The following is a 72089-nucleotide window of genomic DNA, read 5'->3' on the forward strand; positions in this document are numbered from 1 at the left end:
TATATATATATATATATATATCAAGATCTCAAATGCAATCAACATACTCATCATGCATATGACCGCAATGCATATAACAAAAATTTATTACCATTCAACACCATCTGACACGTGTGTACAACCACATTGATTAACTAGCATCTATCACGCATCTAACCATAACAACCATAGAATAGCATGCATGTACATAACCATAATTATTATAACAACTATTAACCAACATACCTGCATACCAAATATACAAACTTGTATGGTGATCTTCTCTTACCCCGATATACAGTGTTGCAAACTTGCCTTTTGATATGCATTTCCTACCCGATCTGAACCAACATATCAGTACCATATCTTATCAACAACATCATGATGACATAACTACAGATGATGACCTCATGATGCATATCTAGCCTACTATGTATGCATAACCATAACCATTACAATGCATGCATAACAACATATAGACACTCATATGCATAACAAATTCATATACAACTGACATGCATTCATGATAAACACATCCCAAAATCAACATGATCAAATTCTACATGACAACACAATTGTAACAATGACCATCACCATGCATACATAACAAGAACATATATAACCTACATGTATATAATACAAACACATTCTTCCCATCCACTCTGAGAGTTAAACCATGCTCTTTTGCAACTCTGTGGTATTAGATATCACCCAAAGTGAACGGAAACTAGACATCACCCAAAGAGAAAAAAACGTGCTCTAATACCACTATGTACAACCCTCCTCCAACATTTACCCAAGCTAACCAGTTCACTGGGGTAAACATATGATGAATAGTTACTATGATATGATTCAACTCCCCAAGTATAGTTAAGGAAGTGGAGCTAACATGATAAGACCAATCTAACCTTTTATGGATGCTACAGAACCTTCAGGAGCCAACAAAGTGTTATAGGTCACAATAATCATCTAAGAAGACGGATATCTCCTCACAATAGCTACATTGTTATCTATTAGGTCATTCATTCACTAAAATTTCATATACTAACCAAAAGATGATGAGAGACATATATTATAACTATCATAAAACATACTTATAAGCAACAAATAACCATATATACATCAATGAGGAAACAACCATTAAATCCACATAATATCATGCACATTTACTCATGAAAATACCAAGGAAAATGATCTCTTATTCACATATGAAAATCCAACCAAGTCAGGAACTTCCACGTATCCTCGACCGTAGATTGGGCTAAACTAAATCTCTCTTTCATCCAATCACCCCCGTGCCATATTCCAAGCATGAATGTGGGATCTCATGAAATAAATAAAACAAAACCAAACCAGATCTTCCAGAGGTGAAACAACCTTAACCCTCAACCAATGGTTCCACCTCATAGTCGAACATCATTAGCCATCACCGGATCGGTCTCTACCAAAGCTATCTAGGGTTCCAAAGTGTTTTTTCCAACAAAGGCTTCGAGGAATAGCAACTCAACACACAATTGTTGTCGGGCTCCAGAGCGCTTGTCCAACCAATGCTTCCAGGACTAGTATCTGAACCCACCAAGGGCTTTAGAGCGTTTTTCAAACCAAGGTTTCTAGTACTACTAACTCAACCCAAGGTGTGACATGGCTTCTAGAGCATTTTTCCACCCAAGGCTCTAGGAACTAATAACTCAACCCATAGCCATAATGAAGACAAGAACTAACCAGAAAACAAAAGGAAATAAACCCACAACACCATGGCTATCCAGGCAATGATAAGGCTAGGAAAAACCACCATCAACATAGGAAATCCTCCATGCCAATGATAGATCATAACCAAGAAACCACATGCATGTGCCATTCATGCCAAAACTAGAAAGGAAATCATACATGAAACTTGGTACCTACAAGAAAAACCCACTGTAGCTAATGATCCCGATGTCCTCTTGCACTTTCCCACTGTCCTTTTTCCTTCTTGCTCCAAATCCCAAGTACACCACACTCCTCCAATAGTGTGCCAAGAAAACTCTAAGTGTGAAAGAGTATGAAAGAGAGAGAGAGAGAGAGTAGAAAATAGAGCTCCAAAATCGAAGTGAAAAAAGGTTACAAACTGATTCACTTTTCCATTATTTTTCCTTAATTTTGCTTGTGACATGCCACCTGTGACCTTTCACCTTCCTTTTCTCCTAATTTCCATTATTTTCATAAATAAATGCCAATAAATGCCACTTTGCCTTTCCAAAGCCTTTGCCAATTTCCATAGCTATTCTTTAATCACAAGTGATCCCCCACACTATGTTTTTTCCCGACATTCAACTTGGAATGCATGTCCCATGACCTTGGTCTTACATTTTTTACATGAATTTTTAACCGAGACCATTACATTGAGCTTGGGCATATATATATATATATTGTAAACATTTTTTTCTCATAGAATTTTCTTTTGTATCCTCTATTATGGATGAACTAGTTGAATAGTTTTTTTTTTTCCAAAATGGTATTTGTTATTCATCTTTTTGTTTCCTATATTCTTCATGATATTTAGTTGTCATTCCCTTTACCTTTATTGTTGATTTCCTCTTCGTTGTGCATTTTCTTGTATTCTTTACCCTTGGCACTATTTAATTTTCATTTGTTGTGCCCTTCTTTGTTGATATGCTCTTTGTTGTTCGCTTTGATCTACTTTTTTGTTATTCAAAATTTTCCTTCTTTTCTTCTTGCCATTGTTCAATTGTCATTTATTGTGACTATCTTTGTTGGTATGCTCTTTGATTCTCCCTCTATTGTTGACACTTCTCAATAATTGCCATTTTTTATGCTTTTATCTATCAACTTGCTCTTTTTTGTTAATTTCTATTTAACATGGATCTAGGATGTTGCTTAAGATGGATCTAGGCTCTTTTTTCTTAATTTCTATTTAAGATAGATATAGGATGATAATTACTATAACGCATAAATCAGTTTTTTTCATCGATAATTACATTGTGCATGCACTAAAATCAATGCAAAAAATTAATTTAATTACTTTGAAAATAATGTGCATCATCCATCAATTTATATCACATAAAAAAATTAAAATCTACACTGAAATCAATGCATTCTCAATTGTCATTTCTTGTGCTTTTCTTTTTTAACTTGCTCTTTGTTGTTCATTTCTATTTAAGATGGATCTATATTGATGATTCTAATGTATACAGGCTCTTTTTTGTTCATTTATATTTAATATGGATCTATACCGACCATTACTATAACATGCATGTTATCAATAATTATTTTGTGCATACATTGAAATCAATGCAGACAATTAATGTAATTACTTTGAAAGAAATGTGCATTGTTCACCTAGTTACATGAGATTAAAAATCAACATCTATACTAAAATCAATGCATCTAATGCAAACAATCAAATAGGATTAGAAATCAATATTTAGGTTGACGTCAACTTATTAAGTCTATTCAACAAATAAGATTAAAAATTAACATATACACTTAATTCAGTGCATCAAGTGCAATCGATCAAATAAGATTAGAAATCAACATCTATACTGAAACAAATGCATATATTTTAGTATAAAGAACAAAATATTAATGTGAAAATAATTTAAACTTGATTTAGGACCTTATATATGCCTTCACCCCTTTAATTTAGTCAAATAACAACAATTTTTGATATCTTATTTTTTATCTAATTTTGAGACTTAGATGGATTTCTAAATTGAACTTCTTTTTTCGTTTATAAAAGCCACTTCCTCTTTCTCTATGATTAATAATGTTAAATATTATATTATACTATATAATATTAAGCATAATATTACATAGTATGTTTAATATTATATAATTAAAAAAATGTTTTAGACTTTATAATATTATGTTTAACATTATATAATATGTCTAATATGATATAATACTATACTATTAATATTTAGTACTATAATATAATATTAAATCTATCATTAAAATATATTATAATATGTTGAATCTAACAATATTAATATAACAACATATTAATATTAAACTTATAATATTAATATTCAGTTTAATATCAATATTAAACCCAATATCACATTAAGACTCTTTACATTATTCATATACCTAAACTTGCAGCCATCTCTCAAGTTACAGTAAGGGCAAGTTGGATAGAATTCTCTAAACTAGTCCTTCATGACAGCATTCACCTCTTTTTCTATCATTTTGATGTTTGTTCTTGACAAACTCTTCATGGATTCCATGATAGAAGCATCACCTTCCTCTCCGAGACGTATAACAAACTTACCTCACTTAATTAGCTCAATAGTGTGTATGGAATCTACCTTAATATGATGTAAGATATCTATCTTATATTAAATATATTATCATAATATCATAAATAATTATAATATTATAATAGTTATGAAATAATCATTATATCATGTAATCATTAATGTATATTGATAAGTGTGAATTATCTTTTCACTGTACTTTAATTATATAAATTAGTAATTAATAAATAATTATTATTTGATCATATATGTATTTATTATATGACATTTTTATTGTTTAAGTAGATTTTAAGTGAAACAACTTTCAAATTTTACTTCTATCTATTTTCATGCGAAGAAATGCCAAAATAATGGTGAGTGATGGGCCTCCCAAATAGGTACAATTCAAGACCCATCTCACCATCCTTCAACACATTTTAACCTTTATTTTTGCATTTGATGACATTATTTTGAGCTATAATGTGTTCACTAGCAAGGAAAATTAATATTTGTCATATCTTGTAGCCTAATGCATTGAATGTGTAGGAAAAAGAGAATATATTGTGCAGAACATGTTGGAGACTAGTAAGAGGATATTTAGGAGGCTCGTTCCTTGCATTAACCCATAAATAACTTGGCTGACTTATGGGAAATTACTACCCCTCAGCGACTGTGAGAATCTGAGGAGACTAGATCCATTTTTGTAGGATTTTTGGAGGGAAGCAACCCTCCGTTCAAAGAGGCTTCCCCTCACTCAATTTTATATAAATAAAGGAGCTTAGTAGCTCAGTAGGATTCAACTCTCAGAGGAATATAGTGACTATTAGATCTAGAGCTTGCTACTTATTTTTATTGTCTTGTTATGTATTTGAATAATTTCTGAGATTAATAGAAAGAATCATTTTTCCTCTAGTGTGAGTTTGTTTTAAGGGAGATGATTTTCCTTGGAAGAGAGCCCAACACAATCACTCAGGCCCCTCTCTTGTCTATTTCCATTATGAAATTATTTTTCTGAATTTAGTTCAGTTATGTTCCTTTCTGCAAATTTGTTTATATGAAAAATCTTTGTCTCTATAGGTTGTTGACCCATCTCTCTTGAGAATCTTGGATGCGTACCCTATGTGGACAATCTCAAAAAAATCTAGTCTTTTTTTATACAATAGTTACATTCTAGTTCAAAACCAATTGGTACATTCCCACGCATTTTGGTTTTATGCAATTAGTATTTTAGCATTCCTTTAATCACATTGTATTTGATAGTTAAATGATCATTTTGTGTGTAGGTAGGATATGTTGGTTCATAAGAAAGGGTAGCATCATTTTCCATCAGTAACTCCATTTTGATCACTTTTGAGTATTTGATGGTTTCTGCAAATAGAATGGAATTTATCTTGATTTCGTTGGTATATATTTTATTTCTTGCAAGATATATTAAAATCATTACTTTCATGCAACTACCTTAGGTTTACTTTCCTATTATTTATCTTTTACAAAACAAATTAGGATTTATTTCCTAGCTTGTATTTCCATTAAAATATATTAATGTTTCCTTAATGTAGTAGGACAAGTAATGCTTCAATTGTCTCATTTCTTGAAAATTTAAGCTCAATAGATTTCCTTCTTTGGAATTCTACAAAATGGGCTCTGCACATTTCAGTTCAATCTATTGCTTTAGAACAACTTAGGTAGAATCTTGCTTACTATGCACATACCACTGTCACCTCTTAAGTTTGTATGACTATGGATTGATAAATTAAAGATGGTAGTGCTGGGAGTTGCAACATTCTTGTTGTAACACTAGGACTTATTACTTTTTGGCATCATTTTTAGGGAGGTGGCAAAGTAGGTACTGCTATTTTATTTCAAGTTACTTTCTTTTCCTTCCATTTCCTAAAAAACAACAAAACGTTTTTGTTCAATATTTGTGTTGATAAAAAAAATCCAAGAAAAACAAAGAAAATAATTTATTTGATGCCTCGTAGAGCTAGGGATAACTCATTTATTTTTTTCCTAAAACCCCCATTTCTACCAGCAATCAACCTTCACCTTTTTATGACTATGGACATCCTCCTTAGGCCACAGAGGATTTGGAGGACCTTTTGGGTGAGAAATCAAGGATGTTTTAGGAGCCTATAGGTGAAGAATAGCCTCCATCACCCACTAAAGGAATGGGTGGAAATAGGCGACCTAAATTATTTCCTATCAGGGAGACAATTGGGGAAGCTAGAATGAATAACATTAGCCCTACTACCCTACCACATTTTCAAAGGCCTAGCTTCTAAAGACCCTAATACCTTCATGTCTCAATTTGTTTTTGTATTTAAGACATATTATTACACCTTTGATGAGGAAATACTTAAACTATTTCCTTCCACCCTCAAGGATGCAAACCTATGCTTGTTCATGAGTTTGGAAGGAGGAAGTTTCACTAATTGGGCTCAAATGCATCAAGAATTCAACATGAAATAAAAATATTACTATCGATCAAGGGAAACAAAAGAAGAGATATTCAAGATGACTCAATGGCCATATGAGTCCCATAAATGAGTTTGAAGAAATATTTCAGCTAAGCTATAAGAGGGATAATTGCACCCTTAATACTGAATCAATGAAGTTTGTATTACTCTGAGGGGTCGGGGAAGAGTTGATGGAGTGGAAAAATATACCATCTTAATTATGAGAAAATCAAAAAAATGTTTAAAAACCACTCTAGGGCTATTAGGAAAAGAGGTAGATCCAACCAAGGTTGTGTAAGCTCTTTACCTTCTAGCTCAGCCATCAAGAATGAAATAGGAAGTATGTTAGAAGACTTTAAAAAGAAAATGTTGCATAATTTTTCCTTATAGATGGACATGATGTAGATCAAGAATAAACAAGAAGAGGTTGAAAGGGAATTAACCATAATTTTTCCTAGATGCAGTAAGAGACACCCTAGAAATCAGTGTCTATTGAATGTAATAGAAATATTCTCTATGTGTGAGGAAAATCATGTAACAATTTCAAACTCTTCTAGTCTAAAAGTGGTGTATCAAGGAGAAGAGGGATGCATGGATGAACTTTTATTCGTAAACCAAAGGAGGCCATATTATCAAGGTATGCAACATACACATTATCCTCCTCCTTTCAATTCAAGTCATAAAGCGCCCCTTTTATCTTGGTATCCTCCAAAAAACTCATCATCATTCATGCCTTCACCTTGGTCCTACCCTCCTCAACCTGTTAGTCCACCTTTCCAATCATATCAGCCCAAACCTCCTAAATTGGGTAATCCCTCACAAGGATGGAGGCCCCAGGAAACCCAACCACTTACCTTAATTCCTCCTCCTCAATCACGTGTACTCCAAAACAATCCACGAAAGAAACCCAAAATTCCTGCTCTACCTAATTCATACCCAAATAACAAGTAGGCCCAACAAGTCTATAGTGGAGAAACTTCCTATCCTACCTGTGTTGTAGAAATCCAAGAAATCAACCTCAGGTCTAGGAATATATTTCCAAATTATCACCCACTTTCTCCTATAGAATATCCAAAAGAAGATAAGGACTAAATTACTCATCAAGCCAATCCACCTCCCTATACTAAAAGGTTAGTCCATTCAAAATCACACACCCTGGAAGAGGTTGAAATTCTAGGAGAAGTGAAAAATATGTGTGTTAAAATCCCTCTCCTACAGAAAATCAAAGATTTTCATACATATAAAAATATTAATGGGGAAGAATATTTCAAGAGGCCAGGATGGAATAGAAGATACGCCCTCATTGTCAACGTTGTTGGGGAATTGGATGATCTAATGATTTGGTAGGTCATCTCCCCAAAATGTGTGGATCCTAGTAGTTGGACAATGGATTTACATATTAAAAACATTCTAGTACTCAACACAGTCATTAATATAGGAGATGCAATAAATGTAATGACTAGGGAAACTATGCTTAAGCTCAACCTCTAAGGAGCCTTAAGGAATACCACAACCATGTTGCAACTTGTAGATAGATCCATAGTAGCACCTGAGGGCATCATTAAGGATATTATGGTTTCCAATGATTCTTGGGAGAACCTCATCGATTTCCTTGTGTCAATTGGTATCCTCTCATCCTAGGGAGACCTCCGTTAGCTATTGTTGATGATCATATTAGTTGTAGAGATGGGAACATGAAAATCAAGAATGGTCATCTCATAAACAACTTGTATTATATCCACTTTCTCAACACCTTATTGAGCATGATTTTCCTATGTGGGTATAGGAGGAAGAAGAGGAAGAATTATATCAATCATCCTCCTACCCCATTTGTACACTAGAAACCACCGTGGGAAGCAAGAAGCTAGATGAATATAATCTTATTGATAATTTTCTACAAAACAAACACCCTACTGTCATGCAAATTGATGACACAGAAGAGGATCCTTTAGGGCAGCCTGAAAATACTCCATGGACAAAATTACTCACTACTGGTTCTAATCAGGACTGTGTCAAAATTATGGAAATCAACCCATCTATAACTCTAAAAAATTAGCCCATCCCTTTTAGTATAATAAGAAGAACAATTTATCACTTTCTTAATGCAACACCTTAATGCCTTCGCTTGAGATTACAAAGAAATGAAAGGGGTCCACTACTCAGTTTGTACATATCACATATGCATCAAAGAAAGCCACAAACTTGTTTTCCATCCCTAGAGATGGATGAACCCTACACCTAAAGGCATAGTAAAAGAAGAATTGCAAAAATTGTTAGATGCATGATTCATTTACCCTATTTTAGACAGTGAATGGATATCACCTATTATTAATTTTCCAAAAAATAATTGGAAATGGATATTTTTTGTTGACTATAGGAATGTACTAAGGATAAAAAGAAATAACATTTTCTTTTACATTTTGTTGATCAATTTTTAGATGGCCTTGTAGGGAAAAAGTTCTTTTTGTAACACACTCCTCCCACATCTACCCAACTAACCAGCCAACCATGGTAAACATGTGATGAGAGGATACTATTATATGATCCAAACTCCTAGGTGACCTTAAGGAAGTGCAATCGATGGAAACACCTTAAACATACCTTCCACATCAACAATAACACTTCGAGAAGCCATCCCAACCCCTCAGGTATCATGCCCCTTGGCCCCACTAAGTTTTTAAGCTATTAAACCTCTGGACGCTCATATGAAACGACCATGCCATCATCCAAAGATCTCTGGATCTCCCACAAGCCTGCATGCTTACATCCATGGACTATTTTCACCATTCTTGTGTTAGAGTCTACGAGATTTAAGGCACCTTTCAAGCCTAGAATTATGGCCATTGTCTAGAACTTGTTCTAACTTCTGGAATATATTCAACACAAGATGAAAAGACTAATAAACCAAAAATTAACTCTAGGACTAGGCTTGAACATCCCCAACTGGGATTAGAATTCTGTCAAACACCTGGCATCAATGAAATCTATAGGTGTAAACAATAGATTTAAGCATAGGGGCCTCATAATTATTCGAGAATCGCTAAGAAGCATTGATCCCTAATATCATTAGTTGCATTATCATCTGTTAGGTCATATATACATTTTTCATTCATTTACTAATCAAAACATGGGGAAATGTTATGAAACCAGCTCAAGAAAAGATAGAAAAGATAGATCAACGCCTTAGAATTCAGCCTCTTCGAGGGGGAAACCTCCTTTACATTACATAAATGAGCAATTCTTGGATGCTACAAATGAAAAGACCTCCTTTCTATATATAGGAGTCTAAGGGGTCATAACATAACCAAAGCCGACATAACAATAATAATGTAAGGGCACAATAATAACAATAGTGGGCTTCTATGGGGCACATTAGTAACAATATGGGCACTACATGGATACATCAATATAATAAGTGGGTTGTACTAATAACAATAAGGGGTTACACTAGTAGTATAGGGGCCTAACATGCCCCTCTCCTTCAAAAAGCGTTGTCCTCAACGCTTGAGTAGTTCTTGATTCTTCTGTATAAAATTCTTGTCCTCCCATGTGGAATCTTCAGCGGGTAAGTTCTTCCACTTGATGAGATACTCTGAAATTGATCGATTTCGTAGCTGTTGGGTTCTTGTTTCTGTGACTGCTCCAGGTTCCAATATGATTTTTCCTTCCTTTTCAATATCTGGAAATATTGTTTGAATTGTGATCTTTTGCAAGTTTTGAATAAGTGGCCATACTTCTTTGTCCTTCTTCCATTCATCCCTTACTTCGTTTATCCAATCTGGTTGGATAATAGAAATAGCACAAAACAATGCTTCCACATCCTCATCCTTGACTAGTCTTCCCATTCGGTAAGGTCGCCATTTTTTAAGTGCATGTAGTATTGCCAACATTTCCTTCTCATAAATAGCTTTCTTTAGATGTAGCAGTAAAAATACCCAATCGCCTACGTCAAAGCATTTTTCACTATGATGTTGATCTACCTGTTGTTTCATTTGATTTTGCACTGAAGTGGCTCTATCCTTTAAAAGTTGGAGAACTTGTTGTTGATGCTCGATGTGATCTTTCAGTGCTTGAACCTTTTTCTTCTTGATATGTCTTTCTATCTTTAGAGTTTGAAGAGTGGTAATTTCTTCCAATCCTTTACAAGATATGGTCGGATTCATTTCTTGACGCTCGATGTGATCTTTCACTTCTTGAACATTTTTCTTCTTGATATGTCCTTCTGTCTTGCTAGTTTGAGGAGTGGTAATTCCGACGAGTGAATTACAATATATGGTTGGATTCATTTCTTCTTTCTTGATGTGATCTTTCACTTCTTGCACCTTTTTCATCTTGATATTTCCTTCTATCTTGAGAGTTTGAGGAGTGGTCATTCTTGCCAATAGTTTACAAGATATGTTCTGATTCATTTCTTTTTTCTCTGGGGTCGGGTCCTGGCATATATCCTCTTCTTTTGATGTTTCTTGATCGTTTTCTTCCTCCACTTCATACTCTATGTAAAATATTTTCTTCTTAGCACACTTATGACCTTTAGTGCATTTGCTATCACAATTGTAACAAAGCCCCTTTTCTCTTTTTTCTTCCAATTGTTGTGGTGTAACCCTTGTAGGTTGTGGAAGGCTAGGAGGAACAACACGTCCATATTTATAGTTGTGAGGGGTAGACTTCCTTGTTTCCATAATTTTACTTTCAAATATGTCACAAAGCCCTTTTACTCTTTCCAATTGTTGTGGTGTTGCTCTAAAGAAGGTGTTGCTCTTTGTATCCTCATAATATGCTATCATTTCCTCCGTGAAAATTGACCACGTAACAAGTTTTTTACGAGAACAAAGCCCTTTATACCATAAAAATTGATCCGGTTCTAAATATGAAGATGCAATACATACCTTTTGTAACATTGGTACACCATGTAGATCAAAATATTCCTCCATCTGAAGTATCCAATTTACCGGATCCTTGCTATCAAACTTCCTCATCTTTCTCTTTCTTGATTTTAGGACCTCGAACTTGAAACGGTTGTAACTCTGTACTTGCAGATATTTAAGTTCTGAAATTGCTACCTATAGTAGCCCTCTGTGTCCTATTTCCAATGCCACCAGTCTGATCCAAATTGGATTCTCCAAGAAAGAGCTATGCACAATCTCCCGCAGTGACCTGATTATAGACTAGTTCAGTAGAGCGAACTTGTATGAAGTGCCACGTGTCACTGTTTCAACCTTTGACTCTAAAAAATATATAAAAGAAAACTACAGTCCGTCCTATTTTTGTACCTTCTTACGAAATTTTAATCCGATGCTCAGAAAGAAAGTTATGACGATTTTCCCCAAGTCACCTGTTTTGAGTGTAATTCAGGAGTTTGCAAAAAGACCAACTTCCTCAAATCATATCTCCGAAAATATTGTGCAAAAAGCTCTGAAATTCGGACCCAAGGTTCAGCACGATTTCTTCTCAAATGGGTTTTTTTTGTGACTTCTGAAACGTCACAGAAAAAACGTTATAGTGAAAATGCCACGATGACCTGTTTGGGGCAGCGAAACCCTAGAATCCAAAGCTCTGATACCAAATGTTATGAAACCAGCTCAAGAAAAGATAGAAAAGATAGATCAACGCCTTAGAATTCAGCCTCTTCGAGGGGGAAACCTCCTTTACATTACATAAATGAGCAATTCTTGGATGCTACAAATGAAAAGACCTCCTTTCTATATATAGGAGTTTAAGGGGTCATAACATAACCAAAGCCAACATAACAATAATAATGTAAGGGCACAATAATAACAATAGTGGGCTTCTATGGGGCACATTAGTAACAATATGGACACTACATGGGTACATCAATATAATAAGTGGGTTGTAATAATAACAATAAGGGGTTACACTAGTAGTATAGGGGCCTAATAGGAAATCCATACATCATCACAGTCATAATACATGCTTATAACCAGCGTAATAGCAACATAAATATCAAGGATACATCGGCTATAAAATACACATATAAACCAATACATTTACACATAAGATATGAAGGAGAGATCCTCTTATTAATTAATGAAAAATCCAAACCACTATGGGACTACAACATTCCACCCGACAGTAGAATGGTTAAGCAAATATCTCTTCAAACATTCACCCCCATGCCATATTCGAAGCATGAATGCAGGACTCAAACCAAAAGAACCAACCAGAGCATCCCGAGGCTAAACCAACTCACACTCATCAATAGAAACTAGTCATTACTGTAATCCATCCTAGATCACTATGCCAGCACAATAAACATGTAATAACAGGCTTTACCTTGATCTCCATCAGGTCACTAGGCCAAACAAGCACGGATGCCACCAAATTTCTCCACCTACACCATGAGGAATTTTACTGTCTCCTAGTCTCTCAAGCTTTACCGTAATCCACACCAGATCACTAGGAACTAAAAAGAGACACTAGTATCTCAGGCTTTACCAAAACCCATGCCAGATCACTAGGCCCTAAATTGAGACCTATTCTCCACGCTTTATTGCATATTCCATCCCGAGATTACTAGGCTTGATGGTGAGCACACACCTCTATTCTTTACCGTATATCCTGCCATTCACTGGTCAAGGATTCCTAGGTCTACCAAGTCACACAATACCTAGATTTACTGCAACCCACATTCCATTTCAAGGGTCACTAGGCAAGTGGATTTAGCACAATTCACAGTCTAGTTCAGGGATCACTAGGCCACCTTCTCTTTCTTTCAGAGATACACCTCACTCAGCTTCGAATCCATCCGACAATCCAGCTCAACCAAAACATCAGAACCCCATCACACCATGGCTATCCGGAAATGGCAAGGCTAGGCTCAAAAAACTATCACACCTAGAAAACTCCATGCCATGATATCAAAGAACCACATGAATTCCAAATATAACAAGGAAAACATGCATGAAAATCGATACTTGCAAAGAATCATGTTGTAGTTGCTTGATCATGCCCTTCATTGCCTCATCTTTTCTTCCTCTTTTCCCTGTTACTCCAAATTCTAAGTATGCCACACTCCTCCAAGAGTTCTCCAAGCAAACTCTAAGTGTCAAAGAGTGTGAGAGAGAGAGAGAATAGTGAGAGAGCTCCAAAACTAAACTAACCAAACTTCCCAAATGATCCTCAAAAGCCTTTTTATCAATGAGGCCTCTATTTTCTTCATTTTCCATTATTTTCCTTCATTTTCCTCCTCACATGCAACATGTGACCTTTCACCTTCATTTTCTCCCACTTTCCTTTATTTTAATAAATTAATGCCACTTTTCCTTTCCAAAGCCTTTTCCATTTCATTTTCCAATTTCCTTTAGCCATAATAAATGAAATGAACACCCATTAGGATGCTTTCCCCACCATTCAACTTGGAATACATGTCCCATGATTGTAGATGGATTCAAAGCTGAGTGGGGTGGATCTCCAAATGATAGAGAACATGGCCTAGTGGTCCCTGAATCAAACTGTGGATCATGGTAAAGCCACTAGGTTAGTTACCCCTAAGTTAGACTGTGGGTTGCGTTAAAGCCAGGATTGTGTTTCCTCGATGGGACTAAGAATCCTTGTTGGTGAATGGAAGGATATACGGTAAAGCCAAGAGGTGGTTTTCTCTCCGTTGGGCCTAGTAATCCTGGGTTTGGGATATGTGGTCAGGCCTGGAGAATGGATCTCAGTTTAGGGCCTAGTGATTCGGGTTTGGATTGTGCTAAAGCCTGAGAGACTAGGATATAGCAAAATTACTCACAGTGTAGGTGGAGAAATCTAATGGCATCCATGCTTGTTTGGCCTAGTGATTGGGTGGAGATCACGGTAAAGCTTGTTATGATGTGTTCATTGTGTTGGCCTAGTGCTCTAGGATGGATTACAATAAAACCTCATTTATGTTGGTGAAAGTGAGGTGGTTTAGTCTCGGTATGCCTTGGTTGGTTCTTTTGGTTTGAGTATGACATTCATGCTTGGAATATGGTATGAGGGTGAATGGATGAAGAGAGATTTGTCTTAGCCATTCTATGGTCGAGTTGAATGTGGTAGTCCCATCTCCGATTGGTTAATTGCATTCATTAATGAGAAATTCATTCCCTTGATTTCCATGCGCAAATGTATTGATGTATATGTGGATTTTGATGGATGATATGTTTATGGTATTTATGTTCCTATTATCTTGGTTATATGTATATGACCATAGCTATGTATGGATCTCAACATGTTTTTACTTGTAAATGAATGGATAGTGTATCTATGGCCTAATAGATGATAATGCAACTAATCTAATATTGAGATCTTAGACAATTATTTAGGTATTACAGACTCATGTGCATGGATTTGACTATGTTACATTATGCAATGGACCGATAAGATTGTGAAATACATAGACAATGAAGGAGTTAAAGAACACAATAGACAACACACATAAACACAACAAGTTTAATAAGGAGTTCACCCAACACTCCTGGGCTACGTCTCCTGTTCCAACCTTCAGTGGTGACCTCTCTATTATGTCTTCAAAAACAAAGTTTTTACAAAAGTATGAGCTTAATTTGAGTCTCAACACAACAGATACAACAACAAGAGTTTTGCTTGAACCCCTTAAGCCTCTCTGAGTACACAGACTCTCTCTATCACTTTATGTCTCTATCTTTGCTCTGTCTCAGCACTACCTGTCTCTGTTTTCTCTCTATCTATGGCTTTAAAGCCAATCGGCATTGTCTGTTCGTTTCTCCTCCTCGGTCTCTCTAGCTTCCCGACCTCCATCCGTTCAGACCCTTTTCTGAGCGTTAGCAATCATTGTTAAATGATTTCGAGGATGGTGGCCACCTGTTCTGTAACGGAATGGGTCATCGGGTCTTTGAAATTCCCAAAAACTGTGTTCTCTGTGTTCACAGAGAATTACATTAAAAACTGTGAAAAATCACCCAACTTCCATTTAGAAAATTTGAAATGTTATCAATTCCACCTTATAACTCCTATCGAGTCTGCCTGTATAATTGCATCGCATCTCCACTGTCGATCTGGGAGATCCAGATCCAATGGTTGTGATTCATTTTAGGCAGCCCTTTCGTACGGGGGATTAACCGCCCGATGAGGGTGGTTTTCTCTCTCCTCGGCCTAGACACGTGGTAGCCATTGTATGGGATCGGGCAGAGCTCGGCCCAAACCACTTACCACCCACGGCCTACCCGAAATCCTGCATGTTTCCTTTGTATTAAAAAAAATACATTAAACACTAGAATCCCGCTCATATCAGACTTGAAATAGCATTCAATGACATCAATAAACCCTTTCGAGTCTGTAATATCGCATCGGCCCTTTATCTCTTGTATTTGGTTTGTTTAATAAAAATGTGATTTACACTGAAAAAGCGTTGTTTCCGGACTTGAAATATTATCAAATATCATCCATAGTTTTATCGAGTCTAGTTATCGCAGTCATCATTATTATTAGCCCCGCTCCATTGAAATTTTCTAATGCGATATTGCGATGCGATTGATCACAATCGCATATCACACATACCCCGAGCCATTGTAAGTGCTCCTTTGCATTTTTCAATAGTGATACTATGATGCAACTTGGGTCGTCGATCTATGTGCTTGATCGACAGTCCTCATTGACCCCACTGATCACTGTCGCGCATTCCTTGTGGTCTTCACTGATAGCCTCCTTTTTCCATTGCTGATTGCAATTTGTCAATCGGATCTAGACCGTTAATCGGCCAAATCTGATGGCTCCTTTCAAAGTTGTTTTAAATTACCAATGCTCTATTTTTCAAGGATTTCTCTATGTTTTTTCCTCCCAATGGTGTTATCCGACTCTTTAACAAGTTCTTCTTATGCGGCAATTTCGAGTGTTTGAAGACTTAGAGGGTTTCTAGGATCCATTTGGATCATGCCTTCCCACTGAAAAAGGCTTTTAGACCACCAAAACTTGGTTTTTAAGCATCAATCAAGTGAGGATATAGCTTCCTCACTTGTTCAATCTCTATCCATCTTGCACTGCTTGGTTTTGAACCTTTGAATCTGATTCTGAGGTACCCAACATCCCCTCTATGCGTGGTTCTCACCTTCCTATCCAGAACTATATCTTCCTACAATTCATTGAGATATTCAGGCAACATATCATCAATAGAAGGCAACTAAATTTGCTCTTCAGGATCTTCAATCAATAAAGGTTCAAACAGTCTCAAGTTCTCTACATTAACTACTGAATACATGTGCATGTAAGCTGGCAAATCAAGGCGAAAAGCATTCTCACCAATTTTCTCAAGTATCTTGAAAGGCCCATACCTTATTGGCTTCAGCTTCTTACCTTCACCTTGCATTCTATCTTTGTTGATGTACAGCCAGACTTGATCACCAACTTGGAAGCTATGTTCAATTTATTGCTTATCATGCCTTGCCTTATACTTGGCTTGGCTCTTTTCCAGCTATTCCTGCACTGCCTGGTGAATTTCTTGGATCTGTTCAATGAACTTGGTTGCTTTGTCCAAATCATTGTGTTCTTCAACTGCTATGTCTTTACTAAAGACAAAATCCAAGGGAGACCTTGGTATAAAACGAAAACAAGTCTCAAAATGAGATCTTTGTGTAGAAGAGTGCTTAGCACGGTTATAAGTATGTTGCACCATAACATAAATGTTCATCCCAAGGCTTGGGATGCTTGCTACAATAGCCCCTAAGCAACTGGATCACTATCCTGTTGACCATCTCTATTTTGCCATTTGTTTGTGGATGAAATGTTGTGCTCTTCTTCAATCCGGTGTCCATTAACTCCCATAGACTTGACCAAAACTTCCCAACAAATCAGGAATCTCGATCAGAGACAATAGAAGTGGGTAACCCAAAATGAACCCATACATGTTGAAAGAACAACTTTGCTATTTGTTCAGCTGTAATCTGCTTGTTACAAGGTATTAAGATACACATTTTGCTGAACCTGTCCACAATAACATATAAATAGTCATGACCTTTTGTAGATTTTAGCAATCCCCCAACAAAGTCCATAGAAACACTTTCCCAAGGATTAGAAGGAACTGGAAGTGGAGTGTACAAGCCTAGTTTTCTATTGTTGGGCTTGCTTTTAGCACACATGGTACACCCCTTAATATATCTAGAAACGGTTTCATGCATTCTTGGCCAATAAGAGAACCTTTGTAGTTGTGCAACATTTTTACTTACACCAAAATGACCCAATATTAGAGAAGTATGTGCTTCTCGGATTATGTTAACTCTTTCAGTTTGAGGAATGCATAACTTTCCCAAATGATACAAGAGTTGGTCCTTAACATGATAATCCAATTCTTCTACTTGTTTTCCATGACTTAAAGTTGCATATACATCCTTAAAATCTACATCTTGAGCATATTGTTCACTGTAGCTTTCATGAAATACTAAGTTATGCTTAAGTATAGTAGATGCATTTATAATTGGTCTGGATAACATATTTGCAACCTTATTGTGTATGCCTTTCTTATATCTAATGACAAGATGAAACTGTTGTAGAAAACCCATCCACCTATATTGTCTTGATTGCTACAATTTAGTTTGTGAGTGTGAATATTGAAGTGGTTAATGATCAGTATGTATAACTGTTTCTTTTCCCAATAGGTAATGTTTCCACTTTTTCACACTCTACACTAATGCATACAATTCTTTATCATATGTGGGATAATTAACTACTGTATAATTAAATGTCTCAGATGATAACATATGGGTTTACCATGTTGCATCAACACTCCTCCCATGGCATATTCACTGGCATCTATTTCAATCTCAAATGGTCTTTGAAGATTTGGCAATGCTAGTACCGGTGATGTACTAATCTTTTCTTTCAAGGTTTTGAAGGCTTTCTATTGTTTGCCTCCCACTGAAACACCTTGTTCAATCCTATCAAAGCATGTAAGGGAGCTGCAATCAAAGAAAAGTTAGCAATAAACTTTCTCCAATATTGTGTTGCTCCTAGGAAGCTCCTAACTTCTGTAGCAGATTTGGGTTTAGGCCAGTTCACAATGACTTCAACCTTAGAGGGATCTATCTTCAATTCACCACCCCCTACAATATGACCCAAATAATTCAAAGATGTTTTGCCAAATTCACATTTTGATAACTTAACATAGAGATTTTCTCTTTTCAAAACATCTAGAGTCTACTTTACATGCTTTAAATGTTCTTCCCATGTTTTACTGAAAACAAGAATGTCATCTAAATATACAATTACAAAATCATCAATAAAAGGCCTGAGTACATCATTCATAACTCTCATGAAAGTGGCAGGAGCATTAGTTAAGCCAAAAGGCATAACTAGCCATTCATACAACCCTTGCTTTGTTTTGAAAGCAGTCTTCCATGCATCTTGTTTTGCTACTCTGACCTAAGGGTAGCCACTACGCAAGTCTAACTTGGAAAAGTAAACAACCTATTTCAGCTAATCTAATAGATCATCTATGCGAGGAAGAGGATAAGGATTCTTGATTGTTATTTTATTCAATGCTCTGTAATCAATGCACATCCTCCATGAGCCATATTTCTTTCTCACCAAGACAATTGGAGATCCAAATGGTGATGTGCTTAGCCTTATGAACCCTTTTTTGAGCAGCTCATGTACCTACTTCTTGATCGCTGCATTCTCTAAAGCAGATAACCTGTACATTCTGATGTTAGGCAATGGAGCATCTTGCTACAACTGAATATCATGTACAATTTCCCTTTTGGGTGGTAGACATTTAGGTTATTGAAATAGGATATCATATTTTGAAACAACGTTTTCCAAATCAGCTTTCTATTTAGCATCACATCCTTCAAATGCATTGGTTTTATCAGGGGTCTTTTCCTTTACAACCATTAGTAAAAATTGCTTGCATGAATTTACAATTCTTTTCATTTGCCCTGAGTTAATGAGAGTGAAGTTATTTTTGAGCTAATGAGCTCTTACAATATATTCTATTCCATCTTTTGTGAGTTGATACTTATTTTTAGTTCTATAGAAAATGGCTTTTCTATCATACAAGTAAGGAATTCCTAAAACAATACCACATATATCCAAGGGAACTATATCTATCTCAACCTCATCTACAAAAGTTGACCCAAAAGCAAACCTAAGTTTACATTGTCTAGTCACTTGTAGCTTTGCTTTATCACATAACCAACCTAATGGATATGGCTTCTTGTGAGGTGTGGTTAGTAGTCCCAACTTCTTTACAGTTGCTTCGGAAATCAAGTTTACATGTGAACCACTATAAAATAAAGTATCAATCTTTTGATGCTTGGAAATAACTCTAATATGAAAAAGCTCATGTATTTTCCTCTCATTTTCTTCATTATCAATAGATTGTGTAGAATTACTAGTAGATGCTTCATAATTTTTACCTTTTATACCTATGGTTGTGACTGTTGTTTCATCACCTGAGTCTGACCCCAAATCTTTCTGAATAGCAGCAGCAGTCTTCTTCTTCTTGCCATCAAACTTCTTGGGTTTCAACTCCAGATGCAAAGACTAGCAATGTTCATCATCATGTCCATCCTTCTTGCAGTGAGTGCATGAAGGTTTTTCTTTCTATACAACATTTGCCTTCCTCTCTTTCCATTTATACTTCCTCTTTTCCTTTTTCTTGCTTGCAGTGGGTTTTGATGATCCCGCAATCTCTGGGTTCACATTCTTACCTCTAGCCTCTAGATGTGTTTCTTGAACTGATACCTCATCTATGCTAGTAGGGTTAAACATAAGAATGGTGTGCCTCAAATAGTTGTGTAGACCCCCTATATACTTCAACAAAGTTTCAGGTGAGTCTAGAGAAATGCCTAGAATTAAAGCTCTTTTTCTAAATTCCAGTGTATAACTTTGTACACTTTGCCCTTTTAATTGGCGAAGAGTTTGCCAACTCATCATTGCTTGCTACATGTAAGCTAGTGGATAGAATTGTTTTTTAATGGCAGAAACAAATTCGCTCCAAGTAGAAAGAATTTTACCATCCTTCTTCAAATTAGCTTGTGTCCTGCCTTCCCACCACACTAGGACAGTTCCTCCAAGGCGAAGACTGGCTAGCTAAAGCTTTCTCCTTTCTGAATCGATGTTTTGCACCCTGCAATATACATCAATCTGTCTAATCCAATTATCTAGCTTTTCTGCATTTAATTCTCCATCGTATATTGGAAAATCAAATTTTACATCTAATTTAATCAAAGGGCTAGAAGGAGTTGTTGATATAGGAGGCTCTTTCCCTCTCCCTTTGCCTTCTGAATGGCCATCTAGAAGAGGTTCCTATGTTCCTTTGTCTTGTTTGGAGGTTGAAGTTTCTTCACCTCGACCATTTTTAAATTCTCGATACATCTCTTCTACCATGGCTCTCATGGTCATGAAATTGTCCATGAACTAAGAGTCAAATTCCAAGGGAATTTCTTCTGCCATTTTCCTCCTAGGATAGACTCTTCCTATTTCTAGGTTAGTCTCAACCAGTTCTCCTTCTCTTGATTTGAGCTTTGACCTAGTTAACATTCAACAATCTAGCTCAAGCTTGTCTAACCTTAGAAACCAACCTAAAGCTCTGATACCACTTGATTTGATATTGAGATCTTAGACAATTATTAAGGTATTACAGACTCATGTGCATGTATTTTCCTATGTTACTTTATGCAATGGATTGATAAAATTGCGAAATACATAGACAATGAAGCAGTTAAAGAACATAACAGACAACACACATAAACACAACACGTTTAATAAGGAGTTCACCCAACACTCTTGGGTTACATCTCCTGGTCCAGCCTTCAGTGATGACCTCTCTATTATGTCTTCAAAAACATAGTTTTTACAAAAGTATGAGCTCAATTTGAGTCTCAACACAATAGATACAACAACAAGAGTTTTGCCTGAACCCCTCAAGCCTCCCTGAGTACACAGACTCTCTCTATCACTCTTTGTCTCTGTCTTTGCTCTGTCTCAGCACTGCCTATCTCTGTTTGCTCTCTGTCTATGGCTTTAAAGCCAATCTGTGATGTCTATTCGTTTCTCCTTCTCGGGCTCTCTCGCTTCCCAACCTCTGTCCGTTCAGACCCCTTTCTAAGTGTTAGCAATCATTGCTAAATGCTTTCAGGGATGGTGGCCACCTGTTCTATAACGGAATGGGTCATTGAGCCTTTGAAATTCCCAGAAACTGCATTCTTTGTGTTCACAAAGAAATACATTAAAAACTGTGAAAATCGCCAAACTTTCATTTATCATATTTGAAATGTTATCAATTCCACCTTATAACTCCTATTGAATACACTTATATAATCGCATCGCATCTCCATCGTCGATTTAGGAGATCTAGATCCAACAGTTTTGGTTTATTTCGGGCGACCCTTTCGTATGGGTGGTTAGCCGCCTAATGAGGGTGGTTTTCTCTCTCCTCAGCCTGGACATGTGGCAGCCATTGTATGGGATCGGGCGGAGCCTAGCCCAAACCACTTACCACCCACGTCCTACCTGAAATCTTACCTGTTTCCTTTGTATTAAAAATTACATTAAACACTAGAATCCCACTCATATCGGACTTGAAATAGTATTCAACATCATTAATAAACACTTTCGGGTCCATAATATCGCATCGACCCTTTATCTCTTGTTTTTCGTCTGTTTAACGAAAATGTGATTTACACTGAAAAAACATTGTTTTTGGACTTGAAATATTATCAAATATCACCCATAGTTTATCGAGTCTGGCTATTGCGGTCATTGTTATTATCAGCCCCACTCCATTGAAATGTTCCAATGCGATTGATCGCAATCGCATATCGCACATACCTCAGGCCATTGTAAGCACTCCTTTGCATTCGCCGATAGCGATACTGCAATGCAACTTGGGCCATCGATTTGCACACTTGATCGATGGTCCTCGTTGACCCTGTTGATCGTTGTCATGCATTCTTTGTGGTCTTTGCCAATAGCCTCTCTCTACCACTACCAATTGCGATTTGCCAATTGGATCTGGATCGTTGATCGGCCAGATCCGACGGCTCCGATTCAAAGTTGTTTTAAACGGCCGATACTCTATTTTTCAAGGATTTCTCTATGTTTTTGCCTCCCGATAATGTTATCTGACTCTTTAAAAAGTTCTTCTTATGTGGTAATTTCGAGTGTTTGAAGACTTAGAGGGTTTCTAGGATCCATTTGGATCAGTAGCAAATGACATGAGGAAACAATGGCTCATAGAGATTCTCAGATAAGTATGAGATCCCTACACTTAATTCTGTTGTTTACACATGTAGTTTACCTATTAATGATGTTTTGATGAAATGCCTATCATGGCTAGTAGGGGTCTGGTTATGGTCATTGTTCAGTTTATTCCTTTTACAAAAAAATTTCCCTATATTTTTAATTATTTCAAGCTATTACCCCATTTTGGTTAGTGTCATGGGCTCTAGGCCTGAAAAATTGGCTTAAATCCCAGGGTTGCTGGCACAACACTAGAAATTTTGATCTATGGTTGCTAGCATGCAAGCCCGTGAGAGAGAATTTAGGTTGTTGGTCACAACATTGCCCATAGCATGAGAGTGATTATGGCCTAAGAGATCGGTAATAATAGTAGGACCCAGGGTCATGATGTCTAGTGGCTGACTTGTCTCCGGAGGGTTTTGTTGATGATGTTGGATGATTGTGTGTGATGTTCCCTCAATTACACTTCCTTAAGGTCACATAGGAGGTTGAATCTGATCATAGTAGCCTCTCGTCTCATGTTTACCCTCGTTGACATGGCTACATGGGTTGATGTGAGAGGAGGTGTTACACCATAATAGTTTAGTTAGGCTCATTCAATATTCATAAATTACCATATGAATAGCTCTTCACTTTTTAAACATATAAGCGAACACATAGGCCTCCAAGCCCTTCATAATGACAATAACATACATACAAAGCATCTCATCATAGACAAATAAGAATATCACATTCCTCCAATGCTAAGACATTCAGTGTTATAACATATATCAAATAATATTCAACATTCATAGTGCAACAAATTTGTAAGAAAATACACTTATCTACATAACTTAAATGATTTGAAAATGAGGGAGAGACTTAAATTCTCCACCCAACCATAGACTATCTACAATGAAATATTTCTTATAGTTGGCCACCCTTGAGCCAGATTTGGAGTCTAAGGAGTTAAGTGCCTAATGTAATTCACATTAATACTAGTCAATTAAATCACATAAGAGTCCAAAACATATAGCGTCTCCACCTTATAAGCACTATAGGAATACATAGTGTTGTCACTCACTGCATTATGAGTTTTCAGTTGTCCAAAGTGCCAAAGAGAAGTGAAGTTTAAGGCCATATTCTAAGACATAAAATCTCTCAAAGCTAAATCATACTCTCTACATTGCATAGTGCTCAGAATGATCTTTCCAACAGTATATGGAAGTCTGAAAATGGACTTCTGGATCAGAAGATATGGCTTGTTGAAGTTCAGGGGTTTTGTTACCTTTCAAATGAAGGAGAAGAGCATATTGAAGGTTTGGGAGCACATCGCAAATCACAATTGGATTTTTCTAAAGCAAAAGCAGGATAGGTCAAAGAAAACTTATGATTAGTGATCACCGATATCAGAAATCGGGGGTCGAAGGTCCACAACACATAATATATCGGACATTTGGGTCACATCACATAGCGGCACATCGCATGTCAAAGCTCCGATGTATCGCAGGTCGCAAGAATAAAGCAATATCAACGATGGGCGACCAGCAATCTATCATATCGGCGAATCAGTGCACCAGCAAGGTGAGAACTCTAAAATGTTGCGATATTGTGAGTTGCGATATGTTAGTGTTAAAGGGCAGGAGGGACCGATTTCGATTAACAAGGAAATTTAACGCAAAACCAAGTGTAGGCAGGCCTTTTCTCTCTCCTCGAAGGGGCCATGTGGCAAAATACTATTGGTTCTAATAAAGCCCTATGGCATCTGACATCATCATGACATGGCAGTACGAAGGATACATGGCAAGCAAATTTGGCAGTTTCAGGGGTCCTATGGGGGCATATCTGGGTGACACATGTTACCACTCAGGAAGCAACACGTGGCACTGATGATGTCATCAATCGGCAATCGGTAATAAGAGGTAGCAGCACATTATGCATCAAAAAGAATTCATCGATTGTGAACTACCAATAAATGAGCTCTAATAAGGGGGCTGGCCCATGGTCACATAAAGAGCCGAGGAACTAAGGGCTAAGAAATAAAGGGATATCGGCAATCGACGATCGATGAAATAGAAATGTTGCAAGTCCAAGCTAAACCCTCAATTAGAGATTGATGACAAGGGAGCTCTAATACAAGGGCTAGCCCGTGGTAACATAAAGAGTTAAAGATCCAAGGTCTAAGGCTGAAAATAATGGTATAATTAGCGATCAACGAAATTGAAATGTCGCAACTCCAAGTTAAAATCCTCGATTGAAAATCACCGATAAGGGAGCTCTGATATAAGGGTTGGCCCACAGTCAATGGGAACTTAAAGAACCAAGGACGCGGGGTTGAGGAAAATAATAAAAAGTTATTGGCAATCGGCGGATTTGGATGTCGCAACACTGTGAATTTTGACATAGGACTTCTCTGATATTGCACTTTGGCGAGACTACTAGGCATATCAGGCTCTGATAACATAATATAGGGAAGGCTGAAGGGACAGGTGAGTTGGAAGTTTTTCTTAGGAAATGTTATGTCCATCATGGGTGATCGCTCCAGGTTCCTGTAAGTGAAGAATTAAATTTCTTAAGATAGAAAGTGACGGGAAGACTAGCTGGATCATTGAGGCAGAGACATGTCCCATGCAAAGGCCATAACAAGGTCATTTGGAAGATATTTTCCTCCCATCAACATTTTGTTTTCCTTTTTATTTTTATTTATGTAATTTCTATATTTCCAAGAATGGAATTAAATCTGAATGTAGTCATTTTAGGTAGCCATACCTTCACACCCTGAGACAACTAGTCTATTAGAAAATTAGAGCTCGAGCTAGGATATTTTGTAACTATTAATTCCATCTCCACCTCTGCTTATAAATAGTGGGAAGAAACACGTAATAAAAGGGTTCCAGAATTTTTCGCCTACAGAGGTCAAAATTCCAAGATTCCACTTTTGGTTATATTTTCCTGTTCATGAGGGACTTGAGCGATATCTTACTGAATGTAATGGACTGGTATGTTGGAATCATATTGGATTAATGGAACTCTTTGGTGATTCCAATCAGAGAAATGTGTATTATGTTTTCCCCCTCTATAAATCCCATTTCATATATGTTTTTCTTTCTCTGAAGTTGTGTAATGAAGCTGCTAGTATCATCCTCTCATGGTTATACGTATGCTGCTAAATATTGAACAATAAATGTGTATATTACAGATTTACCTGTGTTAGTCTATAACATACAATACCTATGTACAAGAGTGATTTACTAGTGTTAGTCGATTAACCTGCAATACCTGTATGAGCACATATTTACTCACGCTCTTTGGTGATAGAGGTACCCATGAGGTATACAACATGAAACCTTAATTCATGCTCGACTCTTTCCACTCTTTCATCTCCTTAGTCTTACATACATCTGCCACAATATTGTTGCTTGGGATTCTTTCTTGTTTACAACCCCATGCATTAGATTCCCCTCCCTTCTTTCCTCCTCTTTATTTTACTACAATGCCAATATTGAGGCTACCTGTTGTTGTGTGTCGGCCACCATAACAAGACATTTCTCTTTGAGGTTTCCCTGGTTTACCTTCTACACATTTGGATCCATGTATTGGCATGACTTTACCTTACAAAAGGGTTATTGAACCAAGCCCCTTTTATTATCTTTTAAACTATCTAACAATTCAAGTGCAACAAAAACCCCATTGATAATATTCCATGCATTCATCTGTGGAGTACTAAAAAGGTATGTTTTTGATGATCATTTCAGTGACTTTTCCGTAGAACTTGTAAACCTTTTTGCATCATGAACTTGGAAAATGATAAAGAATTATAACAAAACATGTGAGATTAATATGCAAGACTTAACCGCTGACAATTGTCATTCCCTCATGCAGGAAGGGTGAAAACGAGGAGTTGCTATTCCAAAGGAAAGGGAAAGGACAAGGTAACCGTTGTCCCTTTGATGGGAGATCGAATGCAAACAAGGCTAAGCAGATCAAAGCAAATCGGCCCTGAAAAGGAGGTGAAGACACCAGCTCGGCGTAGGAGGGAAAAGAGATGATTAAGGATTAACGGTTCGGCGAATCCCTCAGGATCCTTGATCTTGAGGGATCGATGCTTTATCTATTGTTATACATAGACATCTCCGCCATCACCCATATAAAAGGGACAACATTGTTAGCTCGGGAGAGAGTTCGACATGATTATGCTTTTATGTAATTTCTGTTAAGATCAAAACTTTGATCATCGAGTCTCGATAAGAACTGGTTTATTGTAATTTTGCTTCATGCATTAATACAAACTTGGTGATTATTTCATCTCTGCATCTAGATTAACCTCAAGCGGTGTACCCCTGGAGGCTAAGGGCCCGGCCCTGGAGGACACTTGCTCCTGTATTATTACGATTTGATTTCTGCGTGGTTTGCTTATCATCATTATTTGGTAATCTGATATGGTTTATAAGTTTACATCACACGCTCTGTTAAGTTTAATTCATTAAGATTTCTACGGACATAACTATTGTATTGACTCTGCATCATATTACCGTTCCTTTCAGAGTTGATTGAATATTATTAGTCTTAACAAAATACTGTTACTATCTTATTACAGAGCTTTTGTGTTGTACATTCATGTTACAGGATTCATCTTGAAAGTTGTGTTCTTTACGATTGTTGGATTCAGAAGCAATGTTGTTCCATTTTGAAATGCAGTCGTACTCCTTTTAATTGGGACTAATGCTTAGATCAGATTACTATTTACGTTTGTTGTGTGCGTATATGGTTTCCAAGCGCTGTTCTATAACTCATCAGTAATCAGTGATGTTCCATTAGTGTGTGTTGTTTGATCTGCCTTAAGAGTGGAAGATTGTTGTTTGATTACGATTAATGCATTTGATTTAGTAGATTAAGTTTTATTACTGCTTATGAGACTTAGTTGTTTAGTTGTTTTTCCATTTAATAATTGTTGTTCCATTTAAGAATTGTTGTTCCATTACAGACGTTGTTCGATTTCTTATTTGTCGTTCCATTTTCTTATCCACCATTCCATTTAATTGCATTTGTTGTTTTGGTGTGGGAGACGATCTAAGGCTGTAGTGAGCCTCGACATTTACTGTTTGGTTCCCAGATCCGGGGTCTGTTCTCTAATTTCCTTTCCATCGGTTTCCAAAGGGATGGGTTATCACTACCGAACCCTTGACAGATAAGTTGCCTAGTTTTTTGAGTGTGTGATTTACTCTTTTGAAGTAGCTTAGTTGTATACAAGCATCCGTTTACTCTTGTATTTCTTAACGCTGTACTACTAGAATTACTCTGAAAAATGATAGCCTCAGACTAAGACACTCTTTGAAATAACAAAATGCTCCCGGATTGACATATTAACGTGAGGTAATTAGAGGTGAAAGAGACCCTTTTCTCTACATTTTGGCGCCGTTGCCGGGGAAAGAGTGTAGCCATTTGTCCTTTTTTGCAGAGTAGTGTACGAACCTGCTAGGGAAGAGTTGGATTTTAAAAACGGAAGGTAAGAACCTACGTACGGAGCATGTAAAAGCCCTGCTCCTCTGTCCGCTTTCGTAACAGATTTGTTGTTGCTTTGTTTGAATAGAATTTATTAGTTCATTTGAGTGCATGACTAAGCAGAAAAAACCAGAAAAAAATACCAAACCTCCACCCAAGCCTGAAAAAGCTAAGGAGCCGGTGACCCTTGGCCGAAGATGAAATCTACAAGAAAGCAGAATCTCAGCCATCAGTAGGACCCAGGAAAATCATTTCTAAACAGCCTACTAGTTCCCTTTAGGCCACAGGATCACCATTTGTAGCCTTTGCTGAGGTGCATAGTCAAACTGAAGAGCAGGACTTTCAAGAAATTGAAAATTCTACTCGAGAACTATTGCAGGAAGGGAATTTTAGCAATCTTTGTGAAGGAGAAGGAGAAATAGGGGAAACCGAGGAACCAAGATCTCCTATTGGAACAAATCAACCATTAAATAGCCTAGACAAGGGGAGTGCTGCAAAAATCATTGTTGAAGGAAGCCAATCTCCTCAGACATCAGGCATTCTCATTATCCCAGATAGAGGAAGTGCTATTAAAACTATTCCTGTCAAAGCCATTCCCTCTCAACCTAGAAATACCCTCCTAGATATCCCAGAAGGTTATTGGCATATATTCGACCCTATGGCTCAAAATCAGCCAAACACTCAAACCTCTACATTACAATACCCTATAGTGGATTCTACAGCAAATGCACCTATGAAAGCAATCCCTCTTCAACATATCCCTACATTTCACGGTCTCACATCGGAAGACCCGAATGCATTTTTATTTGAATTTGATGTGTTGTGCAGGGGATATGATTACACTACCGACCCCCAGAAATTGAAATTATTTCCCTCTACATTAAAAGGGGCTGCTTTAAGATGGTTCATAGGATTAGGTGGTGGGGTTATAAATAACTGGGATCAAATGAAAGAATCTTTCCTAAAAAAATATCAGGATTATTGCAGGTCTAGAGAACTGAAGGACGAAATATTCCAAATGACAGCTTGACCGAATGAAACATTAGAGAAGTATGTGGAACGTTTCTAGTACATTATACAAAGATCTCCTTATGCATCACTACCTTTACCTGATAATGTGTTGAAAACTGCATTGATAAGGGGCATGAAGGAACAATGGATCGAAACATTAAACATCATGGGAAAAGGGGATATTTATCAAGAGAAATTTGCTGACATTATTGATTTATGTATCAGGAGCTCGAGAGGTAGAACAAGAGTAAAACCGGCAGAACATGATTGGCTTGTAAGAGATAATAAAATTTCAACAGAAGGAGTAACACGGGTAGAAATTGGAAATTTATTGGAAAATTTTAAAACTGATATTCTGGGGACACTAACTACACAACTTGATATTATGTAGGCTAAACAAAAGCAAATGGAGGCGGAACAGAATTTGGCGATCTTCTGTCCCCAATGCAGGAAAAAGCATAGTCACAAGGAATGTCCACTGGATACAGTCCAAACATGCGCCATCTGTACAAAAGATCACCTTACGGAGAGCTACCCCTCACTTCCTGAATTGAAAGTGGTATATAAGGAAGCGGACTAAGACCCAAAATCGGTGTACTTGATCAACTAGTGCTGTCAGTGGCAGCCGAGACAATCTGGTATGTTTTTAGACCCAACTTCTTCTTTTCAGCTCCCACAATATAATGCTCAACAATATAATATGTGGCAAATTCAATCCCAACCTCCGTTTCCAACCTGGTCACCACAGTCGTTTCCTTCTTCAAACCCATGGCTGAATCAGGTAAGCCAATCTGGTTGGCCGAATTTCCCTTACACTCCACCATATTGGCAAGGTAGCCCATACCCTCCACAACGGACTCCCCCTACTTCACGAAGTTCAGCCTGGCAGACAAACTGGCAGAGACCGATGCATCAGCCAGTAGGAACTATTCCGCTCCCTCAACCTACACTGCCAGCCTTACAACAAAATCCCCAGTCTAATCTGAAACCACAACTCCCAGCCCAACCCAACCCCAATCCAAATAACAGACCGGTCCAATCTCTCCAAATTATAGAATCACCAGAAATAGGACCCGACTTGAGGGAGTGTAATGATCTTCAGTTAAGATCTGGACGTATTATTGAAACTGAGGGAGATAAAACAGTTCATATTGAGAATCAGTTACCAAGAGAACATATGTTGCAACAAGAGGATGTGAATAAACAACAGACTCATAATCAAGCAACCACATCCTCTCCTCCATTCCCAGAACGATTAGTCATACCTCGACCTTTAAAATATCCTGATTTTCACATTCTGGGAGAATTACAAAATCTGTACATAAAAATTCCATTCCTCCAAGCCATTCAAGACATTCCCATATACGCAAAAACTATCAAAGAATTGTGCATAAAGAAACCAAGGAGGAATATAACAAATAATCCAAGAGTCCAAGTAGTCGGCACTTTATCTGATTTACTATCAGGGAAAGAAACACCCATTAAATATGAAGACCTAGGAAATCCAATTGTAACTGTTCAAATTTATGGTCAGACCCTGTCTAATGCCTTAGTTGATCTAGGAGCTGCAATTAATATTTTAACAACCACTACTTGCCAAAAGCTCGGCATTACATCTGTAGAACCCACCTCTACTTTGCTAGAATTGGCTGACCGATCTGTGGTTAGGCCGGAGGGTACTCTACATGATGTCATGGTCTCTGTTGATTCCTGGGAATACCCAACCGATTTCCTGATAATCAATCCAAAAACCCGACTTGATGGACACCCGCTGATTTTAGGTAGACCTTGGCTTGCCACTGCCGATGCTTACATTGGCTGCCGGCAAGGAAATATGACTATAACCAAAGGACCAAATATCAAGAATTTAGTTCTATATCCTCCAGCGTAGCCAAGTGTCACAATAATTAAAACTAATAAGCACCCGGTATCATACCTTACTGATAACATTAGATCTCCATTAACTATACAAGAGGCACTTGATTTTAAAGACCAAACAAAAGATGATGCCATTAATAATTTTATTAGCCAAACTAGATCCTGCACACAGTGTCACATGATAGAAGCAGCATTTGATAATGAATTAGAAGAAGATCCTCTGAAAGATACACATGATCAAACAATACCTATTACTTCTATTGCAAATAGTAAAATTGTGGAAATTGAACTGGGAAAAACCTTAAACATTAATGCCAACCTCACACCTAAACAAGAAATGAAGCTCATCCAGTTGCTAACAAAATATAAAGAAGCATTTGCATGGGATTACCCTGATATGAGAGTAATTGACCCCCAATTATGTACACACCACATTTATATAGAAAAGGATGCCAGACCTGTTCGTCAACCTCAAAGGAGACTTAATCCTCATCTAAAAGATGTGGTAAAAGATGATCTTCAAAAACTTTTAGATGTCAATTTTATTTATCCTATCTCTGATAGTAAATGGGTCTCTCCGCTTGTGGTGGTACCAAAAAAGAATGGGAAATGGAGAATCTGTGTGGATTACAGGGAGCTAAATAAAGCAACACAAAAAGACCACTTTCCTCTCCCATTCATAGACCAAGTATTAGATACTCTAGCAGGAAAGAAATTCTTTTCTTTCCTGGATGGCTTCAGTGGATACAATCAGATTCAAATTGCCCCTGAAGACCAATACAAAACTACTTTTACTTGTCCTTGGGGAACATTTGCCTATCGAGTTTTACCTTTTGGCTTATGTAATGCTCCTGCCACATTCCAAAGGGCTATCCTTAGTATTTTTGCAGATTTAATAAATGATGGAATTGAAGTATACATGGATGACTTTACACCATATGGAGATGATTTTGACCGAGCATTGGACACCCTAGAAAAAGTCCTACAACGTTGCATTGCTACCAGGCTTTGCTTAAGCCACGAAAAATGCTATATGATGATGACTGAAGGACTTATCCTAGGACACTATGTTTCAGCAGCTGGAATTCAGGTAGACCCGGACAAAATCCAAATACTTTTGCTTATTCCCACTCCTACTACTCAAACAGAGGTACGGAATTTTCTTGGATTTTTGGGTTATTATAGGCGATTTATAGAACATTATTCACACATCACTGCACCTCTGTATGCACTAACTGGTAACATTGATTTTCTTTGGACAAAAAAATGTGAACGTGCTTTCAAAGATCTGAAGAAGCTCGTATCCACAGCCCCAGTCCTTCGAGGACCAAATTGGGATTTGCCATTCCAGATATCATCTGATGCCTCAGACACAACCATTGGAGCAGTCCTCGGGCAGGAAGAGGATAAAAAACCATATGCTATTTATTACATCAGCAAAAATTTATCCCCTGCTAAATTAAATTACACTGTTACTGAAAAAGAATTCCTAGTTGTAATACATGCTGTCAATAACTTTAGACATTACATTACTGGATATCCTGTTATCTTGTATACAGATCATTCTGCCATAAAATATTTAGCAAATAAGCCTGTCACAAATGGCAGAATAACTAGATGGCTGATTCTATTGCAGGAATTTGATATCACAATCAAAGATCGACCTGGCAAAGAAAACGCGGTAGCCGATTTTCTCTCAAGAATGCCAAAGCCAATCGATGCAGTAGCAGTTGAAGATCAATTTCTGGACGAGCATCTATTTGTTGTTGCTGTTCAAACACCCTGGTATGCTGATGTTGCCAATTACCTTGCAGTAGGTAAACTACCAAAACACCTAACCCCTAATGAGCACAAACAGATTGTTTAGAAGAGTGCTCGATTCTCATGGATTGGGGGCTATTTGTTTCACACAGGGGAAGACATGCATATCAGGAGATGTGTTCGCGAAGATGAAATCTTTGACATTTTAAAAGTCTGTCATGATGGACCATGTGGTGGACATTTTGCTGACCGCAGAACTGGACATAAAGTGTTGTAGACAGGGTATTACTGGCCCACGATTTTCAAAGATGCAAAGAAATTTGTCCAAGCATGTGACAGCTGCCAGTGAGCAGGACGTCCTGGTCAATCTGACGAGATGCCTCTGAAACCACAGTTAGTCATTGAACCATTCGAGCGATGGGCTCTTGATTTCGTTGGACCTATCAACCCATCATCAAATCAGAAAACATATATTTTGGTGGCAACACAATATGTCACCAAATGGGTTGAAGCAGAAGCATTGCCTAGAGCTACAGAGGACTCTGTCATAGAGTTCATGTTCCATCTATTTGTACGTTATGGTCTTAACAATAGAAGCAATTTTTTCGAAAAATATTGCATCCCATAGACGTGATTGGGCTGCCAGACTACCTGAAGCACTCTGGGCTTACAGAACAACATGGAGAAGCACCACTGGTTACTCACCTTATCAATTAGTGTTTGGATTCTGGAAAACAACCCATTTTCCCCATAGAATTCGAAATCCAAACATTACGGACATCACAGGAAGTTGGCTTAGATTTAAGTGAGGCACAGATTAATCAATTACAACAGATCAATGAGTTGGACGAAATTAGGCTCTCTGCACTTCAAAATACTGCCCTAATCCAACAGCAGCGAGCTAAATGGCATGATGCTATCATAAAAAACAAAGTCTTCCACGAGGGAGACTAGGCTCTGTTGTACGAATCTAGGTTTCAAGACTTCCCTGGGAAACTCCAGACTCATTGGTTGGGACCATAAGAAATCCTGAAGGTACATGATAATGGGACCCTTACTCTAATCACTATTGACAGTTCTGGATATGCCTTCAAGGTAAATGGCCACCGAGTTTGTCTCTATCGCAAACCACTCACTCGGGAGTCCTTCTGCCAGCAGCTACGCCGAGACACTGATATGGAGATTCTAGGAGAGGAAGAGAAGTCTTCCTCACCTGTAATTCATTTCCTTTTATAGTTTGTACATAAGTTATTTTCTTTGAGTCATTCTTTTGTACATATGTTTGAATTAATGTTTTCTTGTCATTTTTGTTGTTTCTTTTTTTTTCAAAAGAATAGCATTTTCGATTTTTGCCATTCCTCTTCCAAAGGAATGGCATTTGTGTGTTTCTGTTGTTCCTTTTCTAAAGGAACAACATTCTTGATTTTCTGTTGTTCCTTTTCCAAAGGAACAACATTCTTGATTTTCTATTGTTCCTTTTCCAAAGGAACGACATTTGCCTGTTCTGTTGTTCCTTTTCTAAAGGAACAACATTTCGATTTTTGCTGTTCATTTTTCAAAAGGAATGGCATTTCTGTATGTTTGTTGTTCCTTTTCCAAAGGAATAGCATATTTTTTATTTTGTTGTTCCTTTTCCAAAGGAACCACATATTTTTGATTTTGCTGTTCCTTTTTCAAAAGGAACGGCATCTCCGTGTGTTTGTTGTTCCTTTTCCAAAGGAACAACATATTTTTTATTTTGTTGTTCCTTTTCCAAAGGAACCACATATTTTTGATTTTGCTGTTCCTTTTTCAAAAGGAACGGCATCTCCGTGTGTTTGTTGTTCCTTTTCCAAAGGAATAGCATATTTTTGTGTTTGTTGTTCCTTCTCCAAAGGAACATCATATTTTTTATTTTGCTGTTCCTTTTTCAAAAGGAACGGCATCTCCATGTGTTTGTTGTTCCTTTGGAAGCATATTTTTGTTTTTGTTGTTCCTTCTCCAAAGGAACAACGTATTTTTTATTTTGCTGTTCCTTTTTCAAAGGAACGGCATTGGAATGTTCTGCTGTTCCTTTTTCAAAGGAACAACATTTGCATTTTCTGCTATTATGAGGTCTCCTTATGAAGCAGCTTTTCCCTTTTGCTGATCTAAATTAAGGATGCTTATTGCTCATGTTCTTTCAAGTCTTTTAGAATAAAGCTATGCATTTATGCAATGGATAAAAAATCTCAACATACTGAAATCTGCTAATTATAAATCGCTATCTTTATAAGGCTCTGCATTGGTACGAGGACAAAAGGAAGGACACACTTATTTATCATCTTTTGCTGTCATTGTTATACTAATTCTGCTATGATTGTTCATCTTCATCATGATGACCTTTTTTTTTCTTCTTTGATTATTATTCAGGAATAAGAACAAAGGGTTTATATCTTCCTATTGAGATGTTAAGACTTCTTCCACCATTCCTACTCTTAAGGAGTGCTGAACCACCCCTTGTGTATAAAAAGGGGAAGGTACCTGAAAAAAAGAAAAAGAAAAAAGTAAACATGACTTATAAGTTGTCAAATGCAAGATAGGGGGTCTCATCAAGAGCCAGCCTACCATGATCATGAGGACGAACGTGAAGTGGCATTCCCACTATGGCCACCACACCAAGGATATGGTCCAAAAGGTATATCAAATAAACAAACCTTGGAACAGGAGGTCTCATCACGAGCTGGCCTGCCCACTTTTCGCTCCTTCCTCATGAATGGCATTATGGTTAACTGGTTACCAAGCCAGCATAATGGCCTACATTTTGACATTACACTCCCTAACGTATACACAAAGGATCATGGTTCCATGGGTGAAATAAACAACTCTGCCAAGGTTATGGACACCTGTTGGCAGCAAAGCACTGTTAATGGTATTGAAGTCACATTATTTACACCAATAGGTGAGTTATGAATACCCTTTAGTTTCTTACACCTTGGTAATTAATCATATATCATTTCCAGAATTATATATAGTGCATGCAAATCTATTATCACCAATCATGGCAGAGTAATTGACAATGACCGCAGGAGGTTTAGAAAGTACGACAGATGTCCTCTCCTCTCAGCCTCGCATCATATCACAGTAGCCTCTTACGTAATACGCGATCCAACTCTATGCCTCAATTTCGGTAATTTGTTGTTTTTCTAAACATTGCATATTTTCATACGTTGTTCCTTTATGACTCTGTTTCAGATCGGGTGCTGCTCCTTTATTTGACGGCTGGGACAACCTATCACATTGCGGGGGGGAGGTTAACCTCATTATTCCCTGGATTACGTGTTAGCTCACTATTCGAGAAAGTTGTGTACTAGGGTATGGCATGGCTTAACGGCATGCTATTTTTATTTTTGTTTCATGAATTGCTGTTCATAAGCCATTTCTGTTGTATACTCTGTTTTTTCCAAACAAGTCTTGCGTCTATTACCCTCTCTATGTTTCAAACAGCACAAACAGTTGCTGTTCCATTGAGAATTCACAGTGAAACCATGGGAGGAAGAGCGATCCGAAGGGAACCGCAGGTGTTGACAGTCTCCGCTGTTGCTCGGGAAATTCTGGCAAGAGTAGGGTGGCTGACTTATCTCAACCGCTTGCAGGAGTCTAACGAGACAGTGGCAATTGAATTCCTACAGAATTTGTAGGAGGATTACTCCACAATAAGGGGGAGACAGATAACAGTCACCGATGACATAATCGCAGAAGTCTCGGGACTACCAGCCACCAGACCTATATGGACGTTAAAAAAGGAGAGATTACAGAAGATTATAGAAATCTTCTAGGACGAAGGCCAGAGCTTGGCAATTAAAGGAAAGGGAATTCTGCCAGCAACGCTAGGAGAGCCCTGGGCAGAATTGGCAAGGACCGTGCAAAGCTACATCACCTGCGAGGGTAGAAAAGATGTGGTAAGACCACGACATCTTAAACTCTTAGCTGTTCTAAAACAGAAATGCTCTGTAAATTTACCTGCACTTTTGAATTCGTTACTTCATGACGTTGCACAGAGCTTAAAAAAGGCACAACATGTAGAGTCAGTTGTTAGTCATCATGGGTTAATTCGATTAATTGTCAGTCATAGCCTCACCCAACAGCAGAGTAGCTGGGAAGAGCTAATTTCAATGATTGAAGGGGGGTTGACAGCACCATCCCCAAAACGTAAGCATGCCACCAGAACACCTGAGCATCTAAAAAAATGCAGAGAATTAGCAAAACATAAACATGTCACTAGTACATCCGAGTGTCCAGAAAAATGCAAGGAATCAGCAAAGCGTAAGCATGCCACTGGTACACCCGAACAACCAGAAAAATGTAGGAAATCGGTCCAGTTAGCACGAATGCAAGGGAGGCTGGAACAACTCCAGGAAAACACTAGCCAGCTAGTAGAAATTGAAGATGAGCAACCCTCACGACCAGAAGAAGAGGCCGAGCAATCTGAAGGAGAAGAGAAAGAAGAGGTGGAGAAATCTGGAGAGGAGGCTGAGCAATCCGAAGAATAAAATGAAACAGAAGCTGAGCAGTCTGAAACAGAAGCTGAGCAGTTTGAAACAGAAGCTGAGCATTCTGAAACAGAAGCGAAACAATCCAAGCAGGAGGAGGAAATGGGACAGCAGGAAGGTAGCCCATCACAGGACCCAGTAGGAGAAGATGAATTGGCCGAAGTCTTGGCCAATATGGGTGAATATGGCCAACCTTCCAGTCCATCAGACCTCCATGACAAACCCCAGGAGGAAAATGCACCTAAAAAACCACATGCAAAAGAGGCAGAAGAAGAAAATCTGCCTGTTCATGATGAAGAAAAAATAAGAGATACTGAACAGGAACAATGTGTTCCTAAGACACCAGAAGAAATTCTAGAGGAAGCAGGGGCAGAAAAAGAAGTTGCCCAAGAATTGACAAAACCAGTTAGGGTTCCTACCCCAGAACAGCCAGAGCAGAACAATGAAGAAACACCCCAGAAGGAAGATCCAGGGACTAGTCACGGCCCAGGCCGCAGTGAACAGCCTGTTGTTCCTTCTAACGAAATTTTGGAAATTAAAGAATTGCGAAAGGAACAACAGAGATTATTGAGCATAATAGCCCAGCTCCACCAGTAGATTAGGAACCTAAAAGCAAGGTAGAGGGTAAAAAGGACTGCAGGAAAGAAAAAGGTGACAACTCTAGCAAAACCCTGCAATGCAAAAAGGCGGAGGATCAGAATTCGTCCTGCTGTTCAAACCCCTGTTGAAAATCCAGCTGTTGTTCCAAATGATGCTGAAGAATAGACTGCTATTCCATTTGAAAAGGAACAGCAACAGACTGATATCCACATTAAAATAGAAATGGATGATATGATGACCTGTGACAAGGAAATTCAGACGGAGGCCCCACTCTCGGGGGTGATAAGGGTTTCGAACTCAAAGCAACGTAATAAGAAAGTTCAGGTAAAACTCCTGGCCTCCATTGCTGCATGGAGAAGAGATCCAAAAACAGTAACCTTGCGCAAGGGGTTGAAGCAAGCTCAGTAAGAAGCAGAAAAGCTTAGAGAGAAAACCGTCCCTCGCAAAAAGTATGAAGAGCTACAGCAGCAACTTAGGAACGTCAATCAATTTGAAAGCCAGGCTTTTGAAGGTTGGCAGAAGGAACAAGAGAAAGTTGCAAAGGTAACTCGTAGGCTAGATATTGTTATCAAGCAGATGGATACCTTGTGTTCTTTATACAATGACGTCTTAGCATGTAGGGCCCCTACCAAAAATTATGCCCTGTTTTTATTGGAACGGTATTTGCAAATAAAAATAAAAGCTGTTAAACCATGTGCTCGCATACAAATTAACACTGTCAATGATTTTATAGACTACTGTAAACACTACGGGGTAAAAGTCTAGAGACTGTTGTGCGAGTTCTATTTGCATAACCTGGTACTAGACCAGGAGACTGAGCTGAACCCTGGCCCCTTTGTTGGAGACATCCAATTGTAGGCATTCATCTCATTCGGGGTTAATCAGATTAAATGGCTCAAATCCTATAATACTTTCTAGAGGCAAGAAAACGGCCTGGATTTGTGGGTAAGGGCTGAGCCTAGGAACCCAGTACAGTTGTGGAAAGCACATAGAAACCTCATGAAGATTCCAGGTGTCATTGAAACATTAGGACCCATGCATGAAGCACTCATTTGACAAGGATTAGAATACTTTCTTTCTATTAAAGACCTTGCCATTGATGCAGCTAAATTTCGGTATCAAATCTCTAATCCAAATATCCAGCTCGGGGAACCGTTTAAGTATGAAAATTTTAAATTAGCTACCAATCGTTTGCACGTTTATGGCGAAAGAATTCTGAGAGCAGGACCATCCTGGTTAGGGTATAGGTTCCGGAGTCCAATTATTTGGCAGCCTGCACCCGGATACCAAGCCCTGTATGAGATGCCTGAGGGTCAGACAGGCCATTTCTTTGACTACCTAGTTACTCATCATGGCTGTAGGCCTCCGCATGAGATTCCATCTCCAGCCTATTCTCTCACTGCCTTGCATGTCAACTACAACATTTTCATGAGGGCATGAAACAGGGTAAGCAGGGGGGTGTGTGGAGTACTAAAAAGGTATGTTTTTGATGATCATTTCAGTGACTTTTCAGTAGAACTTGTAAACCTTTTTGCATCATGAACTTGGAAAACATTAAAGAATTATAACAAAACATGTGAGATTAATATGCAAGACTCAATTGCTGACAATTTTCATTCCCTCATGCAGGAAGGGGTGAAAACGAGGAGTTGTTGTTCCAAAGGAAAGGGAAAGGATGAGGTAACTATTGTCCCTTTGACGGGAGACCGAATGCAAACAAGGCTAAGAAGATCAAAGCAAATCAGCCCCGAAAAGGAGGCGAAGACACCAGCTCGGCGCAGGAGAGAAAAGAGATGATTAAGGATTAATGGTTCGGAAAATCCCTCAGGATCCTTGATCCTAAGGGATCGCTGCTTTATCTATTTTTATACTTAGACATCTCCGTCGTCACCCATATAAAAGGGACAGCATTGTTCGCTCGGGAGAGAGTTTGACATGATTATGCTTTTATGTAATTTCTGTTAAGATCAAAACTTTGATCATCGAGTCTCGATAAGAACTAGTTTATTGTAATTTTTCTTCATGCATTAATACAAACTTGGTGATTATTTCATCTCTGCGTCTGGATTAACCTCAAGCGGTGTACCCCTGGAGGCTAAGGGCCCGACCCTGGAGGACACTTGCTCCTGTATTATTACGATTTGATTTCTGTGTGGTTTGCTTATCATCATTATTTGGTAATCTGATATGGTTTATAAGTTTAAATCACACGCTCTGTTAAGTTTAATTCATTAAGATTTCTACGGACAAAACTATTGTATTGACTCTGCATCATATTACCGTTCCTTTCAGAGTTGATTGAATATTATTAGTCTTAACAGAATACTGTTACTATCTTATTACAGAGCTTTTGTGTTGTACATTCATGTTACAGGATTCACCTTGAAAGTTGTGTTCTTTACGATTGTTGGATTCAGAAGCAATGTTGTTCCATTTTGAAATGCAGTCGTATTCCTTTTAATTGGGACTGATGCTTAGATTAGATTACTATTTACGTGTGTTGTGTGCATATATGGTTTCCAAGCGTTGTTCCATAACTTAACAGTAATCAATGTTGTTCCATTAGTGTGTGTTGTTTGATCTGCCTTAAGAGTGGAAGATTGTTGTTTGATTATGATTAATGCATTTGATTTAGTAGATTAAGTTTGATTACTGCTTATGAGACTTAGTTGTTTAGTTGATGTTCCATTTAAGAATTGTTGTTCCATTACAGACTTGCTGTTCGATTTCTTATTTGCCGTTCCATTTTCTTATCTATTGTTCCATTTAATTTCATTTGTTGTTTTGGTTTGGGAGATGATCTAAGGCTGTAGTGAGCCTCGACATTTACTATCTGGTTCCCAGATCCGGGGTCTGTTCTCTAATTTCCTTTCCATCAGTTTCCAAAGGGATGGGTTATCGCTACCGAACCCTTGACTGATAAGTTGCCTAGTTTTCTGAGTGTGTGATTTACTCTTTTGAAGTAGCTTAGTTGTAGACAAGCATCCGTTTACTCTTGTATTTCTGAACGCTGTACTACTAGCATTACTCTGACAAATGATAGCCTCAGACTGAGACACTCTTTGAAATAACAAAACGCTCCCGGATTGACATAGTAATGTGAGGTAATTAGAGGTGAAAGAGACCCTTTTCATAGCTCTACATCATCTATTCAAGATGTCCTAGGCACTGGTCTACAATCAACCCAGAGGATCTCTCTAGGAAGCTTTCTATATCTCCTGAAGCACTTGTGCCACAAGTGCTACAAAAAGCGACAACATATTCAAGATTTCCTAGGCACTGGTCTACAATCAACCCAGAGGTTGTCTCAAGGAAGCTTTCTATATCTCCTGAAGCACTTGTGCCATAGGGGCTAGAAAAAGAGACAACAATCTTTCTATCAATGTTGCCGAGGAACAGATTAGAATGTTTCTCCGTGCGTATGACAAAGTTTCACATTCCCTCTATTAGGTGAGCAAGGGAAGTGTGGGTTGAAGATCTCTCACCTTGGCGACTCCACTGTTTCAATTTTTTGGTAAACATCCTAGCGACTCCACTGTTTCAATTTTATGGTGAACATCCTGGTGACTCCATTGTTTCAATTTTATGGTAAACATCCTGGCAACTCCACTATCTATATCTTTATTTGATCATCCCAACTTTCAAGCAACCTCATATATTCCATCACCGTAAATTCAGGGAAGCTATTGAAATTGAAAGAAGGCCGAGCAATCTCAATAGAGATGAAGGCTGGAAGATCAGTAGCTATTAGATCCCTGCCCTTTCTTCCTAGTCTTGCTTTTTCTAGTTTTCGATGTTTCGCGGGTCTTTTTCCTTGGAACCTTGTCTTTTCCTTCATCCTAAGGTTTCTCCTTTTGACTCAGTAAAATTTATTAATTTTTTTTTTTTTTTAGTATTCTATTATTAATATTATTTATTTATTTAAGTTAATAGTATTCTATTATTAATATTATTTATTTATTTATTTATTTATTTATTTATTGTTAATTTTTATTTTATTTTATTTTTTTCTAATACCTTTTAGAACTTTCTTAATTAAACTATATATATATATATATATATATATATATATATATATATAATTTTTATTTTTTTTTTTTATTTATTTTAATTTATTTATTTTATTTTTTATTTTTTATTTTTTAATTTTATTATTATTATTATTTTTATTTTTATTTTTTTTATTTTTTTCATTTATTTGTTTATTTATTTATTTATTTTTTTCTTTCTTTCGGGTTAACTTAATTTTTGTTCCATTTTTTTTATTAACTCTAACTAACTTTTATATGTTATTTTATCTTTATACTTATAATTATACACTTATTATAAGAATAGGTCCTGTATATAACTTATTCCCTTTTAATACTAGCTAACTGATCATTTTTAATTAACAAACAATACCCTTTTTAACTAACCTTAAACACCATTTAAATTATTTTATATATTTTTATTGGTAACCTAATATAACTAATTTTCCATTAAATTGTAATAATTTTGACTCTGGTCCTAAAGTCAAAAGTTGCAGTTAGTCGTGATAACCGTTGGAGGCTCTGCTCAAACTATTTAACATGCTAAGTTTGATCTGTCTCTTCAACTTATCCTGACGATGAACCACACTAGTTGGTTCGAAACGCGTTGGCAAATGATTTATTTGGTGATTTACGCCGAAGAATTTCTCTTAAACTTGATATGGATCACAGAAGCCTCAATTCAACAAATTACAAACAGTTTGGAAAAATATGCCATTATGAGGAAGCTACAGTGAGGGGAATATTCCAACACTTCTTGAGTACAAAATGAATGTGAACGGCCTGAACGGGTCAATTCGGGTTTTGTTTTGCACACCTTTTGCTGAACGACCTTACGCTAAACAAGGAAGTGGTTCCTCTATCCCTGCATTGCTCAAAATGAGCCCAGTCGTGATCCATTTGAAGACTGTCTAGAAGATCTTATACAACTTGTTTTGGCCTTGCCATTGTATTTGATTTTTTCCTAACTTCATTGGGTGTGAATTGTTTCCACAGGCTCCACCTTATAAAAGTCAATTCACTCTACATGTATGGTGTGGTGGTAGAACATGAGGGCAGCAATAGGAGCAGCAGTAGTAGAAGAACTTGGATGTAATTCTATTTACACTGGAAGCTTTGATGTATTTGCTCTAAACCATTAATACATAAGTTTGATTCTGCATTTAAATTATGTAAGTGCTAATGTGTTTTGATCTTTAAAGCAGTATTGAATTAATTTAGACTTTCTCCAAGAGTGGCAAGGATCCACCACCTCTAGAAACAAGTCTTATAATTAGTGTAGATCTTAGAATTACATTTGTTTAATTGATTTAATTGGTTTGCAGTGTGAATATTGAGTGAAAGTTATTGTTCATATTTCCAAATTATTTGATTTTGTACTTAATCTATATTATGGTGTTGTGGATCTGAATTGGTAAAAATGAACCTTGGAAAGAACTCAAGTGTATACCCTGCATACTTCTAATTCTACAACGTTATGTTCGATCAAGATTAATTCAGTCTCGCATTCCTTTGGTTACAAATATCTTCCAATGAGAAAAAGGTTGAATTAGATTCGTGGTTTGGTGTGTATCAGCATGAGATTTTCTGAGTTTACTGCAGTGTTAATTTCAGATCTAATTTTCTAAGTGTTAATCCCAGATCTGATTTTTTTGAGCTTTATCATAGTGTTAACTCTAGAAGATTTCATTTCTAGCATTAGTTAATTCTTATTACAACATTAGTTTAAGATTTGATTCTTTGAGTTTAGTTAAAATAGTCTTTACATTGAATTTCTATAGTGTAGAAATGAATTTGTTTATCAAGTCAAAGCAGTAGATATGTGTGACCCGGGAGTAGTAGAAGTTTGATTTGGTTTTCATTTAATTCTGAATTTCGATTATGAGTTTCATGATTTTGAGTTTCCTTTCTAGCGATCTATTTCATCTAGATTAGGAGTTTCAAATTAAAGGTTTTCGTAGATTAGTTGTAATGAGTTTCTTTAGATGAATAGGATCTTTCAGTAGTTCCTCTTTTGTTTATAAGGATAGGATTGCTTTTTAGATAGGTGTTCTTTTCTATTTTATTTACATTCCTTAGTTTGTGCAATTATTTCTCTTTTATTTACATTTTGATCAATAGGATTGATATCATAGTTCAATTTTAAAAAATGGTTAGATTATTTGAATGATGATTGATATTCTTTTGCATTAGAAATCCTTGTTGCTTGAGAATGTTATTTTGTTAATTGATTAATTTTAAACTAGAACCACAATCTGTACTTAAACAACAAGTTGATTTCTTCCTCTAGTTTAGGCTAGATGCTATGATCCCGTGTTCCTTGTGCTTGTGCCTCGAATCTTACGAGCCCAAGATTGATAATTTAACGTTGGAAACTATAACACATATAATTTCACCAACAATCCCAATCATGTTGCTTCATTTCATGAATGGAATGGATATTTCCCTAGATTCAGTGGAAACACAGATATAAGGCCTGACCAACACCTCAAAGATTTTCATGAATGCATGCAACAACAGGGTGTTTTTCTTGAAGATGTACAAATGAAATTGTCTGTGTATTCTTTATACAAGGATGCTAGAGTTTGGTAAATAATAATACCTCATGGCAACCTATCTTCCCTAAAATGTTTTCATATAGCATTCAATCATTATTGCAAAAGATTATATCCACCGAATGCTTTGTTTGAAGATTGTTCCACATGTTTTAATGTTGAAGATATTCTTGAGGTAAATGATCCCACTAGAGATGTTTGTGAGACTCCATTCCAAGAAGATATCTAATCGCATCAAGAAGCACTGCATAATGATTAAGAAAGAAAAGAAGGAAACATCATCAAGTTGCAAACAAACCCTCAGAGATCTTATTCAGCCAAATTTTATGGTTCTCCTTCTTATGAGGAGTATGACTCCAATGGGAAGTCAAGTGATGCATAAATAAAACAGTCCCAGTCATGGAAACATGCTGCAGTTTATGATTCACATCCTTCACCTGGAGAACAATTACAAGAACCTCCTTCGATTTATGATTCATATGATTCTTAGGAGGATGAGATGGTCGTGGATTATCAAGGGGATCTACTTACAAACAAGTGGAGAGACAGCTTTCAGCATTAAATTTTTCAAGAGGAGCCCAAAGTTGAAAAGCCAAGCAAAGTCTGTGGCTACCAGTTTTAGATGGATTCCTCCCTAAAAAAATTTCAAGAAAGGGAGACAACTACTAATTTCTGTCATCAGTTCCATGATCTAGTAACTGACTACATGATATCTTTCTTTGGCCTGCAACAGTATACATCTATTCCAAGGTATGTGTCAAACCTTTAGTCTGAAGCTCTTATGGGGTGCATACCCATGTTATCCACTAATTTTCAAAATCACAGCCCCATTAGAATGTTCATGAAGGAGATCGAAAGAGCTGAACATCAACTATCAAGTTGGGGGCACATATCAAAATTTTGGTCCAAAGAATTTTCATGGTGCATGTTAGTTATAATTTTTAAATTTTAGGAGAATGGAGGTGTTGGGTCCAACACCCAAATGTTGGTCCAGCTCCATTGGAGGGTTAAAATCACTTAGGTGAATTGATTCCCTATACATAAGTAGGAATTTTATATAAATAAGCCCATTATCTGAGCATTTAGTTTCCAGCTAGAATTTTTATTTTTTCGTTTCAGTTTGATGAGAAAATGACTCCCAGCAAATAAGACCCCATGGAGATTTTATGGTTGTATAAGTACATTATATTTTTAACTTTGTACCCAATGGTGAAGGAAACTGGTCTACAGGTTCTCAGCACCTTGCCAAGGAGCCACTGTCCCCAGTTGGAGCCAATGTTGTCACTCACAGCATTATCAATTTTCATTTGTCTAAAGTGCCAAAGAGAAGTGAATTTTGAAAACATATTCCAAGTTGCATAACCTTGTAAAGCTAAATTGGACCCTCTCCATTGCATAGTACTCAAGATCCACTTAGATAGATGATATCATCTATCTAAGCTTGGAGGCTTCCCTCTTGAAGAGGTAAGTGAACATAAATCTCTATTTTCTATCATGAAAGAGGTCTTTCTTGGGTTTTAACTCTCCTTTTTCTTGTGTTCATGGGGTTCACACTATATTTCATATAACTTATTCTACAAATAATGCTCCATGGATATAAAATAAAAATAAATGATTAGTACATGTAAAACATACCCACTAAAGTAAGAGTACCTACTTAGACCAACAATCTAAACCAATCTAACATATTACCATAATATCATTAATGCTTCCACCTAAAGTGTCTTGCCACATAAAATATCACTCAAAGTCTTCATTAATAACTTTAATTTCAACTAGAAAAAAGGATATAACAAGAAGTGCTCTACCTAAATAGTGAGAAGAGAGAAGTACGAATCCATTTTTACACCAAAAGCACCAATTTTAGCAAATATTTGGTAGTTGAATTGCCACAGTGGTAAATCTGAAACATTAAATTCATAGAAAGTTTAATCTTCTTCCTAAAGGAAATTCCAAAATAAATTATGAAGCTATATAAATTAATAATTGAAAAAAACAATATTCTAGTATAGTTTGGACTCTACCAAAGATTCAAGAAACACATGTTAACACCAAACTAGTCAAACACATTAAACTAATTAAAGAAATCTTTATCTAAAAAACATTTTATACTACTTGACCTAAAATATAAGCACTGTTATTTTTTAAATCTTAAAATTGAATTAGTGATTTTATTCAATTTTATGTTGAATTTTTAAAGAATCATATTTGAAATTACATAAAGCACATTGATTTAAGAATTTATAAACTAAAATCAACATCTAAATTGATCTTTAGTGAGTATTCATTAGATTACATTTTTACAATCTTAAAATTACTTTCCTCTTCTTCTTTTCTATAGAGATGCATTCCAATATTCCAAATAATATTTCTCAAAAATTAATTATGTAGTGTTCATTATTCATGATATTCATAATAATACATTTAGCATTACTTAAATAAATTATATAGAATAATTGATGTTGACCTTGGTCATAATCACCTATTTAATATTTTAATGTTTTTAAGAGTATCTAAAATTATTTTAATCACCTATTTAATATTTTAATGTTTTTAAAAGTATCTAAAATTATTTAAATGGTATAGAATATCCAATGCTTACCCTGTTAGTAATGGTTTATTTAATATTTTAATGAATTAGAGGATATCAAAATCAAAATGAATAGCCCCCTTCATAATTACTTATTCAATATTTTAGTGACAATGAAATTAACAAAATAAATTGCATACTTAAACCATTACCTCCTTACTTATGACCTAGAAAAATTAACCAAGACTTCTCAAGGTTCATTACCATTTTAACCAAGGCTACCCAAAATGAAATATTATTTTAGCTCAAATTTGCATAATCATGAATGGAGCAATACAATTTCTAGCAAAATTGTAATTTCTTGTTGTTTAAAACATAATTTTCAATGTATAAATGGATTCAATATCCTAAAAAATATTGAGACACTCAATCTTTGTAAATTGAAAAAACTTAAATATATGTATATAATTTTGAACAAAATTCATTAGAAAAAATGCTTAAAAAGGACAAGCCTAAAAAATTTAGTTTAAATTTTATTAAAAATAAATGCCTTTTAATATAAAGATAAATTAAATTCTTTAAATATATTCATTAAGTTCTTTAATGGTTTTTCCAGCATTTCTTAAATCTACCATTAATGTGTTTCACATAGAATCCTGCTTTTCCTCGCCCAACGCTGAAGTCGCTGTTTTGAATTAATTTAACTCTGCAACGCAATTTAAGAGCAGCGCAGCAAACTGTAACAACCTCGTCAAATTCGGACGGTCTGTTTTTGGCGGTTTCTTTTCTTTTTTTAAACAAAGAGTCCAGTATTCAATAATTTTAATATACCAAATACATTTATAAATAAAACAAATTCAATAATTAAAATATATTTATAAATAAAACAAATTCAATAATTAAAATGATTAGTATCAATTGAGCTATGATATGTGTTTTTCTGCTATTTTAGAAAGCAGTTGTCTATAACGCGACTTTTTGAAAGTTTTTCTGGCCGGTTTTTCCCGGCGCAGGAATTTATTGGAATCTCAAGTTTGATAGCTAGTTTCTGTGTCCCAGGGGTTTTCCAGGATGCTGAATCCAAATATGCAGTTAAAAAACCATTTTAACTGCAACAAATCAAGATTTAACCTCAATTTCTTCCGCCGGATTTTGTCACCGAAATCTCCAAAAAATCACATTATAAACAACTCCTTTTAGAAATACGAAAACAAATTGAGGATTCACTTTCGAAGCATCAGACCCATTACGAAACGTCGTCACTGAATATTACTCCATTCAAGGTTCTATTGAATCATGCATTGAGTAGTTATTGATATGGTCAATATATTATTAATAAATATTATTATGAGCTTTTATTATTATTAAATTTAACATCAAGATAACTCACTTAAATTTAAGATCATCATAACTAACGAGCGTAGGTGTAATAATGTTGATTTGGAATTAGTGGCATGTTTATAAACTTGGATTTATAGATGGATGATTTTAAAATTAAATTATTGTTGTCGTTCCAATGGTAATGGATGATTTTAGAAGTAAATTATTGTTTGTTAGAGATTTTTTGGCGAAAATCACATGAGAAACTATTTGTCGACGCGTTTCGAATCAATCAATGTGGTTCATCATCATGGTTCATCATCAGGACAAGTTGAAGAAACATATCCAGCGAAGCATGTTAAATACTCTATGCAGAGACTCCAACGGCTAAATCGATCAACGACTAATTTTGACCTACGGACCCAAGTCAAACTAATAATTATTAATTTAATATTATTATTATTTTAATAATAATACATTTTTTTAGTTTTAAAAATTAATTAATTAATTAATTTATATATATATATATATATATATATATATAAAAGTTATCATATTAGGTTGTTAATAAATAAAATACTTACAGTGGTTAGTTTAAGATAATACACTTATTTATTTAATTATTTACTAAATATTATTAATATAAAACATAAATATATATAATAATATGTTGTTAGGGACTTTTAGATGGTTGTCTTAAAAATTAATTTATTAATAATATATATATATATATATATATATATATATATATTAATTAAAATCATATAGTTAAGGTTAAAATATAAATAATTTAAATGGTTAGTTAGAAAAGGTAATTTATTTAATTTAATTAAATTATTTATTAAATATAATTAATATTATATTAGTAATATAGTCTTGATATTAATATATTATTAACATTAGTAGTCAAAATATTGTTATTAATTAATATTATTATTATTCTTAATATTATTATTATTATTATTACTATTTATGGAAATAAGTTAAATTAGGTCAAATATATAGATAAATAAAATACTTTTAATGGTTAGTTATAAAAAACTTTAATTTACTTTAATTTACTTAAATTATTTATTAATAATTTAAGCTAACTTTAAATTCTAGCCAAAACCACCTAAGGCTCAATCGAGGGTGGCATAAAGACACAAGGGCCTGGTTAAACTATTGGGAGATCAACGAAAATGATGCATTGCAAAACATAAATAACATTAAAGATATTGTTACTTCTATGTTCAAAGAAAAAATGTGGTGTGAGAAAGACTTAGCGGCTAAAAGAAAATTAAGTTATTATAAGAAGGTCATCAACCCCACCTTAGAAGATCAAAAGTATCTCTCTTTTTTAACTGGCTCAAAGAAGAAAATTAATATAGCAAAGATTAGAACGAATTCTCATGAGCTCCATAGTGAAACAGGTCGTTGGGCAGTTCCTAAAACGCCATGGACGGAAAGGATCTGCCATATATGTGAGAATAGGAACATCGAGGATGAAAACCACTTCCTCTTAGAGTGCCCCGCGTATAACCACATTAGATCTCAGTTTCACAATCTTTGTTACAATACTGACCTTCCTAGCCTTTTACAATGTCAAAATTATAGTGAGCTCAGGAGGCTTCTCTCCAAGCTTCTTGAGCATAGGAATAAAATCTTAAATCAAAATAGATAATTTGTTTCTTTAGGTCCGATAGACCATTATTTGGTCTCAGTGGATATATATCTCGGATGAAAACATCGAGGATGAAAACCACTTCCTCTAAGAGTGCCCAGCGTACAACCACATTAGATCTCAGTTTCACAATCTTTGTTACAAAACTGCCCTTCCTAGCCTTTTACAATGTCAAAATTATAGTGAGCTCGGAAGGCTTCTCTCCAAGCTTTATGAGCATAGGAATATAATCTTAAATCAAATTAAATAATTTGTTTTTAGGTCCGATAGACCAATGTTTGGTCTTAGGGGACGTTAACCATCACCATCATCATCATCATCATCATCATCATATATATATATATATATATATATATATATATATATATATATATATATATATATATATATATATATATTAAAGTTATAATATTCGGTTATCAAGATAAAAGTAAGGTAAAAGATAATTGAAAAAAAAAAAAAATATTACCCTAGGGGGACCAATCCCTTAAAATAAAATAAAATAAATAAAAATAATTTAAAAAATTATTAATAAATAATTTAATTTTTAAATAAAATAAATAATTAAAAATAGTAAGTTAATTTAGATTAGAGGAATTAAAACCAGGACTATTTTTATATAAATGAATATAAAAGAAAGAGAAGGTATGAATGAAAAAATTAATATAAGTCAACTAAAAAAAAAAATGATAAAAATAATAATAATAATAAATAAATAAAATAAAATAAAATAAATAAATAAATAAAAAATAAATAAATAAATCAAAATCAAAATCAAAATCAAATAAACTAAAAAAAAAAGGACAACTAGGACGAGAGTGCTGGGACCCAACACCGACTGATTTTCCAACCATCATCTCTATTGAGATTACTCGGCCTCTTTTCAATCTCAAGCGCCTCCCTAAATTTCCGATGATGTTATAGACATTTTTGTGCCTTACAGCATTGAGCATGAAATGTCCATAATCTAAGGGATCCAAAGTCCCTAAACATGTTGTTCCTACCCCTAGAGGAACAAGGCTAACTAACCACAGCAATTCACAGAAGTTCTCCACCTGAAAACACTCAAAAACAAGCCAATTCTGGATCATGTCAACTGCTCCACTGAGCATCTGCGCTGAATGTCAACTGCTCCATTGTCTACCTGCGTTGAATGTCAACTCCAACAAAGGCTACCTGCGCTGAGCGTAATTGGACAAGTGGCAGGCTCATTCCTCAATGTGTCAATGCCCAGGAAGCTTCCAAAATGACACTTGCATCAAGGAATTCGACTGGTGATGAGTAAGAGGTTCCAAATCTCCAAGTGGAAGCAAGAACCTCCAAGTGGAATCAAGAACTGACAGAGGGAGAGGACACTAGTTAGATCTCAAGCTGACTCATCCTCTCTCCAAATATCTATATATGGATCTCACCTCCATGGGATCTGAAGGCTGGAATATTTGTGAATGCAAAGAATTGTTGTTGGTTTGAGACTGGATCATTGGGTGCTTAATGCTTTGAAGGGAGCTGAAGAAGGAATTCCATTCTGCTGGGAAGGAGATGCTGGATTGGAGCCCTATGGGTTGTATCTCTTCCTGAACCCTGTTACTTATCAATAAAGCTATCTTGGTTTGCTCCTATATACTGGTGTATTTATATGATTGCATTAGTGTATTTGATTTGTTTCTAATCCTGAATCATTTATGAATATGTATATTTGCCTTTGTGTTATGTTCTTCTCTTGTCGCAAGTAGCTGTTCTCTTGTCACAGGTAGTTGTTCTCTTGTGATCTCGTGGAATCAAGTAGCTGTTCTCTTGAGCAAGCGAGGAGGCAAGTAACTGTGAACATCCAAAGAGAAGAGGATCTAGATCGAGGGACAAACGGAAGACAACGGTAAGTCTATCGATCTCCTGTCTTTCATATTTCATAAAGGAAGAAACCAGTGTAGCTGTATTCGTTTGTTGCTAAGGTACTATCACACCTTAGGTGGATAGGATCGTCCTGCATAGGCATTTTTCCCCACAACAAATTGGCGACTCCGCTGGGGAAGAGCTTGTTTATTCATTTCATTTGTGTTTCCGTCATTTGTTTACTTCATAGACTTGACAACAACTATTGAACTGCATCTTTCCCGGATGCAAAGTAGAAAGTTGCTATTTTGATCCAGTTGCTGAACTTGTCTATGATATAAACTAGATCCACAAATGATTTGATGATTCCTTGTGATAGTCTTTAGTACCCTATCAAAGCATCCCTCTGTTTATACCTTTCTTGTGTTTCTGATTTGGCCTGAAATAGTTGATTTTTGAGCATTTTATGACCCATAACCCAAGGGAAACGAGAGTTTCTCCTTCAGCGCAACTGCTGTGAAGGCAGTCTGCATTTCAACGCAGGTCCCGTGTGGGCTACCTGCGCTGAATGTCAACTCCACAGTGTTGGACTTGCGCTGAACCAGTTTAGCCTTGTGCAGCTGGGGTTCTCTGTCCTCTGTTGCCCTGTTTTGATCTCTGTTTTTTGCAGCCTTTAACCAGCATAGGTACCAGTCTGATAACCTCTTTTCTTTACTTAGATTCTGCCTCTTTTTTGTACAAAAAGACTGTGAATGTTTTTATGTGTTTGTGGCATCATTTACAGTTTTCCTTTGCATGAGTAAAGTAGTCATCCTGTAGCCTTTGATTCAGATCTGATTGATTGTGATCTTAGAAGAGAGTTCATTGGTTGTTTGCAGATTGATTATAGATTTACTTTTGCTTATTGGTTTGAATTTGTGTCTTTTAAGTGTCAAAACAAGTCTTTATTTCGAAAGTAGCAAAGTGATTGTAATCTCTTCTACCCTTGTTGTTTTCGAAAGAGTGAACTTGTTTGTATTGATCATTTTAAAAGCAAATTCAAAGTTGTACAAAAAGCTTTCTTTGTAGGCATTTATACTAAGAAAGCGGAAAACAAACACCTGCATTGTGCATTTTGCATTTGATAGTTTACATGTTTGGATTTAGGGAAAGTGCATTAGAGTGTGCTGATTGCTCTTTGAGAAAAGATAGTTCATTTTCCCTTAGTAGCTAGGATTTTCAAAGTTGAAAGATAATAAAGCTTGCTTATCATCTTAGACTGCATTTAGGAATTTGTATCATACATCTCGTGGTGAACCTTGAAAGGAAAACTTTAAAAAGATCAACCTAAAATAAACTGAATGAACCTAACAACGCTTTGTAACATAATGCACAACATAGAGGTCTAGGCTAGAGACGTGTTCCGGCGTCGTTAAGCCTAGTGACTGTCGATCTCGAAGAAGGTGGGTGATTCCTCCTGAGAGACGGTAACGCTAGTACGGATTTGTGCTCCCACGTACCGTCGCGTATATATTGGGAGACCCCTATAGGCATATATCTTTTATCCTTAGGAAGCCGTGTCGGCCGCCCTACTAATCGCAATGCAGTGAACACAGCATTCACGAAGATTGACCGCCCGTACCCTAAAAAGTATTCTGCGGTTTTACGAAAAGTTTGGCACACCCTCTGCCTAGATCTCCAGAGCAGTTTCTTTTGGCCTTTTTCAGACTCTATAACAGAAAAAGTCCATCCGAGCATTTGTCACTTCGGGCTCGTTAAAACATCGAAGGAGACTAGAGTCATCTTTAGCTTTTTCTCGACTCTTTAAAAGTGAAAGAGCAAGTTGTGTCTAAAGCGTCGTTAACAATTTATTTTAAACGGAACAATCACCCTTTAATCCTGCGTTGATCTTTAGGTTGAAAAGATGGAGCACACCAACCAAGGAGTTCCCCTTGGTGGAAATCCTAGTCCCTTCTCCTCTTGGGGAGATGTTGGTGCGCCCCACATGGCCACATTGTCACTTCCAGGACTGACAATTTGCCTACCAGCATGGCTCTTTTCAACCAATGTCGTTCAGAATACCACCGTTCCTGAACAATCGAGTCAACAGTTAGATCAGAAAAGAGTTGCCTCCCAGCCTTCCACTTCATCTTCCTCTCCTCCTTCCTCTTCGCTTGACGGAACTGGTAAATCAAAAAACCGTGTTCCTAAGGAGAAGAAGGAGAAGAAGAAGAAAGAAAAGAAGAAGAAGGAGCCTAAAGCGACTAGGGGAAAACAAGCGTCATCTAACAAAAATCCACACACCGCACTCGTAAGGCCTAAATCGCCATGCGTCATATGCAAGGGAGACCATTTCCATAGAGATTGTCCCTGTATCCCCCGGATACTAAGGGACTAGTCCCCCCGTTTGCACAATTCGGTAGCATCGACCTTTGATAGCCATGTCGACTGCTCACCGTCAACTAGTGGGAGTGAAGCCCCAGGACTGAGCGGGAAAGCTAAATTTCCCTGCAGACTGTGTGAAGGCGATCACGCCATCCACCGTTGTCCCTTTTTAGACGAGGCAAAAAGAGTTCTGGAAGATCGCCCGATTTTACGAGCGCAACTTCCTCCTGGATATCGAAAACTCTTAGCAAGTCTCTCGCTAGTTGATAATCCGACTGACCCGCCCAGGTGGTCAGCCGAAGCACCTGTCATTGAAGATGAACTGTCTGGATCCATGCCTGACGAAAGTCAAAAGGTTGATACGGCAGTTGACCCGGTTTTGCCTTCAGAGGCTCCATCTTCGAATGACACCATCACAGAGGAGAATAAAGACGACACCATCCAGATTCTCTTCAGCAGCACTGACTCTGATGATCAAGGGGGCAATGCCACCATTCCTTTATCGCAGGAAGGAAGTTCATCAGAGTGCTATCCGGCCGTATATTCGGTCGCACCACCAAGCAACCTAGTTGTGTCCTTTGACTGGAACCAACTAGGCAGACCCCGGTTGCCAGCCAGTATACCATTCAGAATTATTTGTCAAATATACAGAATGGTAATGGCTGGCACTATCATTGATGAGGGGGCATCTGTGAGTATCCTTTCCTCTATTGCTTGGAAAGCGCTTGGTTCGCCAGCGCTTTTACCTGAGATGAGAAATCTATCAGGTTTTGATAAAGGAACCAGTCGACCTTTAGGGATCCTCCCCAATGTGCCTGTAACATTGAAAGGGAAGACCGTTCAAATGAAGGTGATGGTCATTCAAGGACCCTTGGACTATAACCTACTCCTTGGACGAGACTATATATATTGCATGGGAGTTGTAGTCTCCTCACTCTTTAGAGTAATGTGTTTTCCGCATGAAGGAAGAATGGTCAAGCTCGTGGACCAACTTTCGTTTCCCGGATCACGCATCGCAGATAGTCATGCACCATCCCTAAATGGTCTATTCATGCAAGAAGTGTCTCAACCCACGGTCCGTCCTCCTGATGAGCGCGAGTAATCCAGGAGGATATGACCGGAACCCAAGGGGCATGCGTCCTGGCCTACTTTGGCAGGGAAACTTTGGGTATAGGGTAGGTTTCCGTGGGAGAATATGACTAGTTCGTACCCCGTCCGTGGATGGAAGAGGGGTTTTTCTAGAATAAGATTCTTTTGTAAAAGTTACGTGTTTGGCACCAGTCATTCACCCTTGCCTATTTCGGTAGACATTGCCGAGGAAGTGTTTTGTTTGAAAGATTAGCGAGACAATCTTTGGGTAACCTGAAAGGGGTAAGCCTCTCTCGATTAAAATAAATGTTTTGGCGGAGGGTAAGTAGAGGTAACCTTGAAACTCTGTTTTATACCTGGGGGCATGCAAACCTTTCGGAGTGCAAGCAAGGGGCAACTATTTATTTTTTTAAATTTTTAGGACCTCTAACCCTTTAAACTCGTAGGATTAGTCGTTTCCGAACTTGCATAAAGAAAGGATGGGGAGCAAATCTTAGTGAGATGAAGCTCCATAAAAAATAGAATCTTGATGAGACACCCTTAATCATATGACTGGTATATTCGAGCAGTTTTAGCATAAAGTTCATGCTCGTTAAAAAATAAACGCAAGATCCGAGCAGTTTTAACGCGGTCTTCATGCTCGTTAAAAAATAAATAAAAGCAATGAGCAATGTTTCCTCCAGTGTTTAAGCTCATTTTTAAATAAAAAATGAACCTATCCCGGTAAATAACTGCCGTGAATGTAATTTTATCAGCCATAAAAGCCTTGGTCGTGTTTGCACCTGCCACCTCCACGTTTCATTTGGCCGATCGTTCACCCCCGTATGATTGTTTACCCATTTTTAGGAACAGCTGCGAAGAGTGATTTCACCTAGCCATCCTTGTGACACTGTCGTGATTGGAAAATTCCAACCTGTACCTGGAATCAGCTGCTATCCCTGTTTATCACTCGTTCCTCAAAAGACGAGTCTTCTTTAAGCTCTTTTCAATTGACTCGTAAAATATGAAAAGATTGCCGAGTCTTGGCCTTCCAGCTCGTTAAAGGACCGGAAGTGCTATCCCTCCTCTAGATTTTAATCTTTTTGGACCTGAGGGATTATTGCACAAAAAGATCGAGCGCTTGTTTTGTTCGGCTCGTTAAAGATTATCGAAAACTCATCCCTTCTGTATTGTTTTATACTTTTTCGGACTTAAGGGATTAGATGACGAAAAAGGAATTTTGGAGTTGACTTTATGTATCTTTTCAGACTCTCTAAAAATGAAAAGAACCGAGTTATCCTTGTCGTTAGACTCGTTAAAATTTTTAAATAGCGACAAACTTGTCTTTAGACGAGAACGAGTTTCCCTATCGCTAGGCTCGTTAAAACATAGCGATGGGCTTGCCTGAAGGGCAGGTTATAGAACAAGCATATGTTATCCTCCTCAAGCTTGACAAAAATAAAGAGGTACTGGTCAGCAATGACTGGGGAAAAATTGGGAGAAAACTAAAGAGAACTTTGATGGTAGCAGGTCGCTCTTGAACATGACACTTTTCCTTCGTACCACAATCGGGTTGGGTTGTCTCATTCACCGGTCACATCACCATGGTCTCGCCATACCATCCATATTTGGGGTAATGCTACCAATCCATCGCATCAGTGTCGCCATATGTTCAAGAGAAGTCGTTCAGAAAAGAGTCAACCGGGTCCCATCCACTGCCATACATTATCCTTCATCCATTCATGACCGCCACCCTGAATCATATGTCACAGATCGTTTTCACCTCCATTAAAATCATTAGCTCCGTTCCGTGTCACTGATGTGGGATTCATCAAGGCCCTCCTTTGACGGATCGCTTCTTGTCAACATCAGCTCATTATCCAAGAAGTTGATCTAGGAACAACCCCTTCAGTACTTTGAAGCTTGCATGCCTCAATGGCAAGTTTCTCACTTCCGGCGACAAGTATACATCAATGACCTTCGACCAGAAGATTTTGCGTGGTGTTCGACGCCAAGTCCTTTATTCACACCACGTGAATTGTACTGCAGTACCTTGAGGGTCATTATCATTATCGGTGATTCCTCTCGCGCTTGTTAACGGTTTACATCATTGACCGGTAATCAAGCGATGTCTTTCCATGTTCGACTTCAGTGCAATTCTCACATGGATCGACTTGTACTTAGAGTGAAGATCGAATGAGTTTGAAGACCCCGGATCTAGTTTCATCCATCCGGGCTGCGATATATATTCAGGAAAAATAAAGACATTTGAGATGTACATCATTGCAGCAGATGATCATCCTACTCAAAGGATGATAATTTCGCCAAAATTATCAGTCTACCATCAGACGATCGTCTGTTGTATGTACAAAAATGAATTTATAAAGCTGAGCATGGGAATGCCCGCCTCAGCTAGATCATGAAAGCAGTATGAATCATAATGTATTGTATTGTATTTTATTACAAGTCTCCTCCCAGCAGATGGATGAACTTCGGACCCTCCTGGATAAAGCATTTCACCCGATAAACGGCCTCATACTTTAGGGGGCAACTGTTATAGACATTTTTGTGCCTTACAGCATTGAGCATGAAATGTCCATAATCTAAGGGATCCAAAGTCCCTAAACATGTTGTTCCTACCACTAGAGGAACAAGGCTAACTAACCACAGCAATTCACAGAAGTTCTCCACCTAAAAACACTCAAAAACATGCCAATTCTGGATCATGTCAACTGCTCCACTGAGCATCTGCGCTGAATGTCAACTGCTCAACTGTCTACCTGCGTTGAATGTCAACTCCAACAAAGGCTACCTGCGTTGAGCGTAATTGGACAAGTGGCAGGCTCATTCATCAATGTGTCAATGCCCAAGAAGCTTCCAAAATGACACTTGCATCAAGGAATTCGACTGGTGATGAGTAAGAGGTTCCAAATCTCCAAGTGGAAGCAAGAACCTCCAAGTGGACTCAAGAACTGACAGAGGGAGAGGACACTAGTTAGATCTCAAGCTAACTCATCCTCTCTCCAAATATCTATATATGGATCTCACCTCCATGGGATCTGAAGGCTGGAATATTTGTGAATGCAAAGAATTGCTGTTGGTTTGAGACTGGATCATTGGGTGCTTAATGCTTTGAAGGGAGCTGAAGAAGGAATTCCATTCTGCTGGGAAGGAGATGTTGGATTGGAGCCCTATGGGTTGTATCTCTTCCTGAACCCTGTTACTTATCAATAAAGCTATCTTGGTTTGCTCCTATATACTGGTGTATTTATATGATTGCATTAGTGTATTTGATTTGTTTCTAATCCTGAATCATTTATGAATATGTATATTTGCCTTTGTGTTATGTTCTTCTCTTGTCGCAAGTAGCTGTTCTCTTGTCACAGGTAGTTGTTCTCTTGTGATCTCGTGCAATTAAGTAGCTGTTCTCTTGAGCAAGCGAGGAGGCAAGTAGCTGTGAACATCCAAAGAGAAGAGGATCTAGATCGAGGGACAAACGGAAGACAACGGTAAGTCTATCGATCTCCTCTCTTTCATATTTCATAAAGGAAGAAACCAGTGTAGCTGTATTCGTTTGTTGCTAAGGTACTGTCACACCTTAGGTGGATAGGATCGTCCTGCATAGGCATTTTTCCCCACAACAGATGATGGAAGTGCGAAACCTTAGCAATAACACTAGCTTCCTCAATACAAACATGATGATTGGTTTTCTCAGCATGCTCAGTTAAAGCGAAAGACTTAGTTCGCCTATGCTTAAGGTCTGCTGCATGCTCACTAATCCTCTGATTAATGGAGCGACCAGTTTCCGCAATGTAGGGGGTCCCACAGGAACAGGGGATCAAGTACACACCTCTCATATCTTTAGGGTCGATAGGATCCTTCGCTGATCGGAGGGACATGCGAATGGTGTTCAGGGTCCTAAAGGTCACAGGGACACTATGTGTCCTAAGAATCCTACCAATCTTATCAGTAGTCCCCTAAACATGCAGAAGATGGACACCTGGAACTGACTCCTTTTGTTCTCGTTGAGACAGCGAATTCTTGAAAGCTTTAAGGAAAGCCCTCTCACCCATGAATCTACTATAACCATTCTCAACAAAGACATCAAGAAGATGGGATTTTTCTTTCTCAAAAATCTTCTTATCCGAGATCCTTAGAGCTCGAGTAGCAAGGGTATTGAGAACACCCATCTTTTGAGCCAGGAAATGATGGGAACTGGCATGAAGATACTGCTCAATATGCTTTTTCTTCCGAAAAACTTGGTGGCTGAGGGAACCATCACTATTCTTAGAAATAAGAATATCGAGGAACGGAAGGCAACCATCGACCTCCTGCTCCATAGTGAACTTAATAGCAGAGGATTGATTATTGAGATGATTGAAGAAGAGATCTAATTCTTCTTGGCCGTGAGACCAGATAACATTGGTGTCATCCACATATCTTCTCCAAAGCTTTGGCAAGAGCCGGGAAGAGTTTAGAGCCTTGGACTCAAAATCTTCCATGAAAAGATTAGCAACGACAAGGGAAAGGGGTGAGCCCATGGCAACCCCGTAGGTTTGCTCGAAGAACTCTCCCTCAAAATAGAAAAACATAGAAGTGAGACAGATCTCAACTAACTTAGCAGTGTCAGGATCTGTTAGGCGGTTGATCACCTCCATGGCCTCACTAATAGGGATGCAAGTGAAGAGGGAAACAACATCAAAACTAACAAGAATGTCCCTAAACTCATTGAAAGCAACCCTATCACGCCTAGAATCTATGGTCTCCCCAAGATTCAGAAGGATGGGGCTCCCTTGAGGCCCATTGTCAACACCATTGGTGGTCCTACCTACCATCTTGCTAAGTTCCTTGCGTTAAAGCTTAAGCCCTTGGTTGGTCGTACTGAGTCCTTCGTAAAGGACTCTGCTTCCTTCATCAAGGAGCTCAAGGACATCAAGCTTGACCCTGGGGACATTCTTGTTAGTTTTGATGTTGTTTCCCTCTTCACTTGCATCCCTATTAGTGAGGCCATGGAGGTGATCAACCGCCTAACAGATCCTGACACTGCTAAGTTAGTTGAGATCTGTCTCACTTCTACATTTTTCTGTTTTGAGGGAGAGTTCTTCGAGCAAACCTGCGGGGTTGCCATGGGCTCACCCCTTTCCCCTGTCGTTGCTAATCTTTTCATGGAAGATTTTGAGTCCAAGGCTCTAAACTCTTCTCGGCTCTTGCCAAAGCTTTGGAGAAGATATGTGGATGACACCAATGTTATCTGGTCTCACGGCCAAGAAGAATTAGATCTCTTCTTCAATCATCTCAATAATCAATCCTCTGCTATTAAGTTCACTATGGAGCAGGAGGTCGATGGTTGCCTTCCGTTCCTCGATATTCTTATTTCTAAGAATAGTGATGTTTCCCTCGGCCACCAAGTTTTTCGGAAGAAAACGCATACTGAGCGGTATCTTCATGCCAGTTCCCATCATTTCCTGACTCAAAAGATGGGTGTTCTCAATACCCTTGCTACTTGGGCTCTAAGGATCTCGGATAAGAAGAGTTTTGAGAAAGAAAAATCCCATCTCCTTGATGTCTTTGTTGAGAATGGTTATAGTAGATTCATGGGTCAGAGGGCTTTCCTTAAAGCTTCCAAGATTTCGTTGTCTCAACGAGAACCAAAGGAGCGAGTTCCAGGTGTCCATCTTCTGTATGTTCAGGGGACTACTGATAAGATTGGTAGGATTCTTAGGACGCATAGCGTCCCTGTGACCTTTAGACCCCTGAACACCATTCGCATGTCCCTCCAATCAGCGAAGGATCCTATCGACCCTAAAGATATTAAAGGTGTGTACTTGATCCCCTGTTCCTGTGGGACCCCCTACATTGGGGAAACTGGTCGCTCCATTAATCAGAGGATTAGTGAGCATGCAACAGACCTTAAGCATAGGCGAACTAAGTCTTCCGCTTTAGCTGAGCATGCTGAGAAAACCAATCATCATGTTTGTATTGAGGAAGCTAGTGTTATTGCTAAGGTTTCACACTTCCATCATCGGAAATTTAGGGAGGCGCTTGAGATTGAAAAGAGGCCGAGTAATCTGAATAGAGATGATGGTTGGAAAATCAGTCGGTGTTGGGTCTCAGCACTCTCGTCCTAGTCGTCCTTTTTCTTTTTTTTTAGTTTATTTGATTTTGATTTATTTATTTATTTATTAATTTATTTATTTTTAATAGTTTATTTGATTTTGATTTTGATTTTTATTTATTTTTTTATTTTCATTTATTTATTTATTTTTATTTATTTATTTTATTTTATATTATTTATTTATTTATTTATTATTATTATTATTATTATTTTTTATTTTTTATTGTTTTAGTTGACTTATATTAATTTTTCATTCATACCTTCTCTTTCTTTTATATTCATTTATATAAAAATAGTCCTGGTTTTAATTCCTCTAATCTAATTTAACTTACTATTTTTAATTATTTATTTTATTTAAAAATTTAATTATTTATTAATAATTTTTTAAATAATTTTTATTTATTTTATTTTATTTTAAGGGATTGGTCCCCCTAGGGTAATATTTTTTTTTTTTTTTTTCCAATTATCTTTTACCTTACTTTTATCTTGATAACCGAATATATTAACTTTATATATATATATATATATATATATATATATATATATATATATATATATAAATTAAAGTTTTTTATAACTAACCATTAAAAGTATTTTATTCGTCTATATATTTGACCTAATTTAACTTATTTCCATAAATAATAATAATAATAATAATAATATTAATTAATAACAATATTTTGACTACTAATGTTAATAATATATTAATATCAAGACTATATTACTAATATACTATTAATTATATTTAATAAATAATTTAATTAAACTAAAAATTACTTATATTATTAATATATAATAATAAATAATTAAATTAAATTAAATAAATGACCTTTTCTAACTAACCATTTAAATTATTTATATTTTAACCTTAACTTTATGATTTTAATTAAAAAATATATATATGATTAATAAATTACTTTTTAAGATAACCATCAAAAAATCCTTAACAATATATTATTATATATATTTATGTTTTATATTAACAATATTTAGTAAATAATTTAAATAAATAAGTGTATTATCTTAAACTAACCATTATAAGTATTTTATTTATTAGCAACCTAATATCATAACTTTATATATATATATATATATATATATATATATATATATATATATATATATATATATATATATATATATATATATATATTAATTAATTAATTAATTTTTAAAACTAAAAAAAAGAAAATGTATTAATATTAAAATAATAATAATATCAAATTAATAATTATTAATTTGACTTGGGTCCGTAGGTCAAAATTAGCCGTTGGCCGATTTAGCCTTTGGAGTCTCTGCACAGACTATTTAACATGCTTAGCTGGATCTGTTTCTTCAACTTGTCCTGATGATGAACCACACTGGTTTGTTCGAAACGCGTCGACAAATGGTTTCTCATGTGATTTTCGCCGAAAAATCTCTCCCAAACTTGTTACGGATCACAGAAGCCTCAGCTCTACAAGTAAATTATTGTCTCAAAATGTTACTTTTTATTTTAATTATTTTACATAAAAATTTAATATCAATTGAATTGTTTTAAATATAAAATTTAAGATAAAAATAATTTGAGACAAAAATATTTAAAGACAAAACATTATATTTAAGAGAAAAAGAGTTTAAGACAAAATTTTGTATTTAAGACAAAAATAGTTTGAGACAAAAATATTTAAGAAAAAAAATTATATTTAAGGCAAAAACACTTTAAGACAAAACTTTATATTTAAGACAAAAACGGTTTAAGAGAAAAATATTTTGAGACGAAACTGTATATCTAAGAAAATGACCACTTAAGACGAAACCCATTTAAGACAATTAACTTCTAGTAAAGATTCATACTAACTTTAACAAACCTATGGATGCTTGTTTACCAAGAGATATATGTTAGGTCCCTATAATACTAGTGATTGCTCATTACTTTTTTTTTCCTAGGAAGAATGCACAATTTTCATTAAATATTTAAGAAAATTACATGTTGTATCAGTCCAGCATGTATGAGATGTAATCACAGTTAGGTAACAAATCAGAAGTTTCGGAACATGTTATACCAATTTACATCATAGAAGTTCGGAGAGATAATACGCATATAGGATAAACAAAAAATACATAGAATATGTCCTTAAAAGTAACTATAACTGCAGTAGGACAAAAAGCAAAAAGAGAGTGATCATAGATCACTCCAATAGATCCCTGTTCATCTCTATAAATGGTAGAAGACACGTTGCCTGAATTCTTGAATTTCCCATTGTCCTCTATTCAGTTGCGCGACCTCTTTGGAAAGATAATCAACGAGTATATGTGAGAGAATACAGTGAAATCAAATTGAGATTTTAATGATAATATATCCTCTGTTAGTTCCAGTCTTCGCAGCCTGACTCCAGGGATCAAAATGAGCTCTTACTATGTCTGGTTTTGTTAGATGTTTTACACATGATGTTCAGCACCAAAACATGTCACGAGTGTTTCCATCAGAAGAAGCTTGGAAAAATATTTCCAACGGTATATCACACTCCCGTAATCGGCTCCCGGATTAAAAGATATGCTCGAACTAGATGAGTTATTCTTGGTTATGCATGTTTTGAGGTGAGTTGTTGCACACAATGATAAGTTTAGTACAAAATCAGTTTCTGAAATAATGGTAAGTAATTTTTTAAAAGTGAAAGAGGTTTTTGTTCATAACATCACAGATAACAAAAGCCTCCTTCATTTTATGCATAGGTGCTACTATGTGGGAGATATACAGTGATATTTGGAGCCTACATTAAAATAAAGCAAACTTTTCATATTTTATATTGTTTTAATCATTTTAGCGCGGGGCCATTTTACAACAGATGGAAAGTAATTTTACAAAACCCAAGGAGTTTTTTGTTAACCACAAGACATATAACAAAAACCTCTTTCATTTTATTCACAGATGTCACAAATTGGGATATGTGACTAGATCTTTATAGCTCATTTTCACAGATTTAAATTTTTAATGATTTTCTGTTTTAGAGATGATTTTGTGGAACAGATTGCAAGCAACTGGAAACGAATTTCCCAAATTTGAGAGAGATTTTTCTCCAGCATGACCTTATCTACAAAAACCTCTTTCATTTTTGTAACAGGTGCTATGGTTTAGGAGATACGAGTTTAGCTTCAACACCTATTTTCAGAAATTTAGCCCAAGTTTAATGTAACTAAATCTATTTTGAAAAAATGGTTGAGCTCAATTCCCTTAGTACAAGGATGAGAAAATGTATATATTTTATGAATTTCGTAGTGTAGGGGTTGGACTTTGGCAGAAGGTTGGAATTTTTAGAATGCAAGGAGCTTCATTGTATACTCATATCAGCATTTTGGCTAAGGAATTGAGACCAGGGTTTGCAGCACTCTTTGGGATTCATGCGGCATTTTGTTTTGATATAGTGCTTTCTTCTGTAATTGTGAATTTACTTATGTGTTATGTATGCCATTAGCTATCTTGTTTCTTCTTAACTAAAACAAACAAGGGAAAAGGTAGAATCCATTGAAATTGCAGTGCTCTACCTAGGGTTTGATTTTAGCTTTTGATGTTTTCAGCTATTTGAAGAGGATCCCTGAGTTTTCTTGCCCTCTTCAACTCCTCACCTGTCTAATCTCCCCATCTCATTCAGTTTGAAGTGCCAAATTAGTTGCCTACCTTGCCCCATTGAGATCTCTGCAAAACTGAGCCTCATTCCCCACACTCAAAATATGCCTTTCCATTTGAGCCAACAAAAATATCATTAAATTAAATCAAACTCTTTTTCACACATACCTAGCCTAAGATCAGTATTTATATCAGTCATCTCAAGCCCTCATTGATTATATTTTTGCTGATATTGACCAGGAGAGAGCCCTCTCCCGACCTGGTAAGGCTAGCTACCAGGTTAAGCATGGTTTGATGTTATCTTAGATCCTACCTTTCTCAGCCTGAGGTAGATTTAGGCTCTAACATCCTCCATCAAGTGTCTAAGTGTGCACAAGTGACAGTGATAAACTTCATTAAACCAATTGATAACCAGCTAAGAATCCCTGAAAATGTGAATCTTTTGGCAATTTGTTCCCTCACAAATAGGAGAATGTATTTTAGACTATTCAGCTCAGCAAAACTATTGGTGCCCCTGCCCAAACAAACTTGAATTTTGTATGACACAATATTGTTGATGTGCAAAATAGCCCATCCCCCACAGCCCTCAACTTAGGTTGAGCCATCAAAATATCCCCAAGGGAAACTGAAGTCGATAGATTCTGGAGAGACAACCTGAGGAGGTTTGCTGTCTGGATCATCTGGGCTCAAATTGTAAATGGATAACGGATTTGAGCAGGAAGTTAACCAGTTGATTAGGGCGTCCGGAGGATTTTCCTATTTATGTTGATCCAGATACCGTAACAGACGATCAGGGGAAGGTTTCTAGCTTTGTGAGTGATAGCCCCTGTCCACCAATTAGGCCAAGCCTCCCCAACATTTTGTCCAAACCAAACTGTCGGCAATTTGAAACTTGTTGTAAGACTGGCCTAGAAACCGACCGTCACCATATAAGACAGAAATAGGTGGTTTGTGTCCTCTTGCTCTTTTCACAAGCAGCATCTTGAGGTTCCATGAAAAGCCTGGTGTCTAAGGTTTAACTTAGTTGGGGCTTTTTCCGAGAGAATGCACCACATGAACAGTCTGGATTTTTAGGGAGCTTTTAATTTCCATAAGTGGCACCACCACCAGATGCTATCACCCATTTCCCGAGCGGCCATAGCTGCCACATAACTAGCTTTGGGAGTGTATCTACCATGAGGGTCTGTGGCCCAAATGAGAACATCTTCTTGGTCAGATAATCTTATATTGGCATTCTCTAGGGCCCCAATGTAACATTGCCAATCCTCAATCCATCTATCCGGGACGTTTAGGTCCCTATGATCCATCCAATGCTAGGGTATCCATTGATCATAACCCACAACAACAATCTGTGAGAGATGAATGTAACCAGACCTTGAAAGGTGATGACATAGATCGTGTGGGAGAATATGTGCATTACCGCATCCACCCTAGGCATCCATGCCTATTCTCACTAGAATACCTTGTCCAATTTTCCATGCCAGCCCATTGTGTATGATAGCAAGGGAGTGGGTAATAGCCATTCAGATAATAGATGCTCGAGACAAGAGAAATTTGGGCCTACATATCCAATCCATCATTATGAGGGGGTGGATGTATTAGAAATGCATGACCTCCTGCCAAAGGCTCCGATAATTGATAATAAGCCAACCCATTTTTTCTGCAAGAGCCCTTGAAAACAACTGAAGATTTTTTTTGCCCCATCCCCCTAATTTTTTAGTTTTGGCAATCTTGTCCCAGCTTACCCAAGCCAAGGTCTTCCCTGAATTTTGGCCCCTCCAGAGGAAGCGACAACAGATTTGTTGGATTCTTTTTAGAATGCCTTTAGGGATCAAAGCCAGCGAAATCTAGTAAACAGAGATAGCCTCCAAGACTGCTTTTATAAGGGTGAGATGACTCACTCTGGAGAGCCAATTCTGCTGGCATATATTCATTATGTTTTCAATTTTTGCTATGAGCCAAGCTCAATCAACAATATGGTATCCATTTGGCTTCAGACGGAAGCCCAAATATTTTAAGCCTGCATCCATCTCGTGACGAGCATAGGCATACATTTGAGATGTGAATCTTGCCTCATTAGGAAGGCATGTTACAAAGATGATCGAGGACTTCGCATAATTTGGTTCCATAGCTATTTCTTTACAAAAAAGAGAAAGGATATTCTTGAAAACTTGTGAGTCACAAATAGAGCCATTTATAAAAACAAGTACATCATCTACAAACAGAAGGTGAGAGAGTGGTCATATCCGAAATTTGGACACCCCCCAAATCTCCAGCCACACAAGCATTTTTAACCAGTCTGCTAAAACATTCCATTATGAGAAGGAAGAGTAACAAGGAGAGAGGGAAGCCCTTCTTGAGCCCTCATTTTGCATGAAAGAAACCAGAGGCTGCACCATTTATGATAACACTAAAGGAAGCAAAAGTGAAACAACACGTAATCCAGGTGACAAAGCAGGGAGGAAGCCTATATGAATAAGAGTGAGTTGAAGAAAAGTCCAACTAGCCCTATCAAAATATTTGGAGAGGCCGATCTTAAGAATGATGGGATTTTTATTCTGCTTTTTGATTGAATGAAGGGCTTCCTGAGCTATCCCTATAGCTACATGAATATGGTGCTGATCGAGGAAATAGAATTGGATTTAAGATAGAAAGGGTTTAACTCGAAGAGAAATAATCTTAGCAATGATTTCATAGATACTGTCGCAGAGGGAGATCGGGAAAAAGTCATCAAATGATGAGGGGTTGTTTGATTTATGGATGAGGGCTGAGAAGGTCGCATTAAAACTCCCATACATTCTGCCTGTGCTTCTACAGTCCTTGATGGCCAATAATAGATCGTTTCCAATTAGATTCAATAAGGAGCTGTAGAATTCCACCGACCACCCATCCAGTCCAGGACTTTTGTCCTTTTTGAATAATTTCAGCACAACCCCCAATTCCCCTCTAGTGACTGGGGAATTTAGTGACTTCGACTCATTAGTATCTATGAATCTAGGCAGAGCTTCTGTTGTTTGAATGATTTCTGGGAGAGTGACTCCATTGGGAGCTTTGAAGATTTTACTGTAATGACGAACTCCCAAATTAGCCAACTTCTCGAAAGTATTTTCCTTTCTGCCAGCTTGATCTTGCAAATCCTAGATATTGTTGATTTCTTTTATCCCTCGTGCAAAATGGTGGAAAAAATTGGATTTTTCATCCCCTACTTGTATCCAAAGAGCTCTGCTCTTGAGCCTCTAATGTTCTTCTTTTTGTCTCAATAATATGATTCTTTCCGATTCCAAGTGAGTTAACTGGGCCTTTGTTCCCTCTGAAGAAAAATAATCAATCCCCGAGGCTTCCAGATTTTTGAGGACCGCCTCAATCTCAATGAGATTGGCCTCATCTTTCCTCCGCTTTTCCTTTTCCCAGATTATAATTTTTTATTTAATGCGGGACAAATTGTAGGAAATAACCACAACTGGGGAGAAATGATCATCAGGCCGATAATGAATCCAAGAATCAGAGAGTAATATATAGAAATCTGTTTCAAGTAGCCATGTCGGGTTGAACTTGAAGGGTGTCGGGGGTTTAAAATTGTTATCCCTGATCTCCAAAAAAATGGGGAGGTGATATGAAATCCCACCCGAGCCCACCAACTGGCGAAAGAGGTTAACACTAGTGAGGAGCGGGGCCTTTATCAGAAAATGGTCTAGCCTCATAGTAAGCGGCCCTACACTAGTTCTTTCATTTCTCTAGGTCGGCAAGATCTTGGCAGAATCAATGGGAAGGAGCTCATGTGTATCCAACATATTTTCAAAAAAGGCTGAGAGGTGATCACTTTGGGCCCGACAACCCCAAGATTCGGCCAATCCTAGAGAGAAATTTAGGTCTCCTCCTATAACCAGGTTATCAGCTTGCATAAAGTTAGCATCCATGAGACTATTCTAAAACCATTCCCTGTTGTGACAATGCCCATAAATGTTGATGAGCCTAAAAGACCTGTTAAGCTCTGAGGAGGTAATTTCAGTGCCCAGAAATCCCTCCCCTCCCCAAGCATTATGAAGATTAAGGTTCTTTTGTTAATTCTCAATGCATAGCCTCTAGAACGTCCCATTACATCCAGGAAGTGGAAATCCAAATCAGGGAGGAAACTCATAAGTAGTATTTTTACCAAATGCCCTTCTCCAAGGGTTTCTTGTAAAAAAATGACATTGAATCTCTCTGACAAACAAAGCCTTTTTAAAGCCAGTTTTTTTTCCGAGCTGGCTATGCCCCTGGAGTTGAAGGAGAGGCACTTCATGGGAGATCGATGAGTGGGTTGCCCTTTGCTCTAAGGACCCAATCGATGGGATGTTGCACTCTCAAGGCCACTTCAACACTAGCCCTCTTAATAGCTTTGGATATTTTAGATTGTCTACCACGGGGGATTTTTAAGGGGATGGGGGGAAGAGGATACGCTTCCAAACCAAAAGTCGGGGACTGTGAGGCTGGGAGAGAGTGGAGGAAATACCGGTGAGAGCCACTGGAGGTCAGGCTGCCCCCTCGACTAGGGACAGACAACAACGAGCTGGTAGTGAGAGAGGATTCAAGGTAGGAGGGAGGGGCCTATTGAATCAGACAAACCAGGGAGCACAACTTGTTAAACTTAGGGAGTGAACTAGGTGAACATATAGAAGAAAAAACAGAATTAGAAACCATGCATTCAATTGTAAACAAAGGAAAAGGGGGCAGGAGAAGTACCTGTAAAAGTTGAGTCTTTAGCCCGTGGGCTAGTGAGAGGAGTCATAGTAGTAATAGAGGTTGATTGACTGGTGGGATCCTTCACTCCCTACATTTGTAGCTCGTTATGCACTAGATGCACCTCCAGTGAAGGAAAGTCTGAGTCCATCGTTTGTGTGCTAGTCAAAACCAAAGATTTTGGAGGTTCTTGATGAGCCCCGGATAGAAGAGGGAAATCCTTATACAAATGACCCACGTTGTGGCACCTTCGAAATCTAAATGGGATGCCCTCATAGTCTAGAATATTCCTGCACATAATATCCCCCATCTAGAGAAGATAGCTCTCCACCAGGCCCTCTCTGGTGTTAAGTTACACCAACATGTGAGCCAGAGCCAAGAAGCATGTGTCTTGATAAGTTTGATCATGGTCGAGGTACACCACTAAATCATCACCAATGACTCTGAAGACCTCCTCTGCCCAAAATTGGAGTGGAAGACCTGGTAGACAAACCCATATCAGAACAGCACCCAGGTTTTCTCTATCCGGGTCAAACAGTGGAGACCATCGCTTCAACAACACCAGGGTCATTTCGATATGCCAATATCTTGTCAACACCCAATCGACCTGGATAGGCTGATAGAAGATGAGGGCGAACCACCCCCAAGATAGGGTGATGATACCAGGAAGTTGTGCCAACAGATTGCTCCATACCTCTATGGTCCATTTACGTATCCATGTCGACATATAATTTCTTCCTCTAACCCTACCCAAAAGCACAGTGCTCTACATAAGGGCTTCCTGAGCCATTTTAATGCCTTTGCCAAAAACTAGTCACCTATTCCTTTCTGGGATCTTGGAGAGCTTATACTTCCTCTTTTCTCGATGGATTGGTGGATGAGTGCCTCGGGTGCCCTCCTCAAGAACCTTCTCGTCTAAGTCTGAGGATCTATTCTCCTTAGTGCTTATGTCTGTCCTTGCAATACCATTGAAAAACCTCGAGGGAGGAGCCGTGACTGAGGGAAGGTGAGCTAAGCTTGTAGCCACCGAGCCAAGGAGGCCAGCCTAAGCATCAAAACCTTGAGAAATGAGGTGAGAACCACTACACACCCCTGCCGAGACATCTGCACCACCTTGATGGATTGAGAGAGTCGAAAGAGCCTGAGACCACTGTTGGAGTTCCGAGGGAGAGGGTATGGAAAGGAAAGGCGATTCAGTACCCTCGCCCGAGCTAGAAAGACCTCTAGACACAACCACCAATGGTTGAGGGGTTCCCAAGTCTTGAAGAGAGACCTCCATATCAAAGAGTGAGGTAAGTTCGGTTACCTGAGAAGCTGATAAAAGGTTAACTTCTGGTGCAGACTCGGTAGTTGAAGGGTGTGAGTAGTTGACCCAGATGTCTTCTAGAACTAGTGAGTCTGAGGAGTATTCGAGAAGTTGTTCTTCCATTCAACTGAAATTGAACCCTTGTGCCCACCGACCAAGTTTAGAGAGCAACCCAAAACAGAAAACCAGTAGTTGGAAACCTTCGAGGGGAAAACCATAAACGTTCGGAATGAAAACCTGGAGGAGGTATGTCTTTAGCCGCTGACAGTGCCACCAAAGCTCATGATGACCAAAGTTAGACCACCCTTAACAACAATTAGTAAAGAAAATGATAAAAGCCTCGAGAGGTCACGGCGATTAGCGACAAGGAAAACACATCAAACGAGGTATAAAAATATAGAAGCGAACTTCGAATAAACCCAAGGAAAATGGAGGAAACCATGTAACAATAAAAACCATGAACTATCCGCACTTGGGTTCATTAAAAACTTCAGTAGAAAACTTCATTGCAAACCCTCACCCACCTTCGAACCCGTCTGCCTCTGCTTCCATCGGAATGACCCCTAATTTCCGAACATCAATTCCCCCATTACTATTTTCATTGTAGTGATTATTGTTATTATTGTGCCCCTATTGTCCCCATATTGTTATTACTGTGCCCCATAGAAGTCCACTATTATTATTATTGTTCCCTTATATTATTGTTGTTATGTGGACTTTGATTATATTGTGACCCCTCAGACTCCTATATATAGAAAGAAGGTTTTGTCATTTGTATCATCCAATAATTATTCATTTGTATAATTTAAAGGAGGTTTCCCCCTCGAGGAGGCTAATTTTGAAGTCATTGATCTATGTTTTCTTCTATTTTATGAGCTGGT

The sequence above is a fragment of the Pinus tabuliformis genome, chromosome 6 (genome assembly GCF_031772625.1).
Source record: "Pinus tabuliformis cultivar Carrire ecotype Pingquan chromosome 6, CPIR1, whole genome shotgun sequence".
NCBI lineage: Eukaryota > Viridiplantae > Streptophyta > Pinopsida > Pinales > Pinaceae > Pinus > Pinus tabuliformis.